At 37.4% G+C, this 72,089-nt stretch overlaps 2 protein-coding genes across 3 annotated transcripts; one reads left to right on the top strand and one right to left on the bottom strand.

Moving 5' to 3' along the window:
- The first annotated feature begins 29,831 nt into the window (after positions 1 to 29,831).
- On the top strand, positions 29,832 to 32,837 carry LOC107820433 (COBRA-like protein 7). Its single transcript, XM_016646719.2, has 2 exons — positions 29,832 to 30,540; positions 31,316 to 32,837. The coding sequence occupies exons 1-2, from the start codon at positions 29,976 to 29,978 to the stop codon at positions 32,734 to 32,736; spliced, it is 1,986 nt and encodes a 661-aa protein (XP_016502205.2). The 5' UTR covers positions 29,832 to 29,975; the 3' UTR covers positions 32,737 to 32,837.
- A 1,048-nt stretch (positions 32,838 to 33,885) lies between these two features.
- On the bottom strand, positions 33,886 to 38,976 carry LOC107802370 (two-component response regulator ARR1). 2 transcript variants are annotated; one of them, XM_016625851.2, is made up of 6 exons: positions 38,631 to 38,976; positions 38,035 to 38,187; positions 37,554 to 37,940; positions 36,037 to 36,113; positions 34,697 to 35,876; positions 33,886 to 34,591 (listed from the first exon to the last, which is right to left on the bottom strand). In XM_016625851.2, exons 1-6 carry the CDS (start codon positions 38,740 to 38,742, stop codon positions 34,569 to 34,571), a joined length of 1,932 nt encoding a protein of 643 aa, XP_016481337.1. In that variant the 5' UTR covers positions 38,743 to 38,976; the 3' UTR covers positions 33,886 to 34,568. The 2 variants fall into 2 exon arrangements, with proteins under 2 accessions (XP_016481337.1, XP_016481338.1); XM_016625852.2 differs by having other exon boundaries at positions 33,886 to 34,596; positions 34,703 to 35,876.
- Positions 38,977 to 72,089: the final 33,113 nt, after the last annotated feature.

The raw sequence follows: 72,089 nt of genomic DNA, 5'->3' as shown, positions 1-72,089 counted from the left end.
GAAAAATATCAGGAATGATAATGAAAGGGAAACTGTATTTTATTGGATGATGAAAGATAACAAGGTTTGCACACTTCAAACAAACTGTAAGATAAACATTGGGATTACAACCCTGAGGTAACCCAAACAAACTGAAGGAAAATCAAAATAAACTACCAAGACTCCTTTCGAATGGGGAGAAGAGTGGCTTTCCAATTATTAAGCCTTGTCTCTGGCCCGATGAATTGCACTTCTGTGTCGCTAGAACCTTCACTGTTTTCCACCATATTCACATCGTCAAACAATTTCTCGAATCTTTCAATTAATTCCTCCTCAGGATTGACCAAGGATTTAGGAATTGTTGTTATCGGGTGATTTTCAGCACCGATCTTGATAAAAGACTTTGATAGATGTGGGACTGGTTTTGGAAGAACCCATGCCTTTTGTTTCAGCTTTCTGGCCCTTCTCACGTCTGTGACAGTGGGTATGAATCCCAAACCAAATGTTCCCCAGTTCTCGGGGAGAGATACTGGTTGTATAATTCCTTGCAAAGATGAGCCCAAACCTTTGCCGGGTATAAAACCATTTTTTAACATTTCATAGGCTACCATGACTGATGCAGAGGTTATCTTTGGATTCAGAATGTATTTCCCCTCTGGAATTTTCTCTACCGACATTGTGTCGGACACTTGGTAAACCCATGGTCCCTGGTCATTTTCTATTCCCTCGACTGGTACAATGGCACCGCTGTGAGCATTTAAACTGTCTTCCCCATGCACAACTATTTCCTGTTTATCCCATTCAAACTTGACTACCTGGTGTAGTGTTGACGGGACTGCTTTAGCAGCATGGATCCATGGTAGACCCAACAACAAATTATAGGAAATAGTTATGTCCAGCACTTGAAACTCCATTGTGAATTCAACTGGCCCTATTGTCAGCTCCAGCACTATGTTGCCAAATGAATCTCTGCTTCCACCGTCAAACCCCCGTACGCAAATACTATTCTTCTGGATCCTCTCTTCTTTTATTTTCAACTTGTTTAAAGTGGAGAGAGGGAAGATGTTTGCACTTGACCCGTTGTCAACCAATACCCGGGTTACTATGGAGTTTTCACATTTCACAGTGAGGTAAAGAGCTCTGTTGTGCTCAGTACCTTCCACAGGCAATTTATCATCAGAAAATGTGATTCTGTTTGCCTCAAATATTTTGTTGGCTATTTTTCCCAAATGATTCACGGAGATCTTATCAGGGACGTGTGCTTCATTCAGGATTTTCATCAAAGCTTGACGGTGCTCTTCTGAATGGATCAGTAATGACAATAATGAAATTTGAGCGGGCGTCTTTTTCAATTGATCCACAACAGAATAATCATGAAGCTTCATTTTTCTCAAAAATTCTTCCGCTTCTTCTTCCGTCACAGCTTTCTTTATTAGTGTTGGATTTTTAGTTTTTCTTAACTCCTCAGGAGTGAAACATCTTCCCGACCAAGTCAAGCCTTGCACCTCACAGACTTCTTCCTTGACTTCTTTTCCTTTATACATTACCGTTACCCGTTCGTAGTTCCATGGAATGGATTTGTTGCTGATCACTGGTAACTGGGTTACCGGCTTGATAATGACCCGATCTATACGGGCTCCTTCCACGACTACAATGGGTTTGTTGGCGACCCCTGGTACAATCACTTTTAATCCTTCCTGCTTTGTAGCAAATTTGCTTGAAGATCCCTTCTCAAATACCACAGATGGTTCATCACCCTTTTTGTTCTGCTTAGGTACCGATTTCTCCCCCGTTAACTGCTCATTTGGCTTGGCTTCATGAGACCTAATCATCATGACGGTTTGCGATGGCTTCTTTGTTTCCCCATCAACCCATACTATTTCTATCATATTGGTCTCCTGATGGGCTGGCATTGGATTTTTGTTGATATTGGGAGCTTCAGGGGTTTGAACTTCAATTTTGTTAGTATCAATCAGCTCTTGTATTGCATTCTTCAAATGCCAGCATTTTTCTGTATCATGGCCTAGTGTACCGGAACAATATTCACAACTTATGGTGTAGTCCAGATTCTTTGGAGGAGGATTGGCCAGCTTGGATTGTATCGGCCTTAGCATGTCTAGCTGTCTCAACCTGTGGAACAGACTAGTGTAGGATTCACCCAATGGAGTGAAGGTTTTCTTTTTCTGTTCTCTTTCCCCCCTGAATGCTTGCCTAGGCCTGAAACCTGGTCCGGGGTAGGCTCGTGGGTAAGTACTTGATATGACAGGGGCACGCCAATGAGCGTGAGCAGGTGGTTGATTGTATGTTTGAGCATGATTGATGGAAAAATGAGGTTCCGACGGGTGATAGTAATGTTGGGGTGAATTGTGGTGGTAAGTTGATTGGTGGGACTGATGTTGATTGTAGTAATGAGGTGAACCTCCGGATCCTGACCAAGTTCCTGAATCAACCACCGCTGCTTCCTCCCTTTTCTTTCTTCCGATTCCTCCTACCCCACCTTGAATAGCTTGAGTAGTCGCCTTAATAGCCGAGTAACTCATGATTTTATTTGTCTTGAGGCCTTCTTCCACCATACCTCCCATCTTCACTACTTCATTGAATGGTTTTCCTACCGCTGAAACCAAATGGGCATAGTAAGTTGGCTCCAGGGCTTGTAAGAAGTAGTCGACCATTTCACTTTCCTTCATAGGAGGATCCACCCTTGCTGCCTGTTCCCTCAACCGGAAACCATACTCTCTAAAACTTTCATTGTGCTTTTTCTCAAATTTTGTCAAAGATAGTCGATCTGGGATGATTTCCAGATTGTATTGGAAGTGGTAAGCAAATGCCTGTGCTAGGTCATCCCAGGTGTACCATCTCCCATGGTCCTGGCGTGTATACCACTCTAAAGCTGATCCGCTCAAACTTTGACTGAAGTAAGCCATCAATAATTCGTCTCTTCCCCCAGCTCCTCGCATCTTGCTGCAGAATCCTCTCAAGTGGGCTACTGGATCGCCGTGCCCGTTATATAGGTCAAATTTGGGCATCTTGAAACCAACTAGCAATTGCACATTTGGGAATAAGGCTATTTTTCCCAAATGATTCACGGAGATCTTATCAGGGACGTGTGCTTCATTCAGGATTTTCATCAAAGCTTGACGGTGCTCTTCTGAATGGATCAGTAATGACAATAATGAAATTTGAGCGGGCGTCTTTTTCAATTGATCCACAACAGAATAATCATGAAGCTTCATTTTTCTCAAAAATTCTTCCGCTTCTTCTTCCGTCACAGCTTTCTTTATTAGTGTTGGATTTTTAGTTTTTCTTAACTCCTCGGGAGTGAAACATCTTCCCGACCAAGTCAAGCCTTGCACCTCACAGACTTCTTCCTTGACTTCTTTTCCTTTATACATTACCGTTACCCGTTCGTAGTTCCATGGAATGGATTTGTTGCTGATCACTGGTAACTGGGTTACCGGCTTGATAATGACCCGATCTATACGGGCTCCTTCCACGACTACAATGGGTTTGTTGGCGACCCCTGGTACAATCACTTTTAATCCTTCCTTCTTTGTAGCAACTTTGCTTGAAGATCCCTTCTCAAATACCACAGATGGTTCATCACCCTTTTTGTTCTGTTTAGGTACCGATTTCTCCCCCGTTAACTGCTCATTTGGCTTGGCTTCATGAGACCTAATCATCATGACGGTTTGCGATGGCTTCTTTGTTTCCCCATCAACCCATACTATTTCTATCATATTGGTCTCCTGATGGGCTGGCATTGGATTTTTGTTGATATTGGGAGCTTCAGGGGTTTGAACTTCAATTTTGTTAGTATCAATCAGCTCTTGTATTGCATTCTTCAAATGCCAGCATTTTTATGTATCATGGCCTGGTGTACCGGAACAATATTCACAGCTTATGGTGTAGTCCAGATTCTTTGGAGGAGGATTGGCCAGCTTGGATTGTATCGGCCTTAGCATGTCTAGCTGTCTCAACCTGTGGAACAGACTAGTGTAGGATTCACCCAATGGAGTGAAGGTTTTCTTTTTCTGTTCTCTTTCCCCCCTGAATGCTTGCCTAGGCCTGAAACCTGGTCCGGGGTAGGCTCGTGGGTAAGTACTTGATATGACAGGGGCACGCCAATGAGCGTGAGCAGGTGGTTGATTGTATGTTTGAGCATGATTGATGGAAAAATGAGGTTCCGACGGGTGATAGTAATGTTGGGGTGAATTGTGGTGGTAAGTTGATTGGTGGGACTGATGTTGATTGTAGTAATGAGGTGAACCTCCGGATCCTGACCAAGTTTCTGAATCAACCACCGCTGCTTCCTCCCTTTTCTTTCTTCCGATTCCTCCTACCCCACCTTGAATAGCTTGAGTAGTCGCCTTAATAGCCGAGTAACTCATGATTTTATTTGTCTTGAGGCCTTCTTCCACCATACCTCCCATCTTCACTACTTCATTGAATGGTTTTCCTACCGCTGAAACCAAATGGGCATAGTAAGTTGGCTCCAGGGCTTGTAAGAAGTAGTCTACCATTTCACTTTCCTTCATAGGAGGATCCACCCTTGCTGCCTGTTCCCTCCACCGGAAACCATACTCTCTAAAACTTTCATTGTGCTTTTTCTCAAATTTTGTCAAAGATAGTCGATCTGGGATGATTTCCAGATTGTATTGGAAGTGGTAAGCAAATGCCTGTGCTAGGTCATCCCAGGTGTACCATCTCCCATGGTCCTGGCGTGTATACCACTCTAAAGCTGATCCGCTCAAACTTTGACTGAAGTAAGCCATCAATAATTCGTCTCTTCCCCCAGCTCCTCGCATCTTGCTGCAGAATCCTCTCAAGTGGGCTACTGGATCGCCGTGCCCGTTATATAGGTCAAATTTGGGCATCTTGAAACCAACTAGCAATTGCACATTTGGGAATAAGGCTATTTTTCCCAAATGATTCACGGAGATCTTATCAGGGACGTGTGCTTCATTCAGGATTTTCATCAAAGCTTGACGGTGCTCTTCTGAATGGATCAGTAATGACAATAATGAAATTTGAGCGGGCGTCTTTTTCAATTGATCCACAACAGAATAATCATGAAGCTTCATTTTTCTCAAAAATTCTTCCGCTTCTTCTTCCGTCACAGCTTTCTTTATTAGTGTTGGATTTTTAGTTTTTCTTAACTCCTCGGGAGTGAAACATCTTCCCGACCAAGTCAAGCCTTGCACCTCACAGACTTCTTCCTTGACTTCTTTTCCTTTATACATTACCGTTACCCGTTCGTAGTTCCATGGAATGGATTTGTTGCTGATCACTGGTAACTGGGTTACCGGCTTGATAATGACCCGATCTATACGGGCTCCTTCCACGACTACAATGGGTTTGTTGGCGACCCCTGGTACAATCACTTTTAATCCTTCCTTCTTTGTAGCAACTTTGCTTGAAGATCCCTTCTCAAATACCACAGATGGTTCATCACCCTTTTTGTTCTGCTTAGGTACCGATTTCTCCCCCGTTAACTGCTCATTTGGCTTGGCTTCATGAGACCTAATCATCATGACGGTTTGCGATGGCTTCTTTGTTTCCCCATCAACCCATACTATTTCTATCATATTGGTCTCCTGATGGGCTGGCATTGGATTTTTGTTGATATTGGGAGCTTCAGGGGTTTGAACTTCAATTTTGTTAGTATCAATCAGCTCTTGTATTGCATTCTTCAAATGCCAGCATTTTTCTGTATCATGGCCTAGTGTACCGGAACAATATTCACAGCTTATGGTGTAGTCCAGATTCTTTGGAGGAGGATTGGCCAGCTTGGATTGTATCGGCCTTAGCATGTCTAGCTGTCTCAACCTGTGGAACAGACTAGTGTAGGATTCACCCAATGGAGTGAAGGTTTTCTTTTTCTGTTCTCTTTCCCCCCTGAATGCTTGCCTAGGCCTGAAACCTGGTCCGGGGTAGGCTCGTGGGTAAGTACTTGATATGACAGGGGCACGCCAATGAGCGTGAGCAGGTGGTTGATTGTATGTTTGAGCATGATTGATGGAAAAATGAGGTTCCGACGGGTGATAGTAATGTTGGGGTGAATTGTGGTGGTAAGTTGATTGGTGGGACTGATGTTGATTGTAGTAATGAGGTGAACCTCCGGATCCTGACCAAGTTCCTGAATCAACCACCGCTGCTTCCTCCCTTTTCTTTCTTCCGATTCCTCCTACCCCACCTTGAATAGCTTGAGTAGTCGCCTTAATAGCCGAGTAACTCATGATTTTATTTGTCTTGAGGCCTTCTTCCACCATACCTCCCATCTTCACTACTTCATTGAATGGTTTTCCTACCGCTGAAACCAAATGGGCATAGTAAGTTGGCTCCAGGGCTTGTAAGAAGTAGTCTACCATTTCACTTTCCTTCATAGGAGGATCCACCCTTGCTGCCTGTTCCCTCAACCGGAAACCATACTCTCTAAAACTTTCATTGTGCTTTTTCTCAAATTTTGTCAAAGATAGTCGATCTGGGATGATTTCCAGATTGTATTGGAAGTGGTAAGCAAATGCCTGTGCTAGGTCATCTCAGGTGTACCATCTCCCATGGTCCTGGCGTGTATACCACTCTAAAGCTGATCCGCTCAAACTTTGACTGAAGTAAGCCATCAATAATTCGTCTCTTCCCCCAGCTCCACGCATCTTGCTGCAGAATCCTCTCAAGTGGGCTACTGGATCGCCGTGCCCGTTATATAGGTCAAATTTGGGCATCTTGAAACCAACTAGCAATTGCACATTTGGGAATAAGCATAAATCCTTGTAGGCCACACTGACCTGTCCTCCTAACCCTCGCATGTCTCGGAACGATTGTTCTAGGCTTTTGACCTTTCTGAACATCTCTTCTTGTTCAGCATTTTTGGCTGGCTTGTCAATTTCGGTTGGGAGGTCAAAACGAGGAGTAGTTGAATGGATTTCGGAGGCTTTGAAGGTGGGCTCCGGAGGGTAGTATTGATTGTCCTGGGCCTGGATTATAGGCTCATTAGGAGATTTGTGGAATGTAGCCGGGGGAGGTGTTACGAAGACAGGAGTCACTGGTGGAGGATGGTATGGAACTGGTTTCGGGGGTGGAGACTGCGGTGTCTGAGAGGTGGTGCCTCGGCAGTGTTGGTAGATGGGGAAATTTGGGGATAATTCAGTGGTAAGATTATCCTGAGCTTGGGCTAGTGATGGAGCAGGGTTAGCTGGGTAAGATGGGGGTGATTGCCCTGTAGACCAGGCTCGGTACATCTCAGCCATTTGCTGCTTGAGTTTAAGCATTTCTTCTTTCTTTTTGCGAACGTCCATCTCCTCTATCTCAATACCTATGTCGACATCTGGAATAGACATACTTTCGGGTATCGGTCCTTTTGATCTGGTGTAATAATGATAATATGCCAGTATCTCTTAGAAAAACTAAATGCTTGAATTCTGGAAATGAGCAAACTTGTTAGTTTTGAGAGTTTAACACATATATAATTACACGTTGAGATGCAATGTTTCTAGACAAATAACCCTTTTCTATTATGCATTTGCTCGGCTGCTTGTGTCATCCCAGCTTTTTCTTGGTCTTTTTTATAGTTACTCACTCTCAATTTATTTATTATATTTTTTTATTTTTTATTGTGGTCGAATCTTATAGAGATTGCCTACGTATCATGCCCCTGCATGAATCAGACCTTGCGTAGTTCGGACGTAAAGCAATTGTCAATACTTTTATTTATTTTACAAAGATGGAACAGACATTACATTTGAAAAGAAAACATTATAAAATGGTTTAAAAACTCGACACACACCCAAATCAAATAAAAGACACAACTCCTAACATCTCTGAACACACTCCACTTCCCACTTTTGTTGTCAATCATCGGACTATCTACTCATGGCGGGGCTTGACCCGGATGACCTCCCAGCGTACGATACATTCTTTCTAGCTCCATTGCCAGATGACGGGCAAAAACAGGTGCATGCTTTATAAACCTTTCACAATCCATCCCTTGGCAGTTTACATAACTTTGAGATGTGTAAACCGCTAAATCATGGATTTGTGCCCTGAAATCTTGGAGACGTTGGCCTTGGTTTTGCAGTTGCTGTTGGCGAGTGGTGGCTATATCTCTGATACGGTCTTCACGATCTAAAGCTGACTCTAATTGAGCTCGGAGTCTGGCCTGATCGAGTCTTGCTTGTGCTCTTTCTCTGTCGATGTCTGCATGCTGATGCTCTCTGTTGTATCTTCTCGCTTCTTCCAGTTGTGCATGAAGTTGGGCTTCTGAATGTATCCAACGGTCTTTTTCCTTCTTAAATTGTGCCCTGTCTTCTTCGGATTGCCTTACTTGGCGTTCCTTATTAGATCTGGCCTCTTCGTTTAATTGTTGGATTCTTTCTTTAGCTTTGCCCAACGCTTTTTCGGGTTTTGCAAAAATGGAATCATAATCTTGCATTTTTTCAAAAAGATTGGCGATCATTTTTTGATCCTTCCAACTCCTCATTGGTGTTTCAGAAGCTTTCTTCATTTTTTGAAATTGAGTGTGAAGATTTTTATTCTCAAAAGCCAGACTCTTCTTCTCGCCTTCTGTTTCTTGTGCTTGCAAATCTTTCTCCAAACTGAGGCTCCTCAAATTTTCTTTTAAGGCATGGATGGTTGCTTTATACCCCTTTTCCTTTTCTCCCCAAATCAACCGCTCTTGGATTTTATCGTTAAAGGTTTGAACATGGGGTCTTTTTGTTGGCCTTCTTAGATCGGGTTCTGGTGCATCATCCACGCGGGACCGTTTCTCAAACCACCTTGCATATCCTGGATTTATCTCGCCCTTTGTAGTGTCTGGAACTTGAGTATCATCTTTCAAGTATCGACACCCATTCCACATCTGCTGAATTAAAGCCTCGGGAAGAGTGGCTTCAGGGTGTAACTCGATTACTTGCATACTCAAATCTTCATCATCGGGAACTACTTGGTATCTCCCTAGTTGTCTCAGAACTCTCTGTGGCGCATATGGCTGGATGCTTCTTAATCCCAATAGTAACAAATAACTATTTGAGGTTGACATGTGTATCACTTCCTTTATCGGGAGCCATCCCAAAGTCCATTCAATTTGACTTGCCGTTAAAGATCTCAGACGAGATATCCAGGCTTCGACCCCTTCTGGAGACTTATAATCTTTTGTTCTTTCTTCATAACTCTTGATGAAATTATCATGGCTTGGACCATACTGTATAAACTTAGGGTGATGTTGGAGATGTTCAATCATCCACATTTGCAACAAAATTTTGCACCCTTCAAAGATCTTTGCCCCTGATTTACATAAAGTCAACGCCCGATAAATGTCTGAGAGAATGATCGGGGCAAGGGTGTGATTTTCCTTGGTAGTGAGGACCTGTACGACTTTCGTTGTGCGAATATCAATTGTTCGTTCTTTGTTAGGAAAAACCATGATTCCTAGAAAAGCCACCATGAAGGCGAAGCGACGGTGAATCTGCCAGGTGTCTTTGTTCTGCTTGTTAGTAAGGCCCTTCTCATGAATTTCAAATCCATCTGGAAAGAACCTTGAATGTAGGAAGTTGAAAGAACAACACACGTTGATAACGCTGCTTTTTCTGATTTGATTACTGATGTTCAGGAGCCCAAAGAACCGATGCACTGAGGGAGCTTTTGGGAATATAAGACTTTGTTTTCTTAAATCTCCATCAAAACCGGCATATCCAGCTATCTCTTCTAATGTAGGAGTAAGCTCAAAATCAGAGAAGCGAAAAACATTGTGAACAGGGTCCCAGAAAGTTACTAATGCCGCAATCAAATCATCGCGTGGTTTAACTTTCATAATATCTGTGAGAGTTCCCAAATGTTTAATGACCCATTTTTGACCATCTTCTCCTAACTCATGCCACCACATCTGAAGCCGAAATAGAACCTCATCTGTATTTGCAGATGGTGGGTTTTGGGTAGTGCTCATTTTGTGTCTGCGATTAATTTTAACAAAAATCAAGACTCATTTTGAAAATAGACACTCAAAAAAAATCACTTTTTTTTATTTTTTTTAATATATTTTTATTTAATTAACACTTCTTCTTTTTTTCAAAACTTAAAATTATTTTTTGGGAATTTTCTAAAACAACCCATTTTATTCCTCGGCTCTCACAATGATTTTTTTTCAATTAAGCTGGTCAACAAGCAAATACGAGGCAAATGAGTGCACAAGTAGCAAGTAGGATGCATCAGGATGGTCTTTTCATTTCGGGTTCACCTGTCCTAGACAAACCCAACCTCTGTGTTGAGTCTCCAAGGCCAAAATGTATATGATGCAAATATACGTTTCCTACTAGGGATCCGGCACATGGCTGAGTTATTCTAAGTGAAAAACCTGAGGCTGATTGTTCTAAACCTGGCTTTCCCAAACGGACAGTTTGAGCCGAAGTGGGGGCAACGTACCGAGAGCACGAAAGTCTACCCGGCCTAGTTACTTGTCCCAACTTCGTCTTATTTGGTATGACTTTAACAGAAAGGTGGGCCACGCGCACGTGTGCACCATAAATTCAGAAGACTCAGAAAGAAGAGGTTTCGTAGCAGTTGTATATACACAATTCATATAATATTAAAGCGGTAAAAGTGTCATTTAGCACATTGGGCATATATCATGTAAAAATCAGATAATAGATAAAGCCAACTATAACAGTCATTTTAAGCTCGAATTCTTAAACCTTGAACCAGTGGTTCTGGGTTAACAACATTTATCCCCAGCAGAGTCGCCAGAGCTGTCACACCTCCTCTTTCCGCCCCCGCGGGGGTGCATAGGGAATTTTCTCCAATTAAAGGACAGTCGAAACAGGATTTATTTGTTTGTTTCAGAGTCGCCACCTGGGAATTTTAAGGCATCCCAAGTCACTGGTTTTAATCCCGAATCGAGGAGAATATGACTCTATTTGTCATTCTGCGAACCAGAAAATCCGAGTAAGGAATTCTGTTAATTCGGGAGAAGGTTTTAGGCATTCCCGAATTCCGTGGTTCTAGCACGGTCGCTTAATCGTTATTATATTTGGCTTAATTATCTTGATTTGTTAAATACATTTTTATTTGTTGCCCAATTTTATTGCCGCTTTTGTTTAGATTGTTTACAATTATGTAAACGAATCACGCGTACGTATATTCGTATTATATACCCTTTGTAGAGAATCGTGCCACGCATACGTGTACACAGAAAAGTTGATAATATTATTCTTGTTTATTTTTATTATAAAAATAGACTTATGTTCGAAATTATGCTTAAAATTAAGAACGTTCGTCGCTCTTGTATGATCAAATAATGAACTGCACATCTCGGGTTATATGAAATTAATATTGATATTCTCCGAAGAACCCTCTTTTTATTAAATGTTCGCTCGAAGTTGCGCGAACGCATAATCCGAATTGCTTTTTAGAAATATAATCAGGTTACGCAAACGTATCCCTAATCACCCGGAATATTCTTGATGGTAGCATAAATTTTCCATAAATTGTTTATTACGTCCATGCATTTTTATGTGAAAGTCATGAGAAATCAATATTTTTCTAGTCTCTAAATTCCTCGAAAAGAATTCACAATTTATTGGACGTTGATCGCAAATTATATTTTTTCGCGTATAAATTATATTCCTCCAAGCCATTCAAATTTAAAGAGTAAAATAAACAACGTGTGATTAATACTACCATTTTTCTCGTAAATACAATATATGTATACTCAAAATGTGAATGGCGTATGAAACTAAAAAAATCGATTCATGAAAGGAAGTGATATTTTCGAAGAATTTTCATTATTCTATTTGTAGCGAATGCTATTTTTACATTCTTAAAATTGTTACACATTATAAATCTAATCTCCTTCTACATCGCTTATTCCTAATCTGATAGGCATAATTATTTTGATTAATTCTGCTTATGATTGAGTTTGGGATATACATAATCAAACCAATTTTTATTCTCAATCTATGCGAATTATTACTAAATACTAACTTTACGCATTGTATAAATTCCTAGGCCATTTGTTATTAAGAAAGAGAACTAATCTACCTGTTGACTTAATAAGAGGATATTGCATACAACATTATTCGCCATATTTCAACATTGTGAACATAACGGATTGTATTAATGCATCTTTCAACTATTGATTATAAACATAACCATTATTATGCCATAAATGAACAAAATAAAACTAACATCATTCGATCCACAACTAAATAGGATAGTTGACAAAATAGGCTAGTGATATAGTTTTTGCCATTTCCATACTACTCTTTACTTAACTAACAATGTCACAAGACTTAATTAATGGCCAACTTTATGCCATGTTTCCTATTTTGATAATTCAATCACAACTATACTTAATGAAATTCTGAAATAGACAACACTATTACAACACTTATACGAACTTCAAACGGGAATGATTAACTAATAGTCATTATATCAAGCATACTACCATGTTAAATAACTAAAACAAAACTGAAATTTAAACTAATAGACTTAAACGAGTAAAAGACATAATTATAATCCCAAACTTCATTTATTTGGCAATGTTGAAGCTTTCCATAACATGAGTCTAAAATATATACCTGGAAATGAGGGTAAATGAGGCAAATTTTAGCAGTAGCAGCAGTAACAAAATCAGCAGAAAATACCAAATAACTCAGCAGATTTGAGCAACAAATGGGACCCGTGAAACCCAGGTGCACAATAGCAGTACTTTTTAAGAAATCTCAGATTTTTAACTGAACAATAGGATCAAGTAAATTCCGGACAGATTCAAGGAAAACAATATTTCTGATTTTGAGACTTTAGAAAAGGGAGACTGAAAAGCTCTTAATTTCCGAAAAATCTGCCTCAATACTAGTTTCTGATGTAGAATTCTTTTTACTGTTTCTGATTTTCTTTCTTTCTATCTTCCTCTTGTTTTAGATTTTCTTTCTTCTCTTTTTCCTCAGTCTTTCTCTTTCTGGTTCCTCACTTTTTCAGATTTCTCCCTCTGGTTCTCTTCCCTTTTTTTTCAAAAATCAGTCCCAACCCCCCATCTTATACAGGTCTGCCCCCTTTTCTAGCAGCCCACTGTCCGGACCCCTTTCTTTTTTTTAAAATCAGAAAATCCCACTAAAATTCTGTTTTATTACTTTAAATCACATTAAGTAAAACTTTTCCTGATTTTCAGCACTCCCATTACCCTTTGTTTCCCATTATCTCATTAAATTATATCCATTATCACTCCATTATCAGCACACTACTATTATCATATTATTCCTACTATTTCTATCCCAGAAATAACCCTGAAATTCTACTGTTATTACTGCCTTTAATACAAAAATCAAAATCTGATACAAAACAGATTTTATAATCTGTTCAAACTTAATTATCAACCTGTTTTCTGATTTAAATAGCTATAACCAATTCTCTTAAGCCCTGAACTGAATCTTTAACTAAGAATGTAACCTTCTAACACAATTGTATCTAATCAACACTTGCAAAATTGAATTTAAACCCAACATCACAATAACATCACACTGAACAACAGAACAAATTAAACTGATTTTGAAAATCGAACTAAGATCAAACAAATGCAGGAGCATTGTCAGTATATTGACAATGCCCTGAAACTAACTGCCCAAAAATCAACACACACACAACATCCATTTGACGGACTCATTGATTTACAAACAAGCATGATTTAACTGACAAAGTCTAATCCACTGACTATCTATAACAATCGTCAACAAACAATAGATAAACAAATTGTTTCAATTATCAGGAACGGGAATTCATAATATAACTAATCGACGAACTTAGTCGAGTCGATTACACATATTGTAAACAATCACAACAAACAGAAACAATTCCCTTATTTGATCAAATATACGGGTATGAGACAGAATCAAACAAACATATAGGAAAACTACATAGACTACTGAAACAAACGACAATATACACATAGAATACAAAAAGAAATAAGAGAAAATACCTCTGAATCTTCAAATTTATTCGGACACAGACTCAACTTGGATTCGGATCTTTTGAGGCTGAACAGACTTTATTCGAAGTATTCTCAATTGATAATACCTCGATTAAAGTCTCTTAGACCTCAATCCCTCATTTAATTCGGGCAAATTCCATGTTTTGAAATTTTTAGGGTTTCAGATTCTTCGATCTCAAATCCGAACATTTCTAGGTATATTCGAATCAAACCAATGGTGTTCTAGGCACGAGGGGGGTCAGGTGGATAACTGGTGTGAGTTTGAGGTAGGTTGGGATAGGGTCAGGTTTCACTCGAATCTTCAAATGAAGATTCGAGCAGTTTCAGGAGGATTCGAACCATGCTACTAACAGATTCATGATGAGGAAGGACAGGGGAAACTATGGTGTTAATTTGGAAGTCATCGGAGAAGGTTGGGTTTTCAGACCAACCTTCAATCGAAGATTCGAGACTATGTGGTCTGATTCGAGGGAAACTAACACCAGATCCGTAAAGAGGGGGTTGCGAGGAGTTGAGGGTGTTAAGGTGGTGACCGGCGGCGTTGTTGCCGCCGGGTTTCAGGCGATGGAGAGTTAGGGCGGCTAGGGTTAGGGGTGTGTTTTCGGAGATGATGATGAACAAGAGAGGAGGGGGGTTGTTTAGTTAGGGGGCCGGGGTTGGGATTTGGACTTATATACGAGTGGGGTGGATGGACCAGGGCCGTTGGATCAGCTGAGATCAAAGGCCTAGATCAATTGGTATGAGAGGAACGGTGTCGTTTGAATTTAGTTGGGGTATGGGTTGGCCCGGGCAATGGATCGGGTAGGGGTTACGGGTAAGGGTATGGGATCTCAGCCGTTGGATTGATTTAATCCAACGGCCCTTGATGAAATATGACCAAACGTCGTCGTTTGGTTTGGTTGAATTGGACCGGACATGGGGGTGTTTGGATTGGGCGGTGGGCAGTTAATTTTGGTTTGGGCCCGCATTTTTCAATTAAATGGCCCAGTCTGTTTTTTCCTATTATTTTCCATTTTCTAATTTTATTCCTAATTACTAAAATCCTAATTAAAATTATAAAAACAAAAATTACCCTTAGAAAAATATTAATTACTTTTTTAACAAATATTAACACATAGACAAAACATTAATCACACAATGACATAATTAAATGACGAAAAATAAGATAAATGCATTTTTTGTGATTTTCTCTTTGAATTTAATCAATTCTTAAATGCATAACTAAATCCTAAATATGCATGCAACATGTATTTTTATTTTATTTTCGTTTAATTATAACAAAGCAAATATTTACGGACAAAACACAAATAATTAACAAATGCCACATAAATTAAAAATTGCACACTAAGAGAATTTTGTTTTATTTTTTTTTCATTTATTTTGGAGTAGTTTCGTGAGGCAAAAATTACGTGCTCACATCAGTTATCAGTTATCAATTATCAATTCAGTTATCAGTTATCAGTTATCATTTAGTTATTAGCTATCAGTTATTAGCTATCAGTTATCATTTCATTTTCAGTTTCAACAATTATCATTTCAGTTATCAATTATCAATTCTTAGTTATCAACTTAGTTCCAGTTTCAGCATTTACAATTCTTTCTTTCAGTTGCTTTACATACCAGTGCAATTCAAATGTACTGACGTCCCTTTTGCCCGGGGCTTGCATCTCACAATACAGATAATGATTTACAGGTTGATGATTCCGAGCACTAGTATTCTCGTACCAGCTATTTGGTGATCCCCAGTTCTTTCGGGGCATTATCATTACTTTATAGTCTTTCAGCATTTACAGAGAGTCAGTGTTTTCAGTACCTCATTAGAGGCTTCATAGACTAGAGTAACAGTTAGACAAAGTCTCAAGCTTTTCATGTTAAGCTATGTTGGCTGCAAATATGTTTCAGAATTGTATTAGTATTTCCGTACTTTGATTTATATTATTCAGACTTTTAGTATATCAGCATGTGTTAGTTTATCTTCCGAATTTAGTATGTTATGATATCACATGTTAATTCAGCCAGCCAGTTGGTTTGCTCAGTCACATGTAGTCAGGCATCGAGTGACATGTTACGTCCAGGCCTAGATTCAGGGCATGACAAAGCTTAGTATCAGAGCACTAGATTCAAGAGTCATATGTTGTCTATGAAGCCGTGTCCAGTGGAGTTTCCTTTATATGTGTGTGCCGGCTACTCATATAAACGATTAACTACCAAGACATCCAGGATTGTCTCACTTATTTCTACTCTAGATCGTGCCATGAAGCTTATAGCAAAAGGTAACCTTCTCTTCCTATCGAATTCCAAATGTATTGGATGCCCAAGTGACGCACAGGAGAAACCTAAGGTCCTAGAGAGGATAATTTCCTATTGGGGTATAATCATTGAGTACATATTGGTAAATATGAGACTTTAAGGGATGTTAAAAGTGGGATGCAATGAGTAGTAGTACAGATTAGAGCATAACATTATCAGAAAGTACAAAAGCAGTTATCATGTCTTATGATTATCAGTTTACCTCATTTACCAGTTATACAGTCTTTTAGTTAGCAAGTTTATGGTTATTCAGTACGCCAGTATTCAGTTATATGTTTACCAAATATCTAATTTTTAGTGTATCAAAATTTCTGGTGACTTATGAGTATGCAATGATGCATATGGGTTCTCAAAGAAAATGTAAGTAACAGTGATTATAGAGAAACCTTCACATATTATAGGTCTGGATTAAGACCTAAGACTCATCGGACAGTACATGAAGTGATTTATCTGATGATGGTATACTTTGAAGGACAGGTTTGTGTATGGTAGTGTATTCATATGTGGTTTGTCTCATGAAACAATCTCATTTCTAATTCTTGGAAATGGAGCCACAAGTTGGATGATGATAGTTTAGATGTAAGACCCTAACATTGGTCACTATAGTTTTGGACAGAAAAGAGTCTAAGGGTAAAATACCTAGAAGTTAGAAACATTTGTTATTGCCAAAGATGTGATTTTGTACAACTTATGCAAATGACTAGAAGATATGATGTAAGCAATGAGAACCAAGAGCAGCCAATAATGAGTTTAGGAAACGATTTTAAGTTGTTTAGATTTATTCAAATCAGAATTAGAAAGTACCACATTAGTGAATTGCTATAAGAAGCAGCTATTATTGTGAGATAAAGGATATGACAATTTCCCTTAAGTTATGTGACTAAATGTTTACCCCGAATGTTTATAAGTTGATATGATTTTGAAGTGTATAGAAAGTTTGGGGTTAGATATTCCAATTTTGTTTAATACAAATGAAATTCCCCTAGGTGTGATCCATGTACATAGTTAAAAAAGAATGATAGTGTGCGACAAAAGAATATGGTTAGATGATGAGGGAAGTTAGGAGTAAACTTATGCTTCACTTTAGTTATTCAAAGCAGGAGAAGAAAATATGATACTAGCAGGTGGTTAGTGAAAGGATAGTAAGTAAGTTTCGAGTAGATACAGTGACTTAGCAATTTTAGCAGAGCTAGTAGAGGTAAGATTTGATCCACATAGTCAGGTTATCTCTAGTGAGTGGATGGCATATTGAAATACCGAACACATGTGTTAGAACCCAAAGAGTTTAAGTTAAATTCGAAGTACAGTGGCAGTGGAAAAAAAACAGCTAGCAGTGAAAGAGCAAACTATAGAAGAATACCCTTTAAGAGTTACCGAAAAAAGGGTTTCCCCAAGATTGATAATGTGGGCAGAGTTAAATCATTACGATTATGTATGATAGTTATGAAGACATAAGCTTTCCGTTTATGTAAATAATTTAATTTTTCCTAGTAAGAAAGATTTCTCAGAGGTAAGTTGGGAGATGAGTCGTCATTGACGTAGAGTGCAAAGAATTGCAAAAATTAAAGAAAGTTGTTCGGATCCCAACAAAAGAGAATGATCTACAAGTACAAGACCTTAACCTTTGGTCTAACGGAGAGATATGAAAATCGTCGATAAGTCTAGTTGGAGATCTGAAACTCGAATAGTAGCATGGGATATGAAAAAGAAAATCAGTTCGGTAATGAGGGAAAAATGTATAATTACCACAATGGATTATGTCTAGCATGTGTAAGAAACACAAAGTGAGTAGAATGATCACCGAGCTTAGTTATTGAATATAAAGTGTGGGAAGTATAACTCATGATTGAGGTAGATAAGAGAACTTTGGTAAAAGAAGTTCACCAGCCAAGATAGGAGTTCGACTTCAGACTCCGAAGATGACAGCGTCGTTGTCAAGAATAGGACTTGTTCCCCTTAGTAGCTGAACAGAAGGAGAAACAATTTGATGATCCCTACGTGTTGCAGTTGAAAGAGGAGATTCACAAGTATAAGATGATGGCTTTTGAATAAGGGGGAGATGATGGTACTTTGAGGTACCAAGACAGATTGTGTGTTCCAGACATAGATGGACTTAAAGAGGGAAGATCATGTTAGAAGCCCATAGTTCCAAGTATTCTTCCCACCCAAGTTCCCTAAATATGTATCATGACCAAGGATATTTATTGGTTGAACGACATGAAAAAGAACATCGCAGACTTTGTGGCCAATTGTCCGAATTGTCAGCAAGTGAAAGTCAAACAGTAGAAAGCATAGTGTTTTATCACATAATACACATATTTTGAGTGGAGATGGTAAATATGAAATTTATAACATGATTATCTTGCTCATTTTAAAAGCATGATTTGACTGGATGATTGTAAATCGACTTACTAAGTCAGCACACTTCTTTCCAAAACAAAAAACCAAAAACAAATACAGATTCAGCAGAAGATTATGCCAGTTGTACATTCAGGAAATTGTCTGATTGCATGGGACTCCGTTGTCCGTCATTTCGGACTATGGTGCTCAGTTTAAAATGAACTTTTAGAAGTTATTTCAGAAATGATTAGGCACAAGTTTTTCATCCTCAGAAAGATGGCCAGGCAGAGCGCATTGTTCAAACAGTTGAGGATATGTCCTTGATGTTAAGAGTAATTGGGATGATCACATACCTCTCATTGACCTTGCTAATAATAACCGTCCATTCTAAAAGATGGCACGTGCGAGACTCTGTATGGGCGAAGGTGTAGATCGCTAATTGATTGGTTCAAAGTTGGTGAAGGGAGTTGTTAGGACAAAATTTGTTCTATCATACTATGAAGAAAGTTAAGTTCATTAAATAACATTTGAAGATGGCTCAGAGCCTCCAAAAGTCCTATTCGAGCGGGGCGGCATAGAGACCTAGAGTTTCAAGTTGATGATTGGGTGTTTCTAAAAGTTTCGCCTATGAAAGGCGTTATGAGATTTGGGAAGATAAGCATAGTCCCTGCTATATTGGGCCATATAAAATCTTGCAAAGGATCGTTCAATTAGCTTATGAGTTGGAGTTTCCACCAGAATTAGTGGTGGTACATCCAGTAGTTCACGTGTCATGTTATAACATTCAAGTTTCCAGTACTTAGATACTCATGTCAGTTTAATACTCAGTTATTCAAGTCAGTTCAATACTTAGCTACTCATGTTAGTCCAATACTTAGATATTCATGCCAGCTTAGAACTCTGATATTGATGATAGTTTAATTCTCAAATATTCGTGTCAGTTCAATATTCAAATATCCATGTTAGTTCTATATTCATGTATCCATAGCAGACCAATATTCAGTCAATGCCGGAGTTATTAAGTTTAGTATATCAACAGTTCAGTAATCATGTATTCATTCAGTTTAGTATGAAAGTGTTAATGAAAGTTCATGTTTCCCCCAGACCCATTAAAGGTCCGGAGTTAGCAGAATTTACAGTCAAGATAATCATTCGAGGACGAATGATCCCAAGGGGGAGATAATGTAACATCCCTTTTATTCGGAATAGATGTGGATATGTTAATGGGTATTAATTTGATATTTTAGACATATGAAGTCCTAGCGGGATGATTATGGGTGAAAATAGTTCTTTTGGAATCAAGACGGAGAGTGAGGTGCATAAGATTCAACAAAATTAGCTAAGTTGCAGAAGGTCCGTCTTCCAGCAGGTTTTAGTGAAACTTTGTAAAGAATTTGGGAAATCTCAAAGAATGAAAGTTGTAGGCCTCTGAAATATCTTTCCAACGATATATTGTGGAGCCCAAACGAAGCTCAGTGCAAAAGGTTATGCCCATTTTACAGAATAGTGTGTAACCACCGCGTTAGGCCGCGTTTGACCACGACCGCGGTCGTGAGGCAGTGCTCCAGCTATTTACCGCATTCAGGACCATGGTCAGGCCTACTAGGACGCGGTGACCGACTTGGGAAGTCATTTTTTTAGACCTATTTCGTCCCCCACAGCGCTAAAATATAAAAACTTGTCCTAGAAAGGAAAGCTCTCAAAAACCTAACTCCTTAAGGGTCCCTCCACCACCAAAGGTAAGTTCTAATGGTGATTCTACGTTAATTTCAATTTCCCAACATCTTATTAACATGGGTAAACCCTCCATATCATTAGATATTTGATTGGGATATCATTGTTGAGAGAAGAAACCCTAGAACTCGAATTCAAAAAGATTGAACGTCAAAAAGGTAATATCTTTACCCTCTAATTGATTCTATCATTGAATTAATGATTATAGACTCTTATTCATGAGATATGAGTTGATGGGTTTGATAAAAAAGCATGAACGGTAATTGGTTTGGGTCGTTGATTGGTTATGGGTGTTGATTATCTTATGGGTGATAAAGAATAATATTGATTATAACCATTTGAGACTTTAGAATTTATCTAGGAGCAAGAGAATGAGTTATTGGGTGTAGAAACACCATTAATAAGGGCTATGAAGATTTATGCCACCAAGTGTTTAATAAAATGCCTAAGTGACCAAAATAAGACTATTATTGCTAATTTGGAATCCCTTTGACTTGTATTGATATAGGTTAAAGTTGAAAGGGTTGGAAAATATTGTATTATGCTCAAGAGTAGGAAGTTAAGGTATGTGAGGCTAACTCTTTATGTTTGGGAACGTTAATGATTCTCCCTACACTACGTTTCTTTTACGATGTTACTAATTGCCTCAAAAATATAGTTTAGCCTAGTTTCTTGAATAGTTGTAGAACTTCTATTCTTCAGCTTCATAACTCGTTCATGACTTTCATTCTGAATGTTGTAAGCTAAGTGTGTATTCAATATAGACTTGGGTTTGATTCCACTAAGTCTTAGTATAGATTACTCAATATGCCATAAACAGTTGAAGTTTCACTTTTCATAATCAGTTCAAGAAGACATGTCTCAATCTAGTCATATTCAGTATTCTAGTATTATGTAACTCAGTGTGATCCAGTATTTTAGTATCATGTAACTCAGTGTGATCCAGTATTCCAGTATCATGTAACTCAGTGTGATTCAGTATTTCACTATCATGTGTTGCAGTATGATTCTCAGTTCCTGCTTTTAAAATCCTGAATGTTGAACACCTGTATTTGGGCCTGAAGCCGTAGTTTATATGATTTATGCATACTTGGGCCTGAGGCCGTAGTTTATGCTTTATGCATGTTTGGCCATGAGGCCGTAGTTTATGCTTTATAAATGTTTGGGCCTGAGGTCGTAGTTATGTATACGTATACTTGGTCCTGAGGCCGTAGATTGTGCACATATATATTGGGCCCGAGGCCGTAGTTTATCAGATAAACAGGTTGTTCATCATTCAGAAGAGGGAGTATTCATATCCTTACTTCCTTTGTTCAGTTCAGTTATCAGTTATTAGTTATTATTTCAGTTATCAGTTATCATTTCAGTTATCAGTTATTAGTTATCATTTCAGTTATCCGTTATTATTTTAGTTTTCAGCTATCAGTTATCATTTCAGTTTCAGTTTCAACAGTTATCATTTCAGTTATCAATTTTTAATTCTCAATTATCAGCTTTGTTCCAGTTTCAGCATTTACAATTCTTTCTTTCAGTTGCTTTACATACCAGTGCAATTCAAATGTACTGACGTCCCTTTTGCCCGGGGCCTGCATCTCACAATGTAGGTAATGATTTACACGTTGATGATTTCGAGCGCTAGGATTCTCGTACCAGCTATTTGGTGATCCCCAGTTCTTTCGGGGCATTATCATTAATTTATAGTCTTTCAGCATTTATAGAGAGTTAGTGTTTTCAGTACAAATTAGAGGCTTCATAGACTAGAGTAACAGTTAGACAGAGTCTCAAGTTTTTCATGTTAAGCTATATTTGCTATAATACGTTTCATAAATTATATTAGTATTTCCGTACTTTGATTTATATCATTCAGACTTTCAGTATATCAGCATGTGTTAGTTTATCTTCCGCATTTAGTATGTTATGATATCACATGTTGATTCAGCCAGCCAGTTGGTTCGCTCGGTCACATGTAGTCAGGCACCGAGTGTCGTGTTATGTCCATGCCCAGATTTAGGGCGTGACAAAAAGTATGATGGTTTTGATAAAAAAATTGTCAAAGAGTTAAAGAGTTAAAGCCAAAGCAGTGCTTATATATTTATTCTAGCCCACTAACCAAACATAAAAATAAATAAACAATTTTTATAAAATAAAAGTAATGCAGTAAAATGTAAATAAGAAGAGATAGAAAGAAGGGAGAAGTGTTTTCTTCTTTCACTTTGGTGTATTTTTTCATTGCAATTACATGACCTTTTATAGGCATAAAAAGTAAAGATGATGGACATAAAGTAAGAAATTTAATCTTTAAGTTATTCACAACATGAGCATCCAATGTAGTATCCAATGTAGTATCCAATGTACAAACTATTCATAACACTCCCCCTTGGATGTCCATGTAAGATAATGTGCCTCATTAAAAACTTACCAAAAAAATATTGGGATGTACATAGTTATTTATAATATGCATTGCTTGCTGCCTCATTAAAAACCTTACCAGGAAAACTCAGTGGGACAAAGCCTTGGTTAAGGAAAAGAGTTCAGCGTGTAGTTACTCCCCCTGATGAAAAATCACTTAATATCTCGAAGACGATGCATTCCAATCTTATATATTAGCTTTTCAAATATTAAGGTTGGTAACGCCTTAGTGAACAGATCAGCCAAATTATCACTTGAACGAACTTGTTGTACATCTATTTCACCATTCTTCTGAAGATCATGAGTGAAAAAGAATTTCGGTGAAATGTGTTTTGTTCTATCTCCTTTGATATATCCTCCTTTCAATTGAGCTATGCATGCAACATTGTCTTCATACAATATTGTTGAAATATTCTCTTTCAAAGAAAGACCACATATTTGCTGAATGTGTTGTGTTATAGATCTTAACCAAACTCATTCTCGACTTGCTTCGTGAATGACTATTATCTCTGCATGATTTGAAGAAGTAGCAACCATAGTTTGTTTTGTCGAACGTCATGATATGGTTGTACCTCCACTTGTAAATAAATAGCATGTCTGAGATCGACCTTTGTGTGGATCAGACAAATATCCTGCATCTGCATAACCAATCAATGATGGCTTGGATTCATTTGAATAAAATAAACCCATATCAACGGTCCCTTGGAGGTATATGAATATATGTTTAATACCATTCCAGTGTCTTTGTGTTGGCGAAGTACTAAATCATGCCAATAAGCTTACTGAGAAAGCTATATTTGGTCGGGAATTATTGGCAAGATACATTAATGCCCCAATTGCACTAAGATATGGTACTTCGGCACCAAGAAGCTCTTCATCATTTTCATGAGGTCGGAATGGATCTTTCTTTATATCAAGTGATCTCACAACCATCGGGGTACTCAATGGATATGCTTTATCCATATAGAATCGCTTTAAAATCTTTTCGGTGTATGTTGATTGATGGACAAATATTCCATCTTTCATATACTCAATTTGTAGACCAAGACAAAATTTTGTCTTTCCAAGATCTTTCATTTCAAATTCTTTCTTCAAACAGTCTACTGTTTTTGGAAGCTCCCCAGGAGTTCCAATGATATTTAAATCATCAACATACACGGCGATTATAACAAATTCAGATCCAGACTTTTTTATAAAGACACAAGGACAAATTGGATCATTCTTGTACCCTTCTTTCAACAGGTATTCACTCAGGCGATTGTACCACATACGACCTGATCGTTTCAATCCGTATAAAGATTTCTGAAGCTTTATTGAACAAGTTTCTCGAAAACTTTTATATACTTCTGGCACTTTAAATCCCTCAGGTACTTTCATAAAAATTTTGTTGTCTAATGATCCATACAAATAGGCTGTAACAACATCCATTAGATGCATATCAAGTTTTTCTTGCACTGCCATATTTATGAGATACCTGAAGGTGATAGCATCCACTACAGGAGAATATGTCTCCATATAATCAATTCCAGGCCTTTGGGAAAACCCTTGTGCCACAAGTCGCGCTTTATATCTAACGACTTCATTTTTATCATTTCGTTTTCGCACAAAAACCCATTTATACCCTACTGGCTTTATGCCTTCAGGTGTTCGAACTATGGGTCCGAAGACTTCACGTTTTCCAAGTGAAGTTAACTCTGCCTGGATAGCATCTTTCCATTTTGGCCAATCATTTCTCTATCTATATTCATTGACAGATTTTGGTTCAAGATCCTCATCTTGTTGCATTATTTCAACAGCAACATTATAAGCAAAAATGTTATCGATAACAATATTATTTCGGTTCCATCTTTTCCCGCTTGAGACATAACTTATTGATATCTCTTCATTTTCATTATTTTCAGGTACCTGGACCTCTCCTAAGGTGTTATCATTTGTTATGTCTTGGGGCTCTTCTTGAGCCACTACCTCTGTGTTATGTTCCCTTTGATCACTTGCTCCTTTTCTTTTTTGAGGATTTTTATCTTTAGAACCGATTGGTCTACCACGTTTCAAGCATGGCTTAGACTCATTTGCTTTAATTAATTGTCCTGCCGAGATATCAACTCGAATTGGAGCATTAGCAGCTGGAATATGTGACTTAGTCACCCTTGGTAGGTCAGTGAATGCATCTGGCAATTGATTTGCAATATTTTGTAAATGAATAATCTTTTGAACCTCTTGTTCACATTGATTTGTTCGAGGATCTAAATGAGACAGTGATAATGCATTCCAATCTATCTTCTTTTTCAGCTGCTTATTTTCTCCCCCTAATGTTGGATATACTGATTCATCAAAATGGCAATCAGAAAATCTTGCCGTAAATAAATCTCCAGTCATCGGCTCTAGATATTTTATAATAGAAGGAGATTCATATCCAACATATATCCACAACCTTCTTTGTTGACCCATCTTTGTGCGTTGTGGTGGAGCAATTGGAACATATATCGCACAACCAAAGATCCTAAGATGGGAAATATTTGGCTCTTGACCAAAAGCCAATTGCAATAGGGAGACTTTATGATAACTTGTGGGCCTTATCCGCACAAGTGCTGCTGCGTGCAAAATAGCATGACCCCATACTGAAATGGGAAGTTTTGTTCTCATAAGCATTGGTCTAGCAATTAATTGGAGGCGTTTGATCAATGGTTCTGCTAGACCATTTTTTGTATGAACATGAGCAACCGGATGCTCAATTGTTATCCCAGTTGAATACAATAATCATTAAAGGCTTGGGATGTAAACTCACCAGCATTATCAAGACGAATTGTCTTAATTGCATAGTTTGGAAATTGTGCTCTTAGCTTTATTATTTGAGCCAACAATCTCGCAAATGTCATATTGCGAGTTGATAGTAAGCACACATGTGACCATCTTGTAGATGCATCTACCAAAACCATATATTATTTGAATGGTCCATATGGAGGGTGAATGGGCCCACATATATCACCATGTATACGTTCTAGAAATGCAGGGGATTTCATCTTAACTTTTATAATTGATGGTCTAATAATTAATTTTCCTTGAGAACATGCAGCACAAGAGAATTTCTTAAATTGAAGAATCTTCTGATTCTTCATTGCATGTCCATGTGAATTCTCAATTATTTTACGCATCATATTAGAACCAGGATGGCCCAACTGGTCATGCCAAATAATAAAATTATCTTGATTAGTAAACTTCTCTTTTACTATGGCATGTGTTTCAATCCTGCTAATACTTGTGTAATATAAGCCAGAGGAAAGAGCAGGTAACATTTCAAGCACATATTTCTTACTGGACATTATTATAGTAATATAAAGATATTCAATCTTTTCATCATTTGTAGTCTCAATATGATAGCCATTTTGGCGAACATCTTTGAAACTTAATAAGTTTCTTTGAGATTTACTACAATATAGTGCTTCATCAATAGCCAAATTTGTTCCTCCTGGTAGTAATAAATTGGCTCTTCTAGAACCTTCAATTAATCTTGTACTACTGGATATTGTATTAATATTCACTTCTTTCATTACCAAATAAGAGAAATATCTCTTATCTTTTAAAATAGTGTGTTGTAGCACTATCCAAAAGACATATATCATCTTTATTAATCTTGAGTCCAACTGAAGACTGAAGAATTTTCATATTCTTCATAAAAAAACAAATAATACATCATAAGAAATATGAAAGACAAGCGAAAAAAAAAACATTAAGAAATACATTAGGAATGTAGAAACGAGCAACACATGATGCATTAGGAAAATACACTCAAGAAAAATAAACTAGTTGCAAACATAAAAATAACAACTTTTATAGCTTCATTCCCCAGTAAGATGATTAGTTCTTCAGTCAATATCCTCAAAGAAATCTCCAACTTCTAAATGAGTAATATTTGTTAGGCCTTCAAAATCATCATCTTTATATGCAAGATGTGTCTTAGAATCATATTTATTTGAGGGACCTACTTCATCATCATTATTTTGAAAGGTCAAGTGTGCCTCCACATTATTTTCTTTTTTCTTGAGGGAGGCTTGATAAAGTTTGACAAAATGTTCTGGCGTATGACAAATGCGTGCCCAATGACCTCTTATACCACATCGGTGACACATACTAGATTTACCTTTTGAATGATTAATTTGAGAACCCTTATTGTTCTCCAATTTATTTCCACCATAATGACGATAATTGTTTCGCCCCCTGCCACGTCCAAGTTTACGACCATGTCCACGACCACGGTAATTATTTTGTTTTCTTTCAAACTTATCATATGTTGCTACAACATTCACTTCTGGAAATAGAGCTGACCCAGTGGGACGAGCTTCATGATTTTTCATTAATAGAGTATTATTCTGCTCAGCCACAAGTAGGCATGTGATTAACTCAGAATATTTCTTAAAACCTTTTTCACGGTATTGTTGTTGTAGCACCACATTTGGAGCGTGAAAAGTAGAAAATATTTTTTTTCCAATAAGTCCTCATTTGTGATAGTGTCTCCACATAATTTTAATAGAGAACTTACTTTAAAAATAGCAGAATTATACTCACTTATGGTTTTAAAGTCTTGCAACCTTAAATGTATCCACTCACACCGAGCTTTCAGTAATACCGTAAGTTTTAGGTGGTCATATCGATCCTTCAAATTAATCCATAATTCAAGTGTATCTTTTACGGTTAAATATTCAGTTTTTAACCCTTCATGTAGACGATGACGAAGGAAAATCATGGCATTCGCTTTATCCTGATTTGATGCTTCATTTTCTTGTATAATAGTATTTCTAAGACCTTTAGTGTCAAGGTGAATTTCAGCATCAAGAACCCATGATAAATAGTTCCTTCCGGTGATGTCAAGTGCCACAAATTCAAGTTTTGATAAATTTGACATAGTGAAAACTATCATAAAAGATGAATAAGTTAGAGAAATAATTAAAATAATAAGCAATTAATGAAAACAAAACGATTAAGGTAAAAGAAATGAAAATAGATCTATATCATGTTAACAATCTACTATTTCATTTTATTCTTGCCATAAAGTAGAAATTACATACTTGTTTCATTTCACTTATTATTGATATATATGTGTTAATAGAATTGAACGTGACTAACATTATTTATATGTTCCAATAAATATAAAGTAATTAAAAAAATTATTGCTTGTCAATTCATTTCTCACAGTTCTTCAAAATGCCTTAAAGATATGTTTTGATCCAGGGAGTCCATGACATTAGTGCATAGCTAGTTTGATGACTTTGAGGTCCTCTAAGAGTTGAGCACGGAAGGAAGTAGTTATTTAATCACTGCAATGTACTTAAGCTATTTAAGATGCCCAAGCGCACAAGTAATCTGCAAACAGTGAGCATATGATATGTACTGCCATAAATAAGATGATTATAATGATACATACCTTAATAAAATATGGCTCAGCTTAGCGGGAGTTAAGAATAAAATTAGAGCTTCGTGCTGATAACGTGTTATAAAATAAAAGTAATGCAGTAAAATGTAAATAAGAAGAAATAGAAAGAAGGGAGAAATGTTTTCTTCTTTCACTTTGGTGTATTTTTCCATTGCAATTACATGACCTTTTATAGGCATAAAAAGTAAAGATGATGGACATAAAGTAAGAAATTTAATCTTTAAGTTATTCACAATATGGGCATCCAATGTAGTATCCAATGTAGTATCCAAAGTAGTATCCAAGGTACAAACTATTCATAACAACAATCACTTATATCCTAGAAAAATATTTTTCAGTAGAAATATCTTCCTCCATTCGAAACACACTCTAAATATATTTGAAAGTATCAATCCGCAGGATGACTTTTTCCAAAGGCATAGCAAAACAAGCATTTCGCTTTCAGCCTTACAAAATCCAATTTCTTTTTTGAAAGAATCAAACAACGTTCTTCTCAACGGTAACCCAAAGTAACGGTGGGCCCACTTCACGTTTATTTGCATACATCCACTCTTCAATTTTCAAATCTAATAGTCTCTCCGCTTTAATTCAGGTCTAACTTGTTTGATTGGGTACACAATTAAAAAAAATTGAAGAATTTTTAAATTTAGGGTTCTAATCAAGTCAAAAAAGGGGTAGAGTATTTGTATTGTTATAAAATTTTTTCATTAAGGGTAGAATTGAAAGTTTAAGTTAAATTATTTTCAAATTTAGAAAGAAGTTATTCTTTTTGGAACGGACAAAAAAGAAATAGGTTAACATAAATTAGAATAAGAAACAGCGATTTACCCATTCATAGACGCCACGTTATCATTACATTATTTGAATCCCATTCCAACCAAACATCAAACTACACTGTACTACAGCGCTACTCCGTTCATTTCATCTCATTTTATTCGATAATATTTGACTAAATACAAAAATTGTAAGACGATAATTTTACTTTTTATGTAGGATGATTAATGAATTATTCAGAAAGAAAACATCACAATATCAATCATATTTTAGAGCCCGTTTGGACATAAATTTTTTTTACTTTTTTCCAAAAATTTTTTTAGTTTTTTTCGAAATAAGTATTTGGCCATAAAATTTTTAATTTTCACTTAAATATGAATTTTGAAATTTTTCAAAAATTTGAAAAACTCCAAAAAACTGTTTTTCAAAATTTCCATTCACATCACTCACAAAATTTTAAAAACAACCCAAAATTATATTCATGTCCAAACACAACTCTAATTTTCAAATATCATTTTACTTGATTTTCTTTTTTACAATTCTTATGTCCAAACGCCCACTTAATCTAGATAAAAATGCTGAAACCAAGAATTCTCAAATTTACTTCAATTGAATTTATTTTTTGTCTGAATTAACATACATGTTCTTGTAATAAGAATATATTTGGAGATGTCACTTTATATCGACTTCTGTCTTAGTTTATAGTTAGAAACTTTTCATACCAAATTTTGAAGAGTCAAATAAACTCAAATGAAGATTAGAACAAATAATATTGCTAATAAGAAATAGTCAAACAAGTTTGACATCAAAGTGAAATCACATAAACTGAGTTGGAATAAAAATAAAAACCTTCTTCTGTTTTTTTCTTCAAACCTCACTTTTTTAAAGAAAATTAATTTATAGAGCACAGCTTTACCTAAGCTGTCTACACTCTTTCGTCTTCCTTTCTTTTTCCCTCTCCGCGTTTTACATAGACACGCACACGACTAAACATATCTACGTATATAAAATTCATTTTTCAGACATAAAATGTCTTTGAATCCGAAATCACATTCAAAGAACATGGCACCCATTACATTTCTCTCTCTCTTTCTCCTCATCTCCGTCGCCGTTCAAGTCGCCGGACAAACATCTCCAGTCGCCGAAGCTCCGGCTCCCGCATCCGACGACTGCAACGGCATATTCCTACAGTACGTGTTCACTTCCGGATCCAAAATCAAACCCTCCGACCCTAAAAATCAACCCTACAAGTTTCAGTCCATTTTAAGCATAACAAACAACGGGCTTGACGAACTAAAGTTATGGAGAGTCTTTGTTGGGTTTCAACACGATGAGCTTTTGGTCTCAGCTTCTAATGTTGTTCTTGCTGATGGCTCTTCTTTACCTGCTAAAGTTGGTAATGGTACTGTCTTTGCTGGGTTTCCGAATGCGGATCTTAAGACTGCTATTGAAACTGCTGGAGATGCTACGCAAACGAGTGTGCAGGTTCAGATTACGGGTACCCAGTTTGGAGTTGGGTCTCCCAATGTCCCTATGCCGTCGAATATTTCTTTGGTCAATGATGGGTTTATTTGCCCTAAACCCTCTATCCAAGGTATGGATTCGATTTAAATTCATTTGTGCACCTCTTAATATGAATAGATGCAATGCTTCATTTATTGCAGACATATTTTGAATAATTTGATTGATTTGTTTATGTAACTTTATTTTGTCTGCTTTAGTTATGAAATTTAGGTCAATGTTTGAATTTTAATGGATTAGTTGTTTGTGCTATTTGCAAAGTGGAATTGCTTTAGTTTGTTTAGATCTGAATTCTGCGGTGAGGGTCATAAGCTGGTCATCGTTGTTGCTTCAAATAATTTGACATTCAAATTGGTTCACTGATGATTGCTTACTAAAATTATTAGCTAAAAAACAATTGATGATCTACCTCTTAAGAACTATTCCTCCTTCAAATTAGATTTATTCGAGAGTGATAAGGACGGTTACATAGACGAATAATTTTCTGGAGAATTTGGTTCATTACTATGTCAACTTGGATGGAGCATTATGTCTGAATTGTGATAGTTCTTAAGAGGTACTTATATAGTTTATATAGATTATCAGTAATTTGATGTTGGCTGTCTTACCTAGAATTCCTAATGGATCTTTTGCAAATTTTCTTCAGTAAATTCATGGATGTTTGATTTGTCAATAACTTTTGGTATTTCAAGCTTCTCCTGGATTCTTTATAAAAAAAACCTTTGGTAGTTTATAACTTTACTTCATATAGTATTTGGAAAATTTATGTCTGCCTGAGTAATTTCTTCTTCGTTTTCTTTTTAAGTACACTTGTAGCATATCTGAATTTTCTATGCTTAATTGTTCAGGAAAGAGTGTTATGCAAGTATGCTGCGCTAAAGACCCAAAATTCAAGACAAATCTGACATTGGATGAGGAATTCAGTCCACGGAAAGATGGGGATCTTACAATTATGTACGATATCCTAAGAACATATGATTCAAATTACTGGGCACAGGTTAAGATTGCAAACCATAACCCCCTCGGCCGCCTTGATAACTGGAGACTAAGTTGGGACTGGATGAAGGATGAGTTTATCTGGGAAATGAAGGGTGCTTACCCCTCTGTTGTTGATACTTCTGACTGCGTTTTCGGGCCACAGGGAAAATTTTATCAGAGCCTTGACTTCTCCAATGGATTGAACTGTGAGAGAAGGCCAACAATAATTGATCTGCCTCTGGAAAAGACCAATGACACAAAGCTGGGGATGATACCTTTCTGTTGCCGAAATGGGACGATCTTGCCACCTGCCATGGACCCAAGCAAGTCTGCTTCAGCATTCCAGATAAACGTCTTTAAAATGCCTCCGGATCTCAATCGCTCCTCGTTCACTCCTCCTCAGAATTGGAAGATTGAAGGCAGACTGAATCCAGATTATAAATGTGGACCTCCAGTCCGTGTAAGCCCCAGCCAGTTTCCTGATCCTAGTGGATTGCTACCCGATACAGCAGCATTTGCAAGCTGGCAAGTTGTATGCAACATCACCCAACCAAAAGGAGCAAGCCCTAGATGCTGTGTATCTTTCTCTGCTTTCTACAATGAATCTATCATTCCTTGTCCAACATGCTCCTGTGGTTGCCCTTCTAATACCGCTCGGACATGTAGTGCAAAAGCTCCTGCTCTTCTCCTACCATCTCAGGCTCTTCTGGTCCCATTTGAGAATAGAACCAAGATGTCCCTTGCCTGGGCTGATATTAATCATCTTCCAGTTTCTAACCCATTGCCATGCGGAGATAACTGCGGTGTCAGCATCAACTGGCATTTATTCACAGACTATAGGGGTGGATGGTCTGCCAGGATCACCCTCTTTAACTGGGATGATACTTCTTTTGCTGATTGGTTCACCGCGGTGCAATTGGATAAAGCAGCCCTTGGTTTTGATGCGGTGTATTCCTTCAATGGAACTATATTAGACGGCGTTAACAATACCTTGTTCATGCAAGGCCTGGAGGGCTTGAACTATCTAGTAGCAGAAACAGATGGAGCTAATCCAGAGAAAGATCCCCGAGTACCTGGGAAACAACAATCAGTGATCTCATTCACAAAGAAGAATATCCCTGGAATCAACATTCCTGGCGGTGATGGATTCCCAACAAAGGTATACTTTAATGGAGAAGAGTGCTCATTGCCAAAGATACTCCCAACAAGCAGCTCATCTAGGAGGATATCTTCGTTTACTGTAACTACTTCCATACTAGCACTTGTGGTTTTTATGTTGATGCGACAATAGCAGTGAAATGCGACACTCTCTTTATTCCATACCTGCCAATTGATTCATTCTTTAGATGATGGATGCAACCAGGTTTTAATGCTGCTGGTGAAACAGTCTTTTAATCAGATTATGTCAATGTGTACTCGGGACAAGGTACACATTGACATAATCTGATTAAAAGACTGTTTCACCAGCAGCATTAAAACCTGGTTGCATCCATCATCTAAAGAATGAATCAATTGGAAGGATGCTATTGATCAACTACTGATGATGGGCTTTATCTCCTGTGTATTAATACCTTACATCTTTCTCGTATTTCCTATATCTCTTATATTGTTGTTACTTTGTTTTTATGGTATTTATGTTATGTTATGGATTTTATGGTACTTTATGTTGTTTTATTATGAGTCTATTGATAGTACTAATATAGTGTCTCTTGTTGCCTCTTTGAGCCGAGGGTCTCCTGGAAACAGCCTCTCTGCCCCTCGGGGTAGAGGTAAGGTCTGCGTACATATTACCCTCCCCAGACCCCACTTGTGGGATTACACTGGGTTGTTGTTGTTGTTGTTGTTGTACTCGGGACAAGGTATTTTTGGCAAGTTTTGATTTGTAATCTGCTTATTTGGAATTATTTTTCCAGACAACATATGACTATACGTTATACCTCAGTTTGAACACCTGATTAATACTTGTAATTAATTTTCAGTCTCTATTTTTTTTTGTGATTAGCAAATTTGTCCTTCTTAACGTGGTAACATGTCAATGTAGCTGAGCAAAAATTCCCTTACAAGGGGTGTCTTTTTAGTCATTTCACTCTATTTTAGCTTTGCATCTACATCTTTTGTTTTGGATCGATTAAGAAATATTTCCGGAGTAAATTGTTTTCTTAAACAATTGAAATAAAAGACAGCCTGCATAAAAGCGCAGAGATCAAGATTAGCAGTTTCACAAAGAGCTATATAAACAGCCAATTCTTTTACAAAAAACAGATGATACTGTCTTTTTGTTTTGATAGATCTATTATTCCAAATGATATTCCAAGAATTCTTCTGTGGTGTACAGCTATCTCCCATACATAGCTTTGCTATAAAGCCCTGGGACGAATAAAATTTTAAGTATATATGATTTTGTTTCGATATATAAAAGTAAAAGTCAAAGAGCTAAGTGTTTGGCAAGCAGAAAAAAGGATCATATTTGAGTTGTACATAACTCAACTTCGCTAAACCTACACAGAAATAGGTAATACATAGAAAATACATCTCCAAGTGTGAGCTGCACACCTCAAAAATAGAACATGAAATGACCAGGTAAATGAACACCTATATGAATCCAGACTTATCTTAATAAGCATTTCAAATGAAATCTGTACATTAAAAGATCAATCCTAAAAGTGAAAGGGAAGAAAACTTGCATTATTGAAGTTAGAACTTAACCTTCCTGTTTACGAATATCCCTGCATCTAGCGCCTGCACCCCACGATTAGAACTCCTTGACAAAATACTCCAAAGAAATGTGATTCTCCTAAAATCACCTACCAATACCAGCCAAAACTTTGCATGTATGCCTTTGCATACCATGCAGTAGTATCATACACATTTACCCTTCTATGATCTATCTGATATTCATACTTGCTAAGTTCTTTTCCAATAAGAACCAGCAACCTTGAGACCTTACAACTGAATAGAAAACTGAGACTCCTTCATTTTGGTTCATAGGGAAATTTTCAGCTGTAACGGCAACTATGTACACTAGTTACTTTGAATTATATGTTCAGTGCCATCAACTATGCTTTGTTCACATCTCACACAGGAAGATTGTCCAGTGTGTATGCATCGAAGCCAAATTCAGTTTCAACTGGTCCAACATTTCCTTGCTGTTGCAAATAGAAGTTATCCAAATTAGCTACAAGAGTTAAGTCATGAACTACAAAATTTGATTTAGAAGCTATCTTCTTTAAGGATAACAAATTAGGACTAACCTGTTTTTAAGAAGGCACTCATGAGGTCCTCCTGTCCAAATTGCTCGTGGTAAATGGTACTGTGATAGTCTGAGTCGGAAAATCTTTCAGCTTTAACAGCAAGCATATTTCCACCAAGAGAGTTAAGTTGTGGTCCACCCATAGGATTAAAATGTCCACTTTCATCCGCATTGGAGTACAATGGTTTACCACTAGGAGCATTTCTGTTTTGTCCACTGTGGTGTGTTGAAGAGATCCCTTGCTGAAGTAACAATTGTGATGAGACACCCCGAGTTCCTTGTATACTTGGATGATGAGAGGCATCAAAGGTTGACCCAACATTCTGTAAATCCCAGTTCTGTGATTTTTGCTGATGGAGTTCATTGAACATATCATAATTAGAAGGGAATCCTCTAGATCCTTTGATGTCGGAGTTCATCTCTTCCTGAAGCATCCCTCTATTGGTCAAAGTGGGCATCCCTGAATTATTACTCCCAAGAGAAAAGTTGTAGCTTTGCAACTCCTTGCTTTGATTTAGCGAGAAATCTACCATTGAAGATGATTGGGAGACTGGATTGTACACGCTCCCTCGTGCATTGTCAACAATACCACTCTGTGCTGGGACAGTACCAGGTATCCCCTCTGGCGACAAAGGTTGCTGCATGGATAATGGAAGCCTCGAAACTTGATGGCCATTATTCGCTCCATTTAGCATTTGAGCCCTAGGTTGTGATTGGGACATTCTCAAAAGCAAAGGATTATTATGTTGTGCCATGGAGTTCACTTGCGTATTCATACTCACGAAGGACTGGGAAGGGTGGTGTAAATTAGCAAGCTGCTTTGGCTCCATGGTGGTTGGGATTCCATGCAGCAAGTCAATTTGCTTATTGCTATTATTTAGTTGTTGTTGCCCTTCTGGAAATCTCAACTTGGAATTTTCGAAGCTAAAAAGGTTTCTTTGATCTACTAGGGGCATAGATATGGCAGATTTTGTAGCAGCAGATCTACCTAGGGCCGCTGCTTGGAGGGTAGCAAGACTTTGCGCAGGGACTTGACCAGCGGCAGAAATAGCTTGAAGATCAAGCCCGTTGAGGGAAGATATTGTGCCAAAGGTTGCGTCTGGGCGTCCCATGAACGAGTTGTTCAAACTACTCTGGTGCTGTGATACACCACTCAACCTTCTGAGATACAACCGATATTTCTGCAGAAAGTGATTGCCACCATTGAGTGCTCTGCTAAAGAAATTAGACAAACATTTCTCTACCACAAAATGCAAAAAACTACCAAGACAATGACTTTGGGCAATTAAATTTCTTGGGCATGACACTGTAAAAGGGTTAAAAGTAAAAGTCTAAAATTACCTGAAGGTGGCTAGCAACATTTTCTCTGGTTAGTCCAGGAACGTTCATCAGTTCCAGAATTTTCTTCGGAACGGCCTCTGCATCCATATCCAATATTGAAACATTTAGCACGAATAGACAACAAAAATGTCAATAAGTATTAATTTTGAGTTCACATAAAACAAATTGTACAGTAAAAGACAGCACAACAAAATTATACAATTTCTTATAACCAGATTATATAGTGAAAGAAACTATGACAACTTTAGGACAGTCAAGATTTTTTTTTTATTTTACTTTCTCAGTCATTTTCATTTCTTCCAATTTAATTTTTGTTTCTTTTTCTTTTCCAAAATTTCTAATCCTTTCTTTTCATTATATCCAGATTTTATTTCATTGTTTCCTTTTTCTTTCTTTTACCATATCATACTGGGAAATTAACCTATGACTGATGGTTCAAAAGAAAGGTATAAAATTATCTGATGTAATGATTGGACTCCCAATTACAAATAGAATAATCTCAACCTTCTGTTAACACTTAATTTGATATGACAGAGTAAGTGACATCTGAACAAACCAAAGTTCCTGGCTAAAACCCTAAATCTCACATAGCTCATGCTATACTATGTACTACTTAAACTATCAAGGGCGGATGCAGCTTAGAGTTGCCGGGTTATCTTGAACCCAATACTTTCAATGTGGAGCACAAATTTATGCGTAAAAGTCCACTAAAATTGCAAAACATAGTAGATATGAACTAATATCTGTAAAAATATAATGGGCTCAATGCTAGGAAGTAAGAACCTTGTTGAGCCCATAGAATTTGAATCCCAGATCCGCCTCTGGCTATCATGTATGTATTTTTAACAAACCACTCCCCAACACACAATCACCCAATAACCTAGTGTTTTTTGAAGCTAGTGAAATGGAAAAGACAATATTCTTATGAAGTGTAGGAAAGAAGCTACAGATCCACTTCGCTGGAACGAGGTCTCTAAATTGAATATACCCCCTTCATTGTCCACCCAAGACTAGGATGGAAGAAGGCACGAGACATCAAACGAGAAAACATTTGGTTAGGCTAATTATAATTATTTGACAAGAACTCCTTCTGCCAGTTGTAAGGTTACATTTCTCTAATCAGACTTTTTAATATTCTTTACAAATGAAAAGAAACTCATACTAGAAAAGAACTTAAGGGAGAACCCACCCATATACAACAAGTGGGAAATATGTTAACAGATTACAAGACAAGTACAACAACAACAACAACATACCCAGTATATTCCCAACAGGTGGGGTCTGGGGAGGGTAGTCTGTACACAGACCTTACCCCTACCTAATGAAGGTAGAGAGACTATTTCCAATAGATCCTCGGCTCGGAAACAGATTACAAGACAAGTAAATACAGAAAAAATGAGGTGGAGAAAGTACATGCAAAAGAAAGCTAACATCCAGAACACACAGAGCAACGAGGGATAATATCATAACAATATAAAAGGTTAAATATAGTAAACAGAAGAGAAAATAGTCCATACTGTCAATTCCAAGTTGATGCACAGCTTGCACAAATTGTTGATGAAGCTCCACTGACCAAACAACACGTGGCTTCTTTAATGTGGCTGTATCGTCCCTTTCTTCAGCTTCTTCTTCCTCTTCCTTTCTTTTCTTCGAGTTTCTCCAGTTTCCTTCATTAGCTGAAGATGAGTAATCAGCATCTTCTGGCAGTTTCTGCTGCCGATCTCCTTCTTCCACACTTCCAGATTGATCGTAATTGTTGTCCTTCCACTCATGCTTCTTTTTACGAACAACATGCTGCCAAATATTCTTCAGCGCCTCAATCCGCACCGGTTTGATCAGATAATCATATGCACCATGAGTAACTCCTTTCATAACCACATCCTTACTATCATCCGCAGACATCACTTGAGTCATAATCCACCCAATTAGTACAAGATGAAATAGCTTTTAAACCCTAAAGACATGATAGTTTTTAACTAAATGAAACAGGAAACTCACTTATAACAGGCAGGTCCATCTCCAGACCAATGTGCTCAAGAAGTTTGAAACCATCCATGTCTGGCATATGGACATCACTTATAACAATGTCAAATCCATTCTTGTTTTCGCGGAGCAACGATAAGGCAACCTCAGCCCTATTACACTTGGTGACTGGAACATACAATAAGCTAAAATTAATTGCAAGAGCAACAAAAAGGAAAATAACTCACTAACCTACATATTAAGTTTGCTTTTTCTTTGAAAATTAGGAAGGGAGGCCTTGGAGGAATGATAAAGTTGTCTTTATAGGTCACGAGTTAAAGACGTGGAAGCATCCACTAATACTTGCATTAGAGTAGGCTGTCGATATCACAACCGTGGACCCTGTGGGCTGCTGCCCTTTTTTTCTTTGAAAATTACCCTAGAAACCAATTAAGTGAAGTTTAAATCTTACATCCAAAGAGAGATCTAAAACCACCTCTTTCCCAGCATAAATTTCTAAAAAGCAAATGTTGAATCAATCATCAAATGGACACATCATTAGAAACTACAAAGACTTAAATTTAACCACAAAGACTTAAAAATTTCCAATAAAGTTTTTTGTGATTAAATACCTTGATAATGGCAGTTCCTGAGCATCTTCTCCAAGATCCTTAAGCAAGTAGGGTCATCATCAACTACAAGCACCCGGAGTCCCACTGGAAACTGATCAGAGACAGTTGACATCGATTTCACCACTGACCCACTACCAACAAGAAGCCAAGCCAATTAACAGTATCTGAAAAATCAAGTAGTACTATATATCAATACCATATTAACAACACTTGTTATTGAGTTGAACGGGAAGAAAGCAACAGAAACAGAATTCAGGGGATAATTATATTATTCCTATTTTGTTTTGTGGTTGGGGGGGGGGGGGGTATCTTAATTTTTACATTTATTCTTTTAATGCTTCTTTCCTTTCTTTTTGCTTCCTTTTATACATATCATATGGTAGTGGGTCTTTGAATCCAGCTCACACATGAGCTTAAGTTACCCCATGCCAGCCCAAAATCTTATTTTATGTATTTTTTAATACTGTAGCATATGTTGATTTTAAAAAAAAATTATTTACTTTCTTTGCTGATTTTTAATTAACTTAAGATTACTGCGTAAAAGACCATTATTCTTTGACACTACTGGAACAACTAATTTAACCTATTTGTTAACCTACAGTTAAATGTGTAAGCCTCCTCGTATATTAGTGTTAATGGAATATGCTTCATCATCTACTTTAAAAAAACATATTCTTTATTTTTTCTAAATCATGCTCTTATTGAAAAAAAAAAACATCGAGCCAAATGTTTGTAGCATCATCAGATAGACATTTTTTTTGGGGTCCAAATGAGCCGGACAAGTTGCTTGTGGAGGTTTATACTATGTTGTAGGGGTGTACATAAGTCAGATTTGTTCGGATTTTATAATTACCAAACAAAACCAAATGTGTCTGGTTATTAAATCTAAAGACCAAACCCAACCAATAAAATTTAGGTTTTTCAATCTCGGTTTTTCTGGGATTTTCGGGTTATTCGGATTTTTTTCCGGTAAAATCTTCATAACACAAAACATATAACTTGTGCTCAAAATATTTTTTTAATCCTAGTAAGATATATAAGGTATTTTCCAAGAAAATAATACAAAATATGAGATGTGTCATGGCATTATCCTAAAATATTCAACAATAAAGACAATAAAATTATGTAATATTAATATTGATAATTAAAAGGACATAATAAAAATAAGAATAATCTAAAAGTATTAAGTTATGCTAAAATAAGTAGACTAATAAGGGAGTATTAACTACATGACTAAACGCTAAAGAAAAATAAAATTAAATTATGCATTTTTATCTTAACTAGTATTAGTACCCGCGCGGATGCGCGGACACTAATTATGTCAAATATTTAAGTTATTTGGATTGTATGCAATAATCTTAAAATTTACACTTTCTCGGTAAATATAGATAATCATTGGATATTAACTACATGAAAAAAATTAATCATTTCTTCTATTTTTCTTTTTTGATACAATTCTTGCCGGTCTAATTGGATCCTAAAAATAGTCAGGAAGCAAAATAATAACTCATATTTATGGCAAAACAATAAATGCTGAGATAATGAATGACTCTTTCGATAAGACTTAACTCTTTTACTACTACTTGAACTCTTATTTGGTGTGTTGATATCTCTTAAAATATATTTCTTTCTTAAAATTTCAGTTTCCAAAACATTATTTTTCAATAATAATTATTTTTATAATAATGTAATTGAAAATATTATTCTTAGTTCAAAACTCATTTTAGTTGGCTATCTAAAAATATAAAAAATTCTTTAGCTAGTGAATTTTTTTACTCCATTTTGATATCTGACATTAACCATGTTAAATATTTGAGTTATTTGAATTATATGTAAATAACCTTAACATTTAAACCTTCTAAATAATTATAGATAATCGTTAGATATTAATTAAGAAACACTACATGAAAAAAAGACTAACATTTTCTCAATTATTGTAGTGATAATTTTTTTTGCACTATTTTCATAGGTGTCATTGGAATCTAAAAATAGCCACAAAGTGAAATAATAACTCATATTTATGGCAAAGCACAAAGGTTGACACGATATAAGTGATTCTTTGATTACGACGTGACTCTTATACTACGACTTGAACTCTTATTTGGTATGATTTTATTTTTCAAAAAATATTTCTATTTTGAAATTTCAATTTTTAAAACTTTGTATATATTATAATAATTATCTTTATAATGATGCAAGTGAAGATATTATCCTTAATTTAAAATTCACTTTAATCGGTTATCCAAAAAATTTAAATAATTCTTTGGCCTAATTTATTTCAGTATGACTCGACTTTAAGTTTATCGATATCTCTAGCCCCAGAATTTGAATTTTTAATACCCTATATATACAAAAATTTTGTTCTTTGAATCGTTAAATGTTAAATTAGTTTATTAGTATTATAAAACATTGCATATATTGTCTTAAAATTGTCAAGTAGTTTATTTTTCAATACCATACTTAGCTTAACCTCAATGCAAACTACTCAAATAGCATTCCAATTTAAATTCGAATATCATATGAGTTTGTTAGTAATAGTAATTTTTTTAAAAACGACACATAATGTAAATTAAAAAAAATATTCAAAGATATCCTTATCTTATAATCTACGTATTTGAGTCGAAAAAAAATATATTTGAAATCGATGAGATTAAATTTTAAATTTTTTATACTCAACAAAGATGAAACATAAGAAGAAATTTGTTGTCATCTTTTATTTCTCGTTTTTAGATCTTTCTAACATTTTTTTCAATATTTATTTTCTTTTATCTTATTTTTTTATGTCATTATTTCTTTTGTTACAAAAAATTAATTTATTTTACTATAAAAGGATGAATTTTAATAAAAATTGTCTACATATGAACTTTAATTATATTTTTAGTCTTTGGTTGAAATTATTTCATATTTTTCTTTTGGCTTTATCTAATCAGCTTAAATAGGTGCTCACCCGACCACTTAAATTAAAAAAATTGAATGATGTGTAATTTATATATAATATGTGTATAATTGTGTGTTGTTAGTATATCATCTATTTATATTAGCTATAAAAAGTAAACAATAAATATGGCCGAATATTATGTAAATATTCCATAAGATTTCGATTTTTTTGAGCTTATCCATGATATAACTTCTATTATAATAATTTTAAAACTCTCTACTAACGTCCAATTTTTTTTTTATCTTTTTATTATCTATGAATTAAAAACAGTAAAGAGTTTTTTCGAAATACTTTTTTTACATTTAAAAATATATATTTCACGTCATACCAATTTTTTCTTTATATATACTCTTTGTTACACTTAAAAGTCGCTATAGAAACTATTAATTAGAAACCAATTTATCTCTTGTTGAGTTTGAAAAAAAACTTTTCACGTAATCTAATGATTCAAAACTAATATTCTTCATCGAAAAAAATATTATACCCTTGCAATATTGGCTCGACTACAGCTAAATGAAGGGATTTCAGCTTATACCCTTCAATTCCTTGAATGTGCTAAATTAAAATTAATGATAGCAATTGTATAACCAAAGTTTTGTTATTTGTTTGATGTCCATTTATGAAAATTGACTCTTCAAACAAATATTCTTCAAGAAGAAAAAAGAGACAATATTTTTTTTTAATATTGACTGATTTTGTGATGTTTCTTTCTCTAGCATGTATGTTTACTTTATTATATATGTAACTAGACTTTTATTTGGTTTTGTAAACTCTTTTTTGTTATTTAGATAAACATAGATGTGTACCCTATATATTACATTTATTTTAAAAGAATTTTATTTTATTCAAATCTAGCTACAGTGTTTCAAAGAAGTATACTTATAGGATTTTAAATGTGAAAGAGTTTTATAGTTAGATAGAGTATTTTTTTTTGTTGCTAGAGGCGAAGTAGTATTTAAATAATTATAAGAAATAACAAAAGTTCCTAACATGATTGCATATGATCATTAACCGAATTAAGTATGAAAACATGATAAAAAAAGATAAATTTTATTTTAAATTGAAATTCGAATTTTAGAACTTTATCTATAAATTCAAAATTATCTTTTAAATATATATATATATATATATATATATATATATATATATATATATTTGTATTGAGCTAAAATAGTCAAGTATAGAATAAAGTTACCATATACTAATGACATTTATTAGCTTGCCACTTGGCTTAACCATAATATCAATTATATATGGTAACTTTCTTGCTTTAATATATATATAGATATAGATAATGATATTAAAAATACATATTCAATACATTGTCATTCGTAGTATTGAATTGAATATCTTTTGTTAGCATTAGAATTGATTTGATTTTGGTTTGGGCTTTTGTTAACATTATTTAAGTTACTAATATTAATGGCTATATATAAAACTTATTGGAAGTTTGGACATTCAAAAGTTCTAAGTCTAACCTTGAAATAATACCTTAAAAGATAAAATTATGAAAAGTTTAAGAAATATTTATAAATTACATCACAATAACTATATTTATATATTAAATATATCTAAAATTTCTATATATGTAATGTTGAGTTAGTTTGGTTTCGGTTTGACTTTCTTTAGTTAAAACCAAATCAAACTAATTATGCTCGATTTTTTTTTCCAACACCAAAACATATCAAACCAAACCATAATCGAATTTTTTTTCTCGGTTTTACTCGGATTATCGGGTTGGTGCGGTTTGTCGGTTTCCTTTTTACGCCCCTTATTTTTTTATTTAATTCTTTCCTTCTTTTGATGAGTTGTAAGTAATTAGTTGTTTAAGATTGAATTATGTAAATAGCTGTAGATCTAAATTTCTATGGTAAAAGATTTATACCATAAAAAATTAGTCAATCAAACTGCTGGAATGGAAGTAGTGTCAAATCAGATCTTCACTTGTCTAAATTAAATAATCTCCAAATAATTAGGAGTTCATGGTTAAATTAGATATATTAAGGTAGTCAAATGCGGTCCTACTTTAAACCATATCAATCCATTTTCCTATTACAATTCTTTAAAAGGAAAAAAGAAATATATAACCTGAAATGTGCACGGTAATAAATACTATCACAACTCTTTAAAAGGAAAAAGAAATACTAATGAAGGTAACTCTTTTGAAATTCGGTTTAATTATTTTTTTGTACCACTTTCTGTTAAGGTTCTATTACATTATTAGTTCTTACAAATATAAGAATATATACAGAAAAAAAGGTTGGTGGCCAATTTGCCATGTTGAGTAATGTCAAAACTAGGTGTTAAGCACATGAAGTAACAGACAAATTATTTCGCATCCCTTGGCTCAGATCGATTTGCAAATGCCCCATATTGATATTTTTTGATATTTCGTATCACAAACTCTTGCCATTTTTAGCCATTTTCTCCCACTTCTTGTTTATTTTTAAACAAATAGATCAGGAATGTTAAATCGCTAGAAGCGAAATATAGTTTTAAATTGGATTTTGGCAAATTCTAAGTAAGTTGGTTCTGCAAAATTTATTCTTATAGAGATCGAATTAACTTCTATTGAATCCAAATAAGTTGGTTTTAAAAAAACTATTCATGTAGAGATAGGATGAAAATTGTCGAATCAGCTTTTAAACACTATTCTTTTATAGCACTAGGTGTAAATTTAATATAATCATATTTTTTAAAATTATTGAACTATAAATATACACGTGGTTCAAGTAGAAATAGGGATGTCTGCACTCTTTTTTTTTCTTGGTTCACCCTTGCTAAACCCCCTCATAATTTCTGGAATCCAATCTTCAACTGATAAGAAGAGAGATAAGAAGTTATGGAGAGAACATTTTCACTGATTGAATAAATGAACGATACATCTACAAGTGCAGTCCTTCTTTCTGTTATATACTGTGCAACTGCTCTAACTAACTTAATCTAGCTGTGTAAAGCTGTCACTATCCCTAACTAACTATTCTTACTAACTCTAGTTTCAACACCCTCACTCAAGCTGATGGTTGAAAAATATCCTTCAACCCCGGCTTGGACAGAAGATAGTCATGGTGCAGTTTCCAAGACTTTTGGTTAACAAATCAGCCAGTTGCTCTTTGGGTGGAGATGTGAAATTTTTTTACCATTCCTTGGACAATCTTCTCCTTAACAAAGTGACAGTCAATGTCGATATACTTAGTCCTCTCATGAAAGATGGGATTAACTGCAAGCTGAATTGCAGCTTTTCTACCACAATAGAGAGATTTAGGCATGTGAATACTAACTCTCAACTCCTTGTATAAGCTTGTTAACCAGGTTAGTTCAGCAACTGGGGAGGCCATACTCCTGAACTCTGCTTTTGCTGAGCTTCTAGCTGTTGTGTCCTGCTTTTTGGACTTCCAGGATATGATAGCTTCTACAAATTTCACTAGATAACCTATAGCAGATCTCCTAGTTTATAGACAGACCCCCCATTCTGAATCACAATAGGCTTACCTTCTGAAGGCATTAATAGACCCAGTCCATGAGTTGCCTTAATGTATCTCACTATTCTGAGATCGGCCTCGAAGTGTGACTGCTTTGGCTTGTACATAAATTGGCTGAGCACTTGCATAACATAGGCAATATCAATACTGGTCATAGTAAGTGATATACTCAAATTACACCTATATATGAATGATGTAAGGAGGTCAATGTCAAATATAATAGCCCAATTAGGTTGGGGTCGAATCCCACATAGAATAGGTATGAAAAAATTACTTGAATAGTGTCTCCCTCAACTAAAGTCGTAATTCTATTCTGTTAGTTTGAAAAGAGTTTGGTAATTATGATTTGTTAAAAAAAGCTATTTTGCTAAGAGAATTGATTAAAAGGATAAAGAAACCAAGGTTGTGTTCTCGTCAATGAAATGTAGTACTATCAGTGTTAATGTAATATAGTTCTAATGGGAGGTCCTTTGATATGCAAATGGTTCCCAAATGACTACCCAATATTTATCAATAATTAGATGATATTTCCTCTTTATGATTTTCCCAAATATAAAAGAGTTACAATTAAGAACAATCAATTTCAGCCAAGTAGAACCTACTATTCCTAAGTGATTCTATTAAATAAGGTTTAAATCTTTGAGTTCTTGCTATTCAATTCTACCAAACCCTAACCCACTTTTTCAAGTGAAAAATAAAGTAAATTGGCCCTAGTTAATGTTTGCAACCATCAACCATAAGTATACGTGGTCGTCAAATAATAAAGTAGTTAGTAAAGAATCGTTCCCATGAAGGCTTATGATTAGCTTTTGACTAATTCAAACTCAAAAAACTTATCGATTCAAGAGATTTCTCACAAATGTGTAAGTAACTAATTTACTATCTAAGAGACTATCAAGCAATGAAATAACTAGAAATCAACTACAACACTTAAGTAATTTCGAATAAAAATCAGTATGAGAGAGTATTCCAGGGTCATAGGCTAGCTAACAATTTTGTTGTGTTCTTGGGTTAAAATGACTAATTGATTTATCTGGATTGTTGATTGACAGGGTTGATATTACTCATAAGAACCTGTCGAGTTCTTACTCGCCTATTCAAGCTAACTTAATGCCTATATGTCTATGGAATTAAGACTTACAAGAGTGCATTTACACTTCCTGTATTTCAACCAAGCAAGGCAATTAGGTATATTTCTAGCCTAATTGCTAATCTGTTCCCCGATATACGGGTTTAAGAACTTGCTCTCTTTAATTTTATATGCAATCTAGAATTCCCAACTTCGAGTTCAACTCTAGATTCCCAACTTCGAGTTCAACTCTAGATTCGTAGATAGTATTTCACTGTTAGCTACTCAACAAAATAATTAAGAACAAAATTAAATAAACAACCCAATATGATAAAATCAAACTCGTCAATTTAAACTTCAAACGTCAACATTCATGTAGCACTCATGACCCCAGAATAATGAGTTTAGCCACGCATGCTCATGGTAACAATATCAAATAATTCCCAAGAATACATAAAAATCAATAAAAGAAGGAAAAATTAAGAACTCAAGACGAATTTCGTGGTTTCCAAACTTTGTGATGGCCTCTCTCTGCTTCCTCGTGTGTTCGATGACCTAAAAGAGGTGATTTTGACTTATTTTGTACAAAAGTCGTGGCCAAAGTTTTCCTTCTCCTAATTCGACTCAGCTTCAACTTCTCAGCTTGGAATGCTTCGCATCCACTCTTTGTTCCTTCATCTCTGTAGTGCCCAAGTGCGGATGCTAAGGCGGATGCCTTCTCCCGACTTCACTGTTAAGGGTGCACCTAATACACCTTTTTTTTAGGTTGGATGCGATGCATCCACGCTATTCTCCTATAGATGGAACACCTTTTATTCATATTTTTGCACTCCAAATATCCTAAATCATCACACATAACTCAATTAGTTATAAAACCGATAATTAACACATGTTGGGAATTTTAAAGATCAAATAGCACCAAAAAGCAGTTAAAACATGAGTGAAGTAACATTATATCATATAGAAATATGCTCAATCATTATTCAATGGTAAACACCCATTAACATTACACTCATTTAGGGTCTTCAACCTTAGTATTTAAAGTTAGCCACTCATACTAGAATACAAAAATAAAGCAATAAATAAAGTCATAAAAGCTTACAAAGAAGACAGAGTCTTGGATTCTCTGCCAAAAAGCTCCAAAATAAGTGGTGTATTCAATGCTCTAAGTGTAGGCTCTTTTTCGGACAAGATGCCCCCACAAAACCCTAGTTATTCTATTTATAATAGCCCAAGATTTACAGACAAAATGTGACAAAAATAGCCCTGTAGATTGAGTATGAAATCGCAGAACAAATTTGTGGTCTATACACCTTTAGCTATGCCTCAGGTCCGTACTAACACCCCCAACTTAGGCTTAAAGTCTCATTCATCACATTCAAGTGTGGAGGGGGTTCAAAAGAAGGGGTAATTTCACAAAAAGGGTAACGGTTTGTACTGTGGTAGCCAAAAGAAAGGTTAAAAGATCAACGGGGAATAACTAGGGTACTAAATGCATAAAGGAGGTCAATTTGGCCAAAAATTAGTTAGCAAACACAAAGAAGTCCTAAGATTCATTTCTACAACCAATCATCGACCAAAGATTTGCATTTGAGGAACTAACCCGACAAGTTCTAGACATTACAAATTGAGCACATTCATTATTCACAAATTCTCACCACTCATGACGCATGAACTGCTCGAATCGGCGTAATGGTAGCACTCAAATGAATACAAGGCAATTCAAAGCTTCATCACATAATATTGATATTCTAAGTAAGCACAACATCAAAGAACGAGCCTCGATTTTAGAAAAATAACTATTTATTCATAAAATTCGAAGGGTACAATTGATTCCACAAAAACTTATCACATGCTTAAATTTAGAACAAAACCACCAAACAAGTCAATATGTTTCATGCTACGGCCGTGGTTCTACTATTACACCCTTGGAAAAGAACCCAACAAAGAAAAATCAAGGGGAATTTTTTACTATATACACGTCTATACTATCAAGACTAACAATTATATACAAGCTACAAAAGTTCTTTCTGTCCCACCCCCAACATAGAAGCATGCATTGTCCCCATTACATTGAATAAGTAAGAGCAAATTTTAGGGGCTTCTTGGGGCGCACTAAGTGCTTGGAGGAGCTGGATTGTCTGATGTGGCCATGGGACCGGGAGCTGAGATTAGGGAGGTAGTGAGTGGAACCTCCGACTAGACAGTGGTGTTCGGGACCAAGGTAGGGAGTTCTGCAAGCTGTGGAATCTCCGACTAGATAGTGGTGGGAGCTGCTTGCCTTACCCGATGATGGCTTTGTGGTCATGGTGGTAGCCATGGAAGCCATATCCTTAAGGGAATGTGTGACGGCTGTCTAAAATCCGCTTCCTCATCACCCTGTTCCTCTGTATAAACAACAACCTGTTTACCTCTGTTGTCCCTCTAATCATCACCCTCCTCAAAAGTTTGCTCTTCATCCGTCTCCTTGTGAGACTCTATGGATTCCTCATCTGACTGTGCATTCGTGTGTGCATCAGGTCCCAGAGCTTGTGAGATGCCAATACCATGTTCCTCCTCTACTGAGAAGGGGGTTTGTGAAATCCAAATCAAGGTGCGGTACTTGGGAGATGCCAGTGCCATGATCCCCCTCCACCTGGAGAAAGGTTGTCAGGTCAAACTCCAATGTCTGCATCTTATGCATCTCCAACTTGAGCCCAACAACATCCTTTTGATTTAAGTCACTCCCCATCTTTACCTCGCTCAAACAAGGCGAGCTTCAAATTTTTGGAGTTGATCTTCTTATGGAATATATTTCTTTTGAATATAACTTACTAAGGCTTGGAGTGGTGCCAAGGGCTTGCCGGATGAGTAGTGAAAATTCTTTTTCAAGTTTGTCTACTTTGGCTTTTCCATGTTGTGCCAGTAGACTAAGCCTGGAGATGGCAGGTAGTGAAACAGGTGGTGTAGGAGTGGATGGCCTAGGAGTGGATGTGGAGGTGGCTGGTGCTGAAGAGGTGGCTGGTGCTGACGAGGTGGCGGGGGTTCTGAAGTGGATGAGGCCAGTGGGAGGATGACTGGTTGCTCAGGTTGCCCTGCGGGCACATTCTCTGAACCATTATTGCCCTTAGTGATGCGAATATCTTGAGTGATTTCTACTGTGCGGTCATATTTGGGAATTGAGGAACCCCTGTGTATTCACACAAAGCATTGATGAGGCATGGAAAGGGAAGAAAAGTTTTATTCTGGTTCGCCTGGACCCCAATCTCAGGGAATATAAGCTGCCCTAAACCAATCCCAAAACCTGACATGATGGAAGCAATGAGGATTGCCTTCTCTAGACTGATGTCGGTCTCATTTCTCGCTGGTTGTATGCGAGAGCAAACAAAATTTAGCCAACACCTGCTCTCTTGGGTGAAGTCCCTCTTATGGATCTTCTGGCTCGGAACAGTCTAGGCTAGAGTCCCTTAAGCTATGCCAGATGCTACCCAAGCACTCTCATCTTCCTTATTTGCAATCTTTGCATCGTATTCTACCATGCCTAACTCCTAAGTCCCGAAATAGATTTTATTTATTGATTTTGGGACACAAGATACCATAATTCCTCTTACTGTGACATAGGTCAAGTAAGAACAGTGCTTTGCATGCTGCTTGGACACAAAAATATTTCACCTTTCTAACACACTACAACCACCAATTTATTGATTCCAATGTCAGCCTACTAACTCCCACTGTTCATTGCAAAAAATCACAACATTCACAAACACAAACTAGTAACCCTAACCCTAGCCCCATGATTTTGAATTAAGCCAGCAATTTGACCTCCCAAATGATCACCCAATACATGAAACACAGAAAAATATAGGAATAAAGGGTATCACGGAGAAGGGGGAAGAGTGATGCGAGTAAAAATCAAATCACTGGAGCAAGAAGAGGGGAGGAATTTCATACCAGATCAGTGAGCAGATTGAGCAAACCACTTGAAAGTCAATTTTTCCGAGCAAGGTGAGTTAAATCGTTCAAGCTTTTCTTTTGTTTTCTGTTTTTCTCGTGTTTTATTTTCGTTTTCTTTTGTGTGGCATTAGAGTAGGGTGATAGAAATAAAAAAGTGACAAAGGAATGTAGGTTCAATACCTTGGGTGTTCTATAGTATGGTTCTTATCGCATAACAGCTTCTGCTATCGCAGAAGTGTTATACGATGAACTTGTACTTGGGTAGTGCCCGACTAATATGCAGTCTCCTCTGCAGTCACATAATCGTTTTGCTGTCCATGAAACTGGGTGCCTACCGCAATTTTGAATGACTTATTTCCAAGAAGTTTTGATCATGCCTGCGATAATTATGATGTCCACAGAACTATTCTGTGGTTGCATATGTGGCCTCAGAAAGTCAATAAAGCTCAATTTTTCTCTTCACTTTTTTTTATCCCGCTTAGCTGCATTGTGAGTAACCTGCACTCTAAAATGCACGTCAAAAAGTTCAAATAAAATAAATAAACCTACAAATTGAAAATCTAACGACAAACATTTCTACACATGGGTTGCCTCCTAAGAAACGCTTGATTTAACGTCATGGCACGGTCGATGTTACCCCTTTGTGGATAATCAGTTACGGAAGTTGGTAAAAGGCTGTCTTTGAGTTTGAATTGTTCCACCAGTTGCCTTTATCCAATGGTTCTAAGGTAGTTGTTCACCTTTGGCCATTTACTTTGAAGGTTCGAGTTCTATCCTCGGACGCTATTCAATAGCATCGTAGGAAGACACACTAACAACTTGGAATGGGCCAGACCATTTGGACTTGAGTTTGCTCGGAAAGAACTTCAACCTTGAGTTGAAGAGTGAGACCAAGCCAACTATTTGAATTCCCGCTTTAAGATCTTCTTATCATGAACAAACTTCATTCTTTGTTTATACATGGCTGCATTCTCATAGGCTTGGAAACAAAATTCCTCTATCTAATTAAGTTGTGTCATCCTTAGATTAGCAGCTCAAGCCAATCAATATTTAACTTTTTTAATGCCTACATAGCTTTGTGTTCTAGCTCCACTGGTAAGTGACAAGCCCTACCAAAACCCAATCGGTAAGGCGATGTTCCAATGTGTGTTTTGAATGTGGTTTGCTAAGCCCACAGAGTGTCATCTAGCTTTCTTGACCAGTGGGTCCTGTTTGCATTAATAGTTTTTGCTAGAATGTTTTTAATTTTTCGGTTAGAGACCTCAACTTGACCATTTGATTGAGGGTGATAAGGGGTGGCCACCTTATGCTTAACTCCATATTTCTCGAGCAGCCTCACAAAGGCTTTGTTGCAAAAGTGAGAATCACTATCACAAAGGTGCTTTATGAAAGTTGGTCCACAGTAGTGAAAGTACGATTGATTCCGTCGATAGTATTTCTCAACTGTCGATCGACGTGACAATCATGCCTGCTTGACAAAGCCTTTTTACAAAGCCCGTACTCTTCCTAAACCCCCTATTCTTAGCATGATGGATATTGAATAAAGGGACGACCGAGGGGGTAAGGATGGCTCTTGGATTCCAAACCGAGTAAATATGTTCTTCTTCAAGAAGGTGGTTACACTCCTTACCTTATTGTTTGGCAAGGCAACTGCTTTGACCCATTTTGAGACATAGTCAACGACTACTAAGATATACGCCATCCCATATGAGCTTACAAAGGGACCCATGATATTGATCCACCACACATCAAAGATCTCTACCTCCATCACAAAATTCATAGGCATCTTATGCCTTCTAGAAATTGACCCTTGTCTTTGACATTAATCACATGCCTTGACCATTAAATTTTCTTCTTGGTAGATCGATGGAAAATCGTAGCCACATTCAAGCACTTTCACCGCCGTACGGTTTCCACCATGGTGACCCCAAACTAGAGATTCATGGCATGCTTTGAGAATCGGCGTCACCTCATCTTCTGAACACAACACCGAATGATGTTATCAGCGCATATCCAGAATAAAAAGGGTTCCTCCCAGTAGTATTGCCTACAATCCTGTAAGAACTTTTTCCTTTGATAAGCTTTCAATTCATCGAGGATAAGGCTACTAACCAAGAAGTTAGCTATATCGTCATACTAAGGAGTTTAAGTGCTAGATATTTCCAAAAGGTGTTCATCTGGGAAGGCACCATTAATTTCAAGATTTTTCTTTGGTCTCCTTGCCTCTTCAAGCCTAGATAAGTGATCCGCAACTTGATTTTCTGTTCCTTTCTAATATTTGACTTCAAAGTCAAACTCTTGTAACTAAAGGACCCACCTAATCAATCTTGGTTTAACATCTTTCTTCTCTATAAGGTAGCAGAGAGCAGCATGATCGATGTAGACTATCACCTTGGATCCCAACAAATAGGCCCGAAATTTTTTAAAAGCATAGACAATGACAACCAGTTTTTGGTCAGTTATAGTGTAATTCATTTGTGCTCCATTAGGTGTCTTGCTTTCATAGTAGACATGAAGAAGAATCATGTTGTGCCATTGACTAACCACTGCCCTAATAGCCACACCACTAGCGTCACACATAAGTTTAAATTGAAGATACCAATTGGATGTGACAGTAATAGGTGCCATGATGAGCCTTGCTTTCAATTCCTCAAAAGCCTTAAGGCACTTCTCATCAAACATAAATTTAGCATCATATTCAATGAGCTTGCACATGGGGCTTGCAATCTTTGATAAGTCTTTGATAAATCACCGATAGAAACTGCATGCCCCAAAAAGCTCCGAACACCTTTGATCGAAGTGGGAGGAGGAATCTTTGAAATTACTTCAAGTTTTGCTCAATCAACCTCAATGACTCGCTTGTAGATGTTATGGCCAAGAACAATACCCTCGTCCACTATGAAGTGACATTTTTTCTAATTAAGCACAAGGTTTGTCTCCTCGCATCCTTTGAGTATTGCCCAAGATTATCAAGGCAATGCTCGAAGGAGTCACCAACTATAGAGAAGTCATCCATGAATACTTCCAAAAAATCCCCCACCATATCTGATAAAACCGGCATCATGCACTATTGAAAGGTAGGCGGGGCATTGCATAACCCAAATGACATCCGGCTAAAAGCAAAATGTCCCATACAAACATGTGAATGTCGCCTTCTTTTGGTCCTCCAAGGCTATGTTGATTTGATTGTAGCCGGAATAACCATCCAAGAAGCAATAAAATGACCTTCCCGCTAGCCGATCAAGCATTTGATCAATAAAAGGCATGGGAAATGGTCTTTGCAAGTAGCACTATTGAGTTTCGGGTAGTCCATGCAAACTCTCCATCCGGCCACCGTCCTCATTGGAATGAGTTCATTTTTGTTATTTTGAATCACGATCATGCCTCCCTTGTTTGGCATTACACCAGACTCACCCAAGGACTATCCGCAATGGGGTAGACAACCTCGACATCCAACTATTTTATAATTTCTTTCTTCACCACTTTTTGCATGGAGGATTTAACCTCTTTTGATGCTCCACACTAGGCTTGTTATCTTCCTCTAGTTGGATTTTATGCTCACAAATACCAATGGGAATCCCTTGGATATCCACTATAGTCTAACCAATGGTCTGTCTATGCTCTCTCAAGGTCTCCAATAATTGTTCAACCTGCACATCATTTACCAAAGAGGAAATAATTATGGGTAGAGTTTCATTAGAGCCAAGAAATTTATACCTTAACTTCGGTCAGAGTTCGACACTAATAGCCAATAACAACGTAATGATATAATGAAGACAGTAAAAGTGAATAACTTAAAAGGTATTATGCCTTGCTCGTTCACAATTATGAGAAAGTAGACATGTTTTTCAAGTATAATAATTAAAGTCCAAATCTTACCACTGAAATCAACTAAATATGAGATTATCACAAAAAAATGGTGTTTTCTAATTCAACACATCAGATAAGACTTTTCATTTACCAATAACATGAGGGGATAATACTCTATGCCTACATGTCAATATACATGTCAAGTCATCAGATGTCACATTACCGTTTAGCATGAGTAAAATACATCTCTATGCCTACATGTCAATTCATCAAAGGTCACATTACCGTTCAACATGAGAAAAATACATCTCCATGCCTATATGTCAAGTAAATAATTTCACAGTACTATAATCAAGTACACTTACACTCAGCACACTCAAGGTGCTTGGCTCAAATACCACACTTAATCACGCTCAAATGCCCTACTTCATCACACACATAATCACTCAGCATTGTACGGGTGCCTGTGGCAAAAGCCCCTCACCAAAGCACGCATATATGTCACTATGTGTGCGCCCACTACTGGCATGTCAGACTCTGGAGGAGCGGATCCTGCTCAAGCCCTAATCAAAATCCAATATAGTCTGTTGCAGCATGCAACCCGATCTAAATAACAATACTGTTTTGGCTTGCAACCCAATCTAAATATCAATTCTATTGCGGCATGCAACCCAATCTAAATCTCACTCACAAAACCGCTCCATAGCCCACACTAGTCATCAATTTGCTCAAGTATCAATGGCTCACATCACACAGAAATATAATCAAATTATATAACACGGAGTATCAAATTTTGCCACAAAGAAAGCTCAAACTCGTGGCACGTACAAAGACACCAATAACATGTGAGACCGCATATCAAAGTGCAAAAAAATAGAAATATAACATGCAGATATAACTATCATAATTGAACAATATGACTACGACTAAGGTAAATAGCTCAACATGGCAAACATAGCCCTATCATGACTCAACAAATAAGCAAATAGCCTAGATATGATTTCTAGCATGAACAATAGATCATGTAGTCATGCACATGGAGAAAATATGATATCAAGGAAGCATGATAGCTAAACAAGGAATATAACAGCCTAAGAACTACCTGTATCATGAATACCCGGTGCACGCACACACGTCTATCACCTAGCATGTGCATCACCCCTAACACATCTCAAAGAACATAGTTCTCAAGGATAATTACCCTCAAATCCAAGTTTAGATATGTTACTTACCCCGAACAAGATAAATCAAATATCGAACGAGCCAAACAATACTTTAGAAATGTCATCATGGGTGAATCAACCTCCGAATGGCTCGAAACTAGCCAAAAACAACTCAAAAATATCAAATAATGCCATAGAAAACAAACCCAAGCGATAAAGGTCGAATCTTTAATCAATTACTCAAAGTCAACAAAAACGTCAACCTAGGACCGCACATTAGACTCTGAAAAAACTCACAAATTTTGACAATTCATTCGAATACGATTCCAACCATACTAATTTCACTCAAATCCAACTCTGAATCAATGTTAAAAGCTCAATTATTCACTTTAGAAAAGTTTAGACAAAACCCCCCAATTTTTCCTTTTGATTTATCAGTAAAATACCGAAATCAAAGGTATAATCATGTAAAATGATCAAATTTAAGTTTAAAAAAAAATACTTGCTTCAATGCAAATCCGACTTCAAATCGACCTCTAAATCCATAAATGTCATCCTCTTAAGTTTAGGGATAAAACCCACAAATCTCCAATTAAAATATGGATTAGTTTATAAATGAACTAGTGTAATAATATTAAAATATAAAAGCTGAGGTTATATACTTACCTCCATGAAAAAAATGAGAAGAACACAAAAAATCACCACAAACGGAGCTCTAGAACCCAAGATATGTACAAAATACTAAATGAACGCAGTCTGTTTTCTTAATAAACATGGTTTCCGCTTCTACGCCCAAAATTCCGCACCTGTGATCTGCCAGCTGTAATTTCCACATTTGTGGACCATTTTTGTACCTGTAGGGTCGCAAATGCGGACGCAAATTTGCATCTGTGAAGCACCAACACCAGTTATCTTCTCCAATACTAAATGGACACAACTCCCACATACGATGTCCGAATTTGACGATTCTTATTTCTATGGCTCCGTAAATGCGATACGGATTTAATGCTTTAATCAAAATAGAATTTATATCTTATTTACTTATTTTTGTACCATTTATACTTGAAGAAACGACGTCAAAACATCAAGTACGAGCGTGACACAAATCCAAACCTATCTGAAACTCACCTGAGCCCCTCGAGACCCTGTCCGAATATACCAATAAGTCCAAAACCATAACACGGACTTGCTCGAGGACTCAAATCCCATATAACAATATCAAAACCATGAATATTACCTCAAACCAAACTTAATAAACTTTTAAACTTTCAACTTCCAATACTCGTACCGAACCACATTAAATCAACTCGGAATAACCTCAAATTTTGCATACAGGTTCCATATAACATAATGAAACTATTACAACTATCAAAACAATAATGCAAACCGGATATCATCAAAGTCAACTCCTGATCAAACTTATGAACATTCCAAACCTTCAAATTGCCAATTTTCGCCAAATAGTGCCAAAAACCTTCTAGAAACATTCAAATGCAAATCCGGGCATACGCCCAACTCCAAATCACAATCTAGACCTAACGGAACAATCAAAATTCTGGTTCGACTTCAAATACACTAAAGTCAAACGTGGTAAACTATTTCAACTTAAAGCTTCCTATTTAAGATTCATTCTTCCAAATTACTTTCGAACAACTCGAAGACCAAAATCGACCATATACGCAAGTCATAATACACCATATGAATCTAATCATGACCTCAAACTACCGAATTGAATGCAAATATTCAAAATGACCGGTCAGATCGCTACATGACACCACTGACTGCTTACCTACCAATTATCATTTGGATTGTCTGTTTTAGTGGATGTGGCTTCCTTGGTCCTCATCATTCCGGTTTCTGCTTATGTTATTCTTGGCTCGGTCACTAAGGAATTCCTTCTAGTGTCTGGCCCTGAATAATTATGCCACTTCGGCTCGTAAGAGCTTGCAGTCCCAGTTAAGTGCCCATGTGTGTTTTGGAAATCACACCAAAGGTCCTAGTTCATTGTGTCTGGGTTGGAGCAGATCTCCCTTGGGAATCTGGCCTCTTTGATATCTTTTAAGGTCATCACCAACTCTGCGGACCTGATGTTGAAATTATATTCTGATAGTCTTGCGGGGCCTTGGTCCCTCGAGGGTGGCCTGGAGGGTCCCACTACGTCTCTCTTAGCTAGCCCTTGGCTACGTTTGACGGGATCCTATACCGATCTTGCTCCATGTTGTCGATAGGATGATAGAGCTCGAACCAGCCCCTTGGATTCCTTTCCTCCGGTTCCTGTCCTACTTTTGATTTTTCGTGGAAGCGACCTATTACTTCGATTGGCATCGAGACTCAGAGGTCATCTTCAATATGTATCTTGGTTGTGCACATGTGTTTCACTTTGTTCCAAGACTTAGCAGGAAATTCTTGCAACCTCTCCTTTAGTTTTCACGAAGCGTCAGTGCTACTTAGGTTCAAAACATCAGTAAACGCTATTGCAGTCCAATTCTCTGGTATTGATGGGAAGCATCATTCTTTCATATAGGAAACTCTTCACAAAGCTCAGAAGCAACTTGCTATCCTGTTACTTTACTTTGAAGATGTCTTCCTTGTGGGTTTTGACCTTCCGGCCCCAGTATTGTCACGATCCAAAAACCGACCTGATTATGATGGCATCTATCGTGAAACTAGGCCAGCCAACTTATTTTCAAATACTCTATATTTCATTTAAAACTTAAGAAAATAATATTTTTAACAGAAATCTAATAAAAGGTAAAAGCAGAAATCAAAACAAGCGGAAAGAAATACAAGCCCGACCTTAGGTGTCACTAAGTCATGAGCAAAATACTACAACTGTTCGAAATAAACAAGACTAACATAGTCCGAGAATATCCAACAAATGTTCTAAGAGGAAGATAAGGAAGGAGAAGGCGGAACTGCGATCGCCAGCCAGCTACCTCTCAATCTCCAAGGAAAAGTCTCCAACTGATACGATTAGCAATCGCTACCATGATCCGAAATACCTGGATCTACACACAAGGTGTAGGGGTAACGTGAGTACACCAACTCAGTAAGTAACAAGTCCAAACTATGGACTGACAGGCAGTGACGAACCAAACCTCAACAGTTAATACAATTAAACTATACATAAAGTAGACATGCTTGCAGTTCAAGTAAAAACTTAACAGTAAATGATACAGTCTGAACAATACGGAGTATAAAGCTCAGGAAATAGCTATGTATCAATGCACAAATAGCATGATCAATGTTCCGTGTACCTCCACTCGCAAGTGCTCAACTACTCGGTATTGTATATAGCCATCTGGACCAGGGAAGATCTATTCCGGAATATATGTATCACTAACCATAGTCATCCAGTACCGAAGAAGGCTATTCCAGCCCTGTGGAGAAGATCCATCTCCAGGTATAAATACTTCGGATAAGATCCATGTCCAGGTGTTGATACCCAATTTTTTCCTATATTTTTTTTATGTAAAATACCTTTCAAAATAGCATGTATAAGCATATATGAGTATTTTCCAAGGCTGCATTGTTTTTCTTAAATTTTCAAAGATTTTTAAATCAATTTACTGCCCTATTTTATTAAGAAAACCCAATAATTATCCCCAAAGTTATTATTTTGATGATTCATTTATTGGAGTATCATGTTTATATTAAAATATAGCTAAGGTATTTTTTAATACATTTTTTACAAATTTATTTGGTATTTTGTAAGGATAGAATTGCATAATTGCAATATAAGCCATTCTAGGTTTAAATTCGTCTCATATTCGTAAAATGAAATTTTATATTTTTATATCGATAATCATGTGTTATAAATCATTTTGATGCTTTCAATTATTTTCGGAAATTAATTTACTATTTTGTATAATTCTAAAGGGAAAAACTGGCTATTTAAATAATAGCCCAATCCGTTTCAATTTTAGCCTAAAATCTGGCCCCTAATTGGACCCCAGTTTCAGCCCAATTTCAAATAAAACCCGACCGAGGCCCCAATTACCCCTACCCAACCCAAACCCTTATTAAATCCTGACCGTTGATCAAAAAGATCAACGGCCCTCATCCGTCCTTACCTTTTTTAACTAAATGACCCCTCAATACCCCTCTTATTCCTCACTCGTCTCTATCTCTCTACTTCTGGTTCTCTCTAGAACCTTCCCTCTCCTCTCCGATGAGTTCTATTCATTTTCTCCAGCCACATTCTAACTTAAATCTATGGTGGTCTCACCACCCACCAAGCCACATATGGCTCCTCAAGTTTGGTTAACTGAAGCTTCTTGATTTGACCACGAAGATTTGGGTCCAGACCTCTATTGATTCAAGCTTTACGGCCATCTCCGGCCCTGCTCCGGCAAGCTATGTCTATTTCAAGCCTGGCTATGACTCCTTCTATTTAGATCCAAGCCTTTCTCACCGTTTGAGTTCCTCTAAAAACCCTAGTTTTGAGGTTTTTTTGATCTTTTTAGATCTGTTCCAGATCTACGCTTTCTCTAAGTTTTTAAACAATTTTTTGGATTTTCTTTCAAAAAACTACTTTCAAAACCATTTCTTTTTCTGATCTAGGTTTTTTCTGAGATATTTTGAGGTTTCTCTGATTTTTTTTCTTTCTTTTGTGTGTTTCTTCTACTGTATTTTCCTCTACTGTGTTCTTGTGTGTTTTCTCTACTATATTTGCCTCTACTGTGTTCTTATGTGTTTTCTTATTAAATTTTCTCTACTGTGTTCTTGAGTGTTTCTTATTAAATTTCCTCTACTGTGTTCTATTTAAGTTTCTTCTAATACTTCTTAATATGCTTCTCCTACTGTTCTTAGCATTTTTTTTCATTATGTTCGTATTAGTTTCTTCTACCATGTTTTCTTTGAGCACCTACTGTGTTTCGCATTTTACTCTTCTACCATGTTTCTCATAAGTTTCTATTGCTGAAAGGAACATGTTAAAGGTTTCAGTTCTTTTCTGAGACCTCTGAACTTGTTCTGACTCAATTACATGTCCTCTCATCTCTGCACTCGATTGATGGTAGAACCCTAGAATTTGGGGGGTTTTCCAAGTTTGGAAATCATTGGCTATGTGATTTGCTTGAACTGGTTTTGTTTCAAAAACCCTAACTCTTTCAGACCTTTTTCGAGTCTCTGAACTGAGTTTTGAAATCTTTGTTTTTCATACGATTCTGATTTTTGCTAAACTCTTGTAAGGTCTTTTAAACTGGATCTTTTGTATGCTACTAGATGCTACTTCTCTTCTACATTGCTAACCTATGTGACAACCATGCTCCTGTAGTCTATTATCTACTGATTTTGCAATGACACAACATCTTCTTTCAGCTTAACATGTTTGTATGCTCTTTATATGTGATGGACTTCCCTCTAAAATGACTTTCAAATCTTGATTAGTTTCAGACTTCCTTTTAATAGGTCTGATTGATTTCTTTCCATTGTTTGCTGATTTTCCTGTGATTCGACTTAAGTTAAAACCTTTCTCAGCTTTTCTGATTTGGTTCATTCATAGACCAATAATTACAAAATCTCTGACTCTTGATTTACTGGCTGCTAATTGATTTTCTTACCTTATTTGTACAACCATGTATTTCAAAATTCTGTCCCTTAAATAACTTTTTATGTATTTGCCCTTAATTGCATGCTTTGCACAAAAGGTTTACTGGACTTCTTCCTTTAAGTAGTTTTCCATTTGAATCTGAACTCCTTAATTAATGGAAGTCTTGTGTGATTGATTCTTAATTGATAATCAGTTCCTTAACTGTTTTCTTACCTTATTTCTGCCTAATTTTCACACTATAAATGCACGACTCTTTCACAAACACACCATCACTTATTCACAATCTTTCTGAACTCACATTCATACACAATAGTATTCTCTCTTGTCTGTACTGTGGCCTGTTTACAAGACCTATTGTTTTTCTTTATTTGCTTCTTTGAAACTGGTATGTCCTGATTTAAGCTTTAGCACTACAACAATGTGTTTATTTACTGATTTTATATCCATGTCTACTTACTGTTTCTGTACTTGAATTAGCATGCTGATTTCTTTCCACCCGCTCCAATTATGAATCCCAAAACCCCTGCCCTTTATGTGTTTGAGCTATGGTTTAAGGCATGACAATATTCAAATTATTGTCCATGAACTAAACTTGATCCCTCGGGATCCTAGCCTCTAAATGTGTTCTAGTAGGCTTCTGGGTGTATCAGCACTCTCCATTGCTGGGTATACCCAGAGCCTGCCTAGTCTTTTCAACTTCCCTATTCCCCCTGTACCCCTATGTGTACTTATTTGTAGCCGTTTCCCTTTCCCTTTCCTCCTTTCAAAATTCTGTTTCTGCACTTGCACACTCTCTTAGTCCTTAAGTTCTGCCCCCCTCTTGTGAGCTTTGCCTTGGGACCTTGAGCTGCCTCTGAACTTGGACACTTGAGGGCTGGCCCTTCCACACTGCACTTGTCTTAATCTGATAATGTATTTGGATGTGAGTATTGCTCGGAGTCCCCTTTGAGGCTCTTAGGAAACTTTGACACATCCAAATGAGAGAAAGGCTTTGGATCATGATCTCTTGGAGTTGGTTTACCTCATATTTCAGAAATGAAGGCTGAATCAGGCTCTCCTTGGTTGTACTTTTCAATTTTTGATGTATTCTTTTACTTTTTTCTGGGCTGTGATAATTTGTAATAATTTCTTGGGGATGACTAGTGAAAAAGGGAGGGGTAACTATGTATGCAAAGGGTAAATATCCTGCCTATAGGTATTTCTGAAATTCTGCATTCTCACATAGATATCCTGCTTATAGGTATTTTTGAAATTCTGCATTCTCACATAGATATCCTGCCTATAGGTATTCGATTTTCTCACATAGATGCCATGTCTATAAGTATTTCTGAATTCTGCATGCTCTCATATAGAAATCATGCCCATAAGTACCTGGAAATCTGAATTCTGCATATGCATATAGAGAAATATGCCTATAGGTTCTTCTAAATCCCGTATATCCGTTCTTCATATAACAATCATGTTCATAGGTCTTAAACAAAAAATTTAGCATCTAGATATCATGTCTATAAGGCTTCTGCATTCTTTACCATGTCTATAAAAGGTTTTAATATCGACAACGCATAGAAAGCATGTCTATAGGAATTATTAATCGAATCTGAATTGCTTCATTCACTTATAAGGCTAAAACCAGTAATAATGACATGTCATCATCTGCAGAACTTATAACCTTTTTGCTAAGAACTTGCCTTTCTTTAATAATCTCGCAACCTTTCTGAAACCACACGCATTCAATTTATTTCAATGCTTTCTGAATTCATTAGACACCATGTCGATAGGATCCTTGTCCAACACTTAGGCAAGCTTTAGGGTGAAAATTATAAATAGAATATGTTTTATTAATTACAACCAGCAGGCAGGCCTGATTCGGGTTTCTTATATGAATTATGTAATAAATCAATCTGCCACAACTTTAAATTCTTAATCAGACCCTAAATAGTATGTGTAAGTCATGCTAACTAAGTGCTTCTTTGATTGAAGGAGGTATATCTGAGCCTTTTTTACTTGTTATGTGCTCCTCCCAATTTGCTATACATGTTTTTGTATGTTACCTTAGAATTCTGCCTTTGAAGCTACAAATAAGCCTAATATCCCTCCCTTTTAGGATTAGTAGTCTTAAATACCTCTGGGACTGATAGGATTTGGACGGGTAATAGCATGTAATAAGTAAACGAGACTATTCCGCGCTTTAATTCCTTAACGGGGTGGAAAGGGTAGATATGGATATAATGACCATGCAATAACATCACGTGTAGCCCCTCACCGAGGAGTGATTACCGGATGTTGTGTGGGGTGATCCATATTATTAATAAACCTAGGACTCCCCTTTCCCTTTGTTTCTTTGTTTCTTCTAAAGATTTCAAACTCTCTTTTTAAAGAAAAATCAGCTTTCTTTTAGTTCTTTCCAACTCTATTTGTTTATAAACCCTTATGTGAAAATCCTCTCTTATTTGAAGCTTTATTTGTTTACGCGTTATTTGCACCTAAGTTCATAACAATAGTCTGGACGGGAACCACACTAGTGAATCCTGAGGGGTGCCTAACACCTTCCCCTTGGGATAATTTCAAGCCCTTACCCTATCTCTGGTTACTCAAATCAAACCCTCTTGGTGTTTTAATGCACCTTAATCATTAGGTGGCGACTCTTCAAATTCAAACCCAATTCCCAAAAGGGAATGAGTTGTCCTCCCAAATGTCATGAACCCGATTTCGCGAGAAAAAGGGGGCGCGACAGCGTGGCGACTCTGCTGGGGATTCTTAGGCTTTTACCATTTCAGACTATTATTGTGAATTTATGCTTCTTTATGCGCAATTATCTGTTTATTTCTTTCAAGCATTCAATTTTTGTTTTTGATTGCAAAACTGACTTGTCTTTTTGTTTCTTTCCCTTATTACTTTCCTTTACTGCTTTCCTTTACTACCACTTTAAATTATGAAAAACTGTTGTATTTACTATTTCCTAACGTACAAATACGTGACAACCTGCTTTAATTGTTGCATAATCATGCTCAATATCATATTCCACTCGTGCCAAACAAAATACCATAGCAACGCTTATAATGAGTGGTTGCGCTCTTCCGATATTATCACCCCTAAATCTGGAAAAGGCGTATTTGCGGTAAAACCAGTCGATCAACGATGTAGTCGACGGTTTCGTGCCTTTCCCCCTTGAGTTGTTCGCTCAAGGGTGCCGGTCTAAAACCCCATAGAAGCCTTACTCTATTTAACTGTGCATGCATCATGATCAAACCTAGTCGAGTCAGTTATGTTGTCCACATAATGACTCTTTAAGATAGCCTTGTCCAAAGTTCACTGGGTTTCCCTAAAACCCAAACGGACACCATCACGTTCTGTGCATTTATTTGGAGAACTAAATGTTTTTATGCCAATTATTGATAGTCGAGTCTGGTGGGGGTAAGGGCCTAACCCTTTCACATTGCAGAAATAAGAGGCATGAAGTCCCCAGATTTGGCATGGTCACCAATATCCGCCAAAAATTGCTAAGCTGGTGGGAAGATTTTCATTTCAGTGATCACACTCTTGTCCGGAAATACCTAGGAAATTTACCTTCTCTTCTGGAAGTCCAACCTAACAACAAAATCATAGAAGCTGTTACTCTATTCTCGGATTGTGATAGGTTTGTGTTCCGCTTCGGGGATATTGAGATGACGCCCCTGCTGGAAGAAATAGGAGGATTAGCTGGTATACCATGGGAAACTCCGAGTTTGTTAATGCCGGAAAATTGCAAGGGTAGAGGTTTTCTCAAAATGATGGGTCTAAAGAAGAATCCAGACTTGACATGCTTGAAGGAGTCGTATATCCCCTTTAATTATTTGTACGAGAGGTATGGTCACAGCAAATCTTACCGTACTTATCTTGATGAGTTCGCGCTCACATCATTGGGGCATATTCACCGAAGGGTCTTTGTCTTCATGTTTTGCTTCTTAGGGATGATCGTTTCCAATGAAGAAAGCCAGGATCCACACCAGGCTAGCTATGGTAACCAAAACTCTAATGGAGGGAATTGGTGGGCAACCATTCAGCATTGTGCCCAGGATTATTGTGGAGATATACCGAGACTTGGAGAAGTGTCAACGAGGAGCCGAACGCTTCGAGGGCTGCAATTTGCTACTTCAGCTTTGGCTCATGGAGCATCTCCAAAGGGGTGAATACCGACAGGAAATTTAGCGAAGAGACTGGGACGATCATATCGCCTTCCATCATTCAAAATGAATGAACTACATGCCTAAGATGTTCTCCCAACCAGAAGATGCCAAGGGATGGTTAGAGCTATTTGAAAATCTAACTGAGGATCAAGTACAATGGATGTTCGAGTGGTTCCCTACTGAGGAGTTCATCGTCCGATCCAGGGATGCACCATTTCTGATACTAATCTGTCTGAGAGGAACCTACCCTTATGTCGCTCTCCGAGTTATAAGGCAGGCTGGTAGGAAGCAGGTTATACCAAGGGTAGACAAGATGTGTTACTTTCGGGTTGACTTCCAAGCTGATGACAGTCCTTATAAGTGCCAAGCTCAGCATATGTGGCATTGCAAGATCATCATGGGAAGAAACACTATCGAACCAGACAGATACCATGCTGGTTGTACTCCATACTATTCAGGCTGGTTAGAATCTAATCACGATGGTCAGGGTCAGCCAGGACTTGCTAGGGGCCACAGAATCATAGATGAGAGGGCCGAGGCACAGGTCAAATACAATCAACTATGCAAGAGGATCCGGGAATGTGAAAGCGAGCACCGTGAGATACAAGAAACCAACCAAAAGCTGATCGAGGAGTGGAAAGACATGGCTGTAAGTGCCAACAAGCGACTGGGACACTTGGAGCGAGACATAGTGGAGCTAGAAAGGAAGTTCCTCAAAAGGATCGAGGATTGCCAAAATGCTGAGGGAAATGAGGGCGGACATCTAGCTAGAGCCTACCTATTGCTGGGACTTCGCAAGCTGGGAAAGCTATTCGATGAAGCCAAAGATGCCGAGTTTGGGGAAGGTCCTTCCGGGACCAAATAAATAGGAGTTTTTCTTTTGCTTTAAGAAATGTAATAAGGCCAACGACCACTAGTGATATTTTTATTTCCTGCTATTTAAGGTCGATTTGGGATTCGTCTACTTTTTATCAATAAAATGAGGCATTTAGCATTCTAAGTTCTCCAAATCAACTTGTCGCTAGGCCTACCTCGGGCACAAAGAGGTTCCCAAATAGGACACGATTTACATTTTGCACTATGTGTTTAAATATCGCAACATTTTCTTATAATCCTCACTGACTTGTTACCTTTTTGTTTTTATTTTTGTTTATTTATTCCCCTCCCCAAAGGTTAGCTCGTGCACTCTGGCAACATCATCTTATTCAACGAGATCTAGGGGCCCTCCACCCACTCCTCCTCTTAGTCCTATCAGAAACAAGAACAAAGGGAAGATGGAAGATTCGAACAAAAAGGAAAACTCAACTGAACGAGTAGAGGTCACTCATGGCACTCAGGTTTCCAAAGAAGGTGCATCCTAGCTTGAACAAAAGCTGCTAAAATTTCAAGAAGAACTTGATTAGGTTCGGAATCTAGCAAATCTGTCATTTTCCCTCACCACTCCCAATATTAATTTCCCGAATGCTCAGAACCCCACACCTCCACAAAATATCCCAAAGTCACGAAACCATCCCGCTCCTCACCACCACTGCAACACTTGCCACACCTCCAACAATACTCCACTGCTCATCCCAGAACCTTTGAACTCTACAAATGACCCCTTTCACACCCATCATAACACCCCCATCTACGTGGCGCGTCCCTTACTATCCGCTGGAGCAGCCAATACCACATTTGAAGTAGACTTTCCAACTGGCCGATGTTATCTATGGGTTGGAAGAAGAGGAAGCACTGGCATCAGTAAGGAATTTGTTCCTAGAAGACAATGATATAGATTGTTGTGTTGTTTTCTAGGAGGAGGGAGAGGAAGGCCCTTCCATACAGGCAGAGAGCAGAGGAGCATGCCTCAATAACTGGACCATCAGAACCACCAGATCCCGGAAAGCCTCGGGGTAGCAAGGCTGAACAAGCATCATGCACTATCTTTCATTTTTACTAGTAGACTTTCCTTTCGCATTTTAAAATTTAGCAATAAGATCTTCAATGTTCAAAACAGTTATGGAATTTTTCAAAGCATTTCCATTTTCCATATAAATCTTACTCTTATTATTTTCTCTCATTACTTTACTTATACATCATTACTGTTACTTATCTTGATGAACCAATGACTATGACATGCAACAAGACGACACAACAAACAGACACAGATTCGGAGGAAGATGAAATACCGGAAGAGATTGTTAAGGAAGTTGAGAATTTTCAGAACAGACCTAAGTCCAAGCTGGATGAGACCGAGATTGTTAACTTGGTAGATGTAAAGAACGTCAAAGAAACAAGAATCAGTGTCCACTTATCGCCACCAGAAAAGAAGGAATATACAGAATTTCTAAGGGAATATGAATACATATTCGCTTGGTCCTATGATAACATGACTGGTCTGAGTACATCTATTGTGGCACACAAACTGCCAACTGATCTGACATGTCTGCAGGTAAAGCAAAAACTCAGAAAGTTCAAGCCTGATATGAGCTTGAAAATCAAAGAAGAAGTCACTAAGCAGGTCAAAGCCAAGGTTCTCAGGGTAGTAGAATATCCGACATGGTTAGCCAACATCGTGCTGGTGCCAAAGAAGGATGGGAAGGTCAGAGTCTGTGTCGACTACTGGGATCTCAACTAGGCCAGTCCAAAAGATGACTTCCCTTTGCCGAACATACACATGATTGATAATTGCGCCAGACATGAGTTGTAGTTATTTGTAGATTGTTTTGCGGGGTATCATCAGATCTGGATGGATGAAGAAGATGCTGAGAAAACAACTTTCATTACGCCACGGGGGATGTAATGTTAAAAGATGATGCTATTTGGATTAAACAATACTGGGGCCACCTACATGAGGGCCATGACCACCATTTTCTACGATATGATACACAAGGAGATCTAAGTATATGTAGACGATGTTATCATCAAGTTCAAAAAAGCCACTAATCATATGGAATATTTGAGGAAGTTCTTCAATAGAATGAGAAGGTACAACCTAAAACTGAATCCCGCAAAATGTGCATTTGGGGTTCCCGCTGGAAAACTACTTGGATTCATTGTAAGTCGCCGAGGAATAGAACTAGATCCATCAAAGGTCAAAGCTATCAAGAGTTGCCACTGCCAAAGAACAAGAAGGACGTGATGAGTTTCTCAGGAAGACTTAACTATATCAGTCGGTTCATAGCACAATCTACAGTTATCTGTGAGCCAATCTTTAAGATGTTGAAGAATGAGGCCGCTACCAAATGGACTGATGACTGCCAAAAGGCCTTCGACAGAATCAAAGAGTACTTTCAACACTACTAGTCTTTGTCCCGCCTGAGCTAGGTAGACCTCTATTACTCTACCTCACAGTATTGGATGGAGCGTTTGGTTGTGTTCTAGGGCAACATGATGAAATGGGAAGGAAGGAACATGCCATCTATTACCTCAGTAAGAAGTTTACCCCGTACGAGACCTGATATTCTCTGTTAGAGCGCACCTGTTATGCTTTAACATGGGTAGCTCAGAAGCTGAGGCACTACTTCTGTGCCTATACTACATATCTCATATCAAGGATGGAACCTTTGAAGTACATCTTCCAGAAGCCCATGCCCACTGGAAAGCTAGCCAAGTGGCAAATCTTGTTGAGTGAATTTGACATTGTCTACGTAACTCAGAAGGCAATCAAGGGACAAGCATTAGCAGATCACCTTGCTGAAAACCCCATGGATGGGGAATACGAACCCCAGAAAATGTATTTTCCTGACGAAGAGGTATCATTCATAGGAGAAGATATTGCAGAATCCTATGTCGATTGGAGAATGTTTTTCGATGGAGCAGCAAACTTCAAGGTAGTTGGCATAGGAGCAGTCCTCTTATCGGAAATTGGTCAGCATTATCCGGTGTCCGCCAAACTCAGATTCTCGTGCACCAACAATATAGCTGAGTATGAAGCCTGCATCTTAGGTCTCAAAATGGCCATCTACATGAACATTCAAGAGTTGCTAGTGATCGGAGATTCAGACTTGCTTATCATCAGGTCCGAGAAGAATGGGCGACCAAAAACTCCAAGATACTCCCTTATCTGCATCATGTATAGGAATTGAGAAAGAGGTTCACAGAGACGGAATTCCAACATGTTCCCAGAATCCAGAATGAGTTTGCTGATGCATTGGCTACCCTATCATCCATGATACAATATCCAGACAAGAACTTCATTGACCCTATTCCGGTAAAGATCCGTGATCAGCCAGCTTATTGTGCTCATGTTAAGGAAGAAGCAGATGGAAAACCTTGGTTTCATGATATCAAGGAATATTTGGCAAAAGGGGAATACCCGAAACTTGCAAACACTACTCAGAAGCGCACACTTCGGAGGTTATCCAACAATTTCTTTCATAGCGGAGGAATCCTGTATAGGAGGACTCCTGATTTGGGATTACTAAGGTGTGTCGACGTGAAGGAAGCATCCAAACTTCTAGAAGAAATCCATGCCGGGACCTGCGGTCCACATATGAACAATTTTGTCTTAGCCAAGAAGATACTCTAGGCGGATTATTTTTGGATGACTATGGAAACGGACTGCATCCAGTATGTCCGGAAATGCCACCGCTGTCAGATACATGCAAATATGATAAATGTGCCTCCAAACGAGCTTAAGGCAACAAGCTCGCCGTGGCTGTTCACCGCTTAGGGAATGGATGTTATCGGACTAATCGAGCCTGTCTCCTCCAACGGGCATAGGTTTATCCTAGTAGCAATCGACTATTTCACCAAATGGGTCGAAGCAACATCTTACAGAGCAGTGACTAAGAAAGTCGTGGCAGACTTCGTCCGCAACCGTATCATTTGTCGATTTGGGATTCCAGAATCAATCATCACTGATAATGGTTCCAATCTCAATAGTGACCTAATGAAAGCCATGTGTGAAACCTTTAAGATCAAACACAAGAATTCTACAGCCTACAGACCTTAGATGAACGGAGCAATAGAAGTCGCCAATAAGAATATCAAGAAGATACTAAGGAAAATGTTAGAGAAACATAAGCAGTGGAACGAGAAGCTATCATTTGCTTTATTGGGATACCAAACCATAGTCTGCACATCAACCGGGGCAATCCCCTATATACTAGTTTATGGTACAGAAGCCGTCATTCCCGCTGAGGTGGAAATTCCCTCAATAAGAATCATACAGGAAGCAAATCAAGACGATGCAGAATGGGTAAAGAATCGTTATGAGCAGCTAGATCTTATAGATGGAAAGATAATGAATGCAATTTTCCACGGTTAGCTTTATCAGAACAGGATGTCCAGAGCCTTCAATAAAAAAGTCAAGCCAAGACAGTTCACACCGGGGCAGCTGGTGTTAAAGAAAATTTTCCCGCATCAAGATGAAGCCAAAGGGAAATTCTCTCCCAACTGGCAAGGTCCGTACATGGTTCACCGGGTTCTAATAGAAGGAGCCCTCATACTTGCGGAAATGGACGGAAAAGTCTGGCCAAAGCCGATCAATTCAGATGTAGTCAAGCACTACTATGTGTAATCTTTATGCTTTCCCGTATGATGTAATTTGAACTACGCCTGACCTGATTCCCATTTAAGAGGGGATACTTAGGAAGCCCTATGGGTTCGATCACAATTCAACAAAACTTCCATTTCCCCAGCAATTGGAAACTGGGGTAGAATCTTGAGGAGGACCCTCAAAATTCCGAAGTTAATTTTAGCCAATCATCGCTAGCAACAGTTAGAAGCATCAACCCATTAAACTGGGGCATAATTTTGAGGAGGACCCTCAAAATTCCATAACAAGAGAGGTTGCAATGTCTTGAACCACGCCACAGTCGCCGGTTCATCCAAAAGTTGTTCTTGATTATACACCTATGTTTTTTTTACAAAATCATGCATGTTTATTTCAGAGGTTGCTTTGTTTAGCAACGCTACCCCAATGATATGTACAGTACCACCATATCCAAGCCAAGTAGGTCAAGAAGAGCCAGCGGGGATACGAACTAACCTCCTCCTTTACAAAACTCACGATTTTTCTTTAGATGCAGACACTTGAGTTGCAAAATCATCAAGTATACTATACGCTCACTCACAAAGTTCAGGAATACAACTCTCTGAACCGTTGCACTTGCTCGCTACTGTTATCTGCACAAAACAGTGTCCCCAGTAGGCACAATATCCCCAACAATCACGATACCGCAATCCGCTATCAGCTAAGAAAACTCTATTGCCGTTTGCCCTTTTTACTTCCTGCATAAGGCTACCATTCTGCCTTCCGAGGTTAAGCTCTACCTCCATCTGCATTTTCTTGCATTGCATAAGGTTACCATTCTACCTTCCAAGGTTAAGCTCTACCTCTATCTGCATTTTCTTGCATTGAATAAGGCTACCATTCTACCTTCCGAGGTTAAGCTCTACCTGCATTTTTTTGCATTGCATAAGGCTACCATTCTGCCTTCCGAGGTTAAGCTCTACCTCCATCTGCATTTTCTTGCATTGCATAAGGCTACCATTCTGCCTTCCGAGGTTAAGCTCTACCTCCATCTGCATTTTCTTGCATTGCATAAGGCTACCATTCTGCCTTCCGAGGTTAAGCTCTACCTCCATCTACATTTTCTTGCGTTGCATAAGGCTACCATTCTGCCTTCTGAGGTTAAGCTCTACCTCCATCTGCATTTTCTTGCATTGCATAAGGCTACCATTCTGCCTTCCGAGGTTAAGCTCTACCTCCATCTGCATTTTTTTACATTACATAAGGCTACCATTCTGCCTTCCAAGGTTAAGCTCTACCTCCATCTGCATGGCTGCAAGATCGCCACCTTATTTCCATTTACATGGCTGAAAGATCGCCACCTCTACATTTGCATGGCTGAAAGATTGCCACCTTATTTACATTTACATGGCTGAAAGATCGCCACCTTATTTACATTTGCATGGCTGAAAGATCGCCACCTCTACATTTGCATGGCTGAAAGATCGCCACCTTACTTGCATTTGCATGGCTGAAAGATCGCCACCCATTGCATCTCATCGGCTTAAAGATCGCCACTTATTGCATCTCATTGGCTGAAAGATTGCCACGTACTGCATCTCATGGGCTGAAAGATCGCCAAATCATCCGAAGGTGTCATTGTTCAGAGGCACCATTTTTATAGCCCGAGAACACCATATCATGGCCTGAGGACCCTTTTTTTTAATCTTTTGCATATCATTATTCAAAGGCATCATGGTTCGGAGACATCATTCTCATATCCTGAGAGCATCATTTCATGGCATGCAAATCCTTTATTATACGCTTCATGGCCCAGGACATCATGGTCCGAGGACATCATTCTAACCGTCTAAAGACAACATTCATGGTCCGACGGGAACTTGCAT

The sequence above is a fragment of the Nicotiana tabacum genome, chromosome 7 (assembly GCF_000715075.1).
Source record: "Nicotiana tabacum cultivar K326 chromosome 7, ASM71507v2, whole genome shotgun sequence".
In the NCBI taxonomy this organism is placed as follows: Eukaryota; Viridiplantae; Streptophyta; class Magnoliopsida; order Solanales; family Solanaceae; genus Nicotiana; species Nicotiana tabacum.
Note: the sequence above shows the minus strand (reverse complement) of the source record. Positions and strands in the feature narration are given on the sequence as shown.

What these genes read in the sequence shown, in the direction of transcription:
- LOC107820433 (XM_016646719.2), top strand. Translation starts at nt 29,976, where the DNA reads ATGTCTTTGAATCCGAAATCACATTCAAAGAACATGGCACCCATTACA. An exon ending in CCCTAAACCCTCTATCCAAG is followed by an intron (nt 30,541 to 31,315) that starts GTATGGATTCGA and finishes TTAATTGTTCAG; the next exon opens with GAAAGAGTGTTATGCAAGTA.
- LOC107802370 (XM_016625852.2), bottom strand. Translation starts at nt 38,742, where the DNA reads ATGTCAACTGTCTCTGATCAGTTTCCAGTGGGACTCCGGGTGCTTGTA. An exon ending in ATGTTGCTAGCCACCTTCAG is followed by an intron (nt 35,877 to 36,036) that starts GTAATTTTAGAC and finishes CACTTTCTGCAG; the next exon opens with AAATATCGGTTGTATCTCAG. An exon ending in CCTCATGAGTGCCTTCTTAA is followed by an intron (nt 34,597 to 34,702) that starts AAACAGGTTAGT and finishes ACTTCTATTTGC; the next exon opens with AACAGCAAGGAAATGTTGGA.